General features: G+C 46.4%; 1 protein-coding gene across 1 annotated transcript; it reads left to right on the forward strand.

Moving 5' to 3' along the window:
* The first annotated feature begins 11,197 nt into the window (after window positions 1–11,197).
* On the forward strand, window positions 11,198–60,739 carry rxylt1 (ribitol xylosyltransferase 1). Its single transcript, XM_086009428.1, has 6 exons — window positions 11,198–11,417; window positions 20,304–20,507; window positions 22,009–22,111; window positions 23,787–24,101; window positions 32,905–33,075; window positions 54,196–60,739. The coding sequence occupies exons 1-6, from the start codon at window positions 11,273–11,275 to the stop codon at window positions 54,596–54,598; spliced, it is 1,341 nt and encodes a 446-aa protein (XP_085865554.1). The 5' UTR covers window positions 11,198–11,272; the 3' UTR covers window positions 54,599–60,739.
* The last annotated feature ends 5,281 nt before the right edge of the window (window positions 60,740–66,020 follow it).

Below are 66,020 nucleotides of genomic sequence, written 5' to 3' on the forward strand. Positions count from 1 at the left end.
GCTACACCCATCGTTCCTGTAATGAAGAGGTCATTGAATAATACGCCTGGGGAACCAAAGAAGGTTCGCATCTGTGGGGACTTTAAGGTAACAGTGAACCCAGTCCTTCACACTGTACAATATCCGCTTCCGCGGATTGAAGATATTTTTGCCTCGCTATCTGGAGGGAAACGCTTCACTAAGATTGATCTGGCCCAGGCGTACCTGCAAATGGAGGCAGATGAAGCCTCGAAACAGTACCTGACGATCAACACTCATAAAGGTCTCTACCAATACAACCGGCTGGTGTTCGGGGTAGCATCAGCTCCGGCTATTTGGCAAAGGGCAATCACAGAAAGAATCACAGAATCACAGAAACCCCACAGTGCAGATAGAGGCCATTTCGGCCCATCGAGCCTGCACCGACACATATCCCACCCGATCCCCGTAACCCCTACACATATCCCACTCTATCCCCGTAACCCCACGTAATTTAATCCCCCTAACACTAAGGGTCAATTTATCATAGCCAATCAACCTAACCCGCACATCTTTGGACTGTGGGAGGAAACCGGAGCACCCAGAGGAAACCCACGCAAACACGGGGAGAATGTGCAAACTCCACACAGACAGTCACCCGAGGCCAGATTCGAACCCGGGTCCCTGGCGCTGTGAGGCAACAGTGCTAACCACTATGCCACCGCAATGGATCAAGTCCTGCAAGGGATTCCAGGGACCCAGTGTTATTTGGACGACATCCTGGTCACGGGCGAAAATGACAGTGATCACCTCGCCAACCTGGAGCAGGTGCTCACTAGATTGAAGGAATATGTGCTCCGAGCTAATCGCCACAAATGCGAGTTTTTCCAGGAGCAGATCTCGTATTGTGGCCACGTTATTGATAAAGAGGGGTTACATAAGTCCCCTGAAAAGATTGAGGCAGTAGTCAAGGCTCCAGCACCGGAAAATGTTTCACAACTGAGGTTGTTCCTTGGGCTGGTGAACTACTACCATAAGTTCTTGCCGAATTTGTCTACCATACTACACACACTGAACACCCTACTGCAAACGGGGGTACCATGGAAGTGGAGTGACGAATGTAAACGAGCTTTCCAGAAGAGCAAAGCATTGATCACATCGAAAGAGGTGTTGGCTCATTTCAACCAAGCACTACCAATTCGGTTGGCATGTGATGCATCACCCTATGGCATTGGAGCGGTGCTGTCGCACAAATTCCCGGACGGCTCGGAGAGGCCAGTAGCCTTTGCATCTCGGTCACTAACCTCAGCCGAGCGTAACTACGCCCAGATTGACAGGGAGGCCCTCAGCCTAGTGTGGGGAGTGAAAAAGTTCAATCACTATCTGCACGGGCAGAAGTTCACCTTGCTGACTGACCACCAACCACTTGTCTCCATCTTTAATCCAAAGAAGGGCGTTCCGGTAATGACTGCGCAACGGCTACAAAGATGGTCCCTTTTTCTAGGGGCGCACCAATATGATATCGAGTATAAGGGCACGAAACAGCATGGAAACGCTGATGGGCTATCACGCTTGCCACTGCCTACTGCGGAGGAAGCACCAGCAGTGGATCCTGTCGAAATATTTCATTCGACTATAATTGAATGCTTGCCAGTAACTAACGCTGGTATAGAGAAGGAGACCCGAAATGACCCGACACTGTCTCGGGTATATGATTTGACGGTGAAGGGATGGCCAGCACATGGCGACTCACTGTTGCCAGCATTCTCATCCAGAAGAGAACAGCTGTCAGTGTGCCGGGGGACCTTGATGTGTGGATCCCAAGTGGTAATTCCACCCAAGTTAAGGGAGAGAGTGCTCAATGAGCTTCATGAAGGTCATCTGGGAGGGGTGAAAATGAAAAGCCTTGCTCGGGCTTATGTGTGGTGGCCGGGGATCGATCAGCAAATCGAGGACCTGACAAAGAGCTGCTCAGGATGCCAGAAGGTCCAAAATGCACCACCACATGCCCCTTTACACCCATGGGAGTGGCCCTCATCTCCATGGCAATGGGTGCATATTGACTTTGCTGGTCCATTCATGGACTCAATGTTTTTAATAGCCGTGGATGCGCACTCGAAATGGCCTGAGGTGATCAAAATGTCCTCCACCACCACGGAGAAAACTATTGCAGTTCTACGGACCATTTTTGCCAGGAACGGCTTGCCAGAGCAGATTTGCTCTGATGACGGACCACAGTTTGTGTTCGAAGAGTTTTGAAGATTTATGAAAAGGAATGGGGTAAGGCATTACACATCCGCCCCGTATCATCCAGCCACAAATGATTGGCTGAGAGGTTCGTACAAACTTTTAAAAAAGCAGTAAGGGCCATGTGCGATGATGACATTCCACTGCAGCATAAGGTGGACAATTTCCTGTTAGCCTACAGAAATGCGACACATGCAGTCACCAACCAGGCCCCGGCCATGATGTTCTTTAACCGAAGGTTGAGATCTCGTCTGGATTTGCTCAGACCAAATGTACGAAGAGATGTTGAGAATAAGCAATTCCAGCACATCAATGAGAAGCCGACAAGGAGCTTCAATGTAGGGCAACCAGTCTTAGCCCGCGACTACCGAACAGAGAAATGGCAACCAGGAACGATATGCACACGGCAGGGGCCACTAATATACACAGTGGATGTTGGGGAGAACATTGTGAGATGCCATGCTGACCAGATCCTAGAGTCACAGGAACGAGTCAACCCCATGTCTCGGCCATACGTACCTGGTGAGGAACCCGACGTACAGGTCGCATCTACCTCAGATACAATAGCATTGAAAGCTGATGAATCAACTGACGACAGGGTGTTAGAATCGCCTCCGCACCAAGAGCGAGACACTCGGGAAAGGCGTTATCCAGAAAGAATCAGGAAGCCTCCCCAAAGGCTGAATTTATAAATAGACTATTTCCAGTTAATGTTGCATGTTAAAAGTGTTAATTGTAATTAGTTTGATATTTAATTGTTAAATGAGTGTTATGGTACTGTTAATCTAAAAGGGGAGGAATTGTAGTGTATGTACCTTTAAGGGGAAGAACTACTTTTTACAGCTCTTGTATCCTGTAGTACCAGCAGTGACCACACCTGTATATAAGCCCTGAGTGGCGCTCTGTACAGTCAGTTGCAGTTTGAACCTCATCCAGTAAACACCTGTTGATCGTTCCCTGCAGTCTTTGTCTGATTATTGAAAGGACACAACATTAAGATACCCGGATTTAACACACAGTACAGTGAAAAATATTACGTCAAACTAAAATGCAGGTTCTTCTTTCTTACTGATGTAATCTGTTTCTCCACAGATAAACTAGAGACAATTTTTTTTTGTTTGCTGCGTGCCTGACAGGGGCAGAGACCAATCCCCGTGTTTACGAGCCTCCAAATCAAGCTTGTGAGGAATCCACATCTGGAGAGTTTCTATTTGCCTGATACTCTCTCTTCCTCCATTGGTATACAGCCCACTTCTCTAAATCCAGAGCCCTTAGGTGCACATTGGTAGAGCTGAGACTTAGAAAACAAACACTGAAGTTTTATTAATCCACAACGAAATGCAGCAAGAACAAAATAGTAGGAATCATTAAAGTCATCACCATTGTGGGAGGGAGAATGGCACATCATGTTTGCACAACAGTGTTACTTGTAAGTGATGGGGTTACACTTTTGTGGCACAACAATGTTTCTGACATGAATTTGCATCATTACAAAGTATTTACAAAGTATTTACAAAGTATTTGCAGCACAGAAACAGGCCATTCGGCCCAACTGGTCCGTGCCGGTGTTTATGCTCTACATGAGCCTCCTCCCACCCCTCTTCATCTCACCCCATCAACATATCCTTCTATTCCTTTCTCCCCCATGTGTTTATCTAGCTTCTCCTTAAATGCATCTCTGCTATTCGCCTCAACCACTCCCTGTGGTAGCGAATTCCACGTTCTAATCATTAAGATCTAAATTATGTAAGAGGTTTCTGAATTATAAAATAAAAAACAGAAAGTGCTGAAAATACACAGCAGGTCTGCCAGCATCTGTAAAGAGAAAAAATGGTTTAACGTTTGAAGTGTAGATCCTACATACTGGCAGTTCTGATATAGAGTCTGAATGTGACAAAAGAAAAGAAGACTTGCATTTATATAGCGCCTTTCATGACCACTGGGCGTCCCAAAGCTAATGAAGTACTTTTTGAAGTGCAGTCACTGTTGCAACGTAGGAAATGCGGCAGCCAATTTGCACACAGCAAGCTCCCACAAACAGCAATGCAATCTCTCTCATTTTTCTTTGCAGACTTGCTATGTACTTCAAGCACTTACTATTTTTATTTCACATTCCCATATTTTTCTTTTCTTTTTGAACTTTTTCATGATGATGGCTTATTGCAATATTGAATTAATATTCTCCTTTTCCTGCCAATCCTCTCCCCTCTTCTCCTGAAGGTATTATTCTCCCTTTACTGAGGTACGGTCCAACTATACTGGACACTCTCCAGTACCTCACCCAGGTGGCCCACATGTGAGCTTTGACCTTGAGTGTTGGCAGGCTATTTGTCCATGGTGAAGGCGGGCACCATAGCCATTCCTGATTCTGGTCTCACGCAGCACCCACAAGCAAGGGTCTCTGGGCAGCAATCAGGAGTGCGGTCCCTGGCCATATTTTCCCCATCCCAAACTGAAGGGACACTGAGGTGAATTGTTGTGTCCCTGTTGTCTTTCTGGCATAAATCAATTAACCCAGCACATTTTAACAAATAAATTAATAAGCTTTCTTAAAGTCCAAATATAGTTGAATGTAATAGTGCTTTAATTTTTTATTAAAATGCATTGAAATAAAGTGTAGGAACAGGAGTAGGCCATTTAGCCCCTCGAGCCTGTTCCATCATTCAATGAGATCATGGCTGATCTGTATCTTAACTCCATATACCTGCCTTTGCCCCATATCCCTTATACTTTTGGTTAACAAAAATCTATCAATCTCAGATTTAAAATGAACAATTGACCTCACATCAACTTTTGCAGAAAAGAGTTCCAAACTTCGACCACTCTGCATGTAGAAGTGTTTCCAAACTTCACTCCTGATTTTTAGGCTATGTCCCCTAGTCCTAGACTCCCCAGCCTGTGGAAGTAGTTTCTGTCTAAATACATAGGCCTAGAAATTCAGTTGGTAGCGCCAGCCGCTAGCGCCTTAAGAGGGCGATAAGTGGGGCGCAAAGCGGCTAGCGCCCGGGCGCGGCGCGATCTGCGCCTCTCGCGAACTTGAGTGAAGAATTAGCAGTGGCGCAAAACCGCAACCCCCGCTCAGCTGCACACACAGATCCTGACGTCATTTCATGGTGCAACGCCCTTGGTGCGCCCCGAACCGGAACTTCAGTGGCGCCCCCCTTCTTTCCGCCTGGAACGTCCCAAAGCTAATGAAGTACTTTTTGAAGTGCAGTCACTGTTGCAATGAGTGGAACAGTTCCCAGTCACTGTGGGGCTGGGGGGGGGGGGGCGCTATTTAAAGGGGACTCTTCCTGCATTCTTTGTGGTAGCCATTTTGGACCACTCCTTCTGTGAGAGAGAGAGAGATTTGCAGAGAGACAAAGGGAGAGAGATTTCTGCTTTGACTCAGCGCTCGCACAGGTACTTCTGGCTTCAGGCCAGAGCTTTGCAGTTGGATTGATTTTTCAGTGCCATAGCCTTGAGTGGCCACATATAACGGGGGCTGCAATGGGTGGAAACGTTGGGTTTCTCCATTGCATTGAAAGGGCTCAGAGACGCCAAGAGATAGTGCCAATCATGGCCAGGCGGAGGAGGGCCAACAGGCGTCGGCACAGGAGGCCTTACCCTCCCAGGGTATACCGCCAGCACTTCTCCTACCTCAACATGTCTGAGGAGCAGTATATTCGGAGGCTTCGATTCAGAAGGGTGGTGGTAACTGAGCTCTGCCACCTGCTTCAGAGAGATCTGCAGCCTCAGCTGAGGAGCAGGACGTCTCTGTCGGTGGCAGTGAAGGTGACAGTGGCTCTCAACTTCTATGCCATCGGCTCCTTCCAATCTGCTACTGGGGACATTGCCAATGTCTCCCAGTTCGTGGTGCATTGCTGCATCCGCCAGGTCACGAATGCCCTCTTCAAAAGGAGACGTCAGTACATTTCCTTCCCCATGACCCTGGACAAGCAGCAAGAGCGTGCAATGGGATTTGCAAGAATAGCGGGCTTCCCCATGGTCCAGGGCGCCATTGACTGCATGCATGTGGGTTTGCGGGCGCCTCTAGAGAATGCCGAGGATTACCGCAACCGGAAGGGGTACCATTCGCTGAATGTGCAGTTGGTGTGTCACCACAGGCAGCTCATACTAGCTGTCAATGCCCGCTTTCCAGGCAGCAGCCATGACGCCTTCATCCTGCACCAGACTTCTGTGGCAGACATTTTCGAAGCCCCGGCTCACCCAGGAGGCTGGCTTCTTGGGGACAAGGGCTATCCTTTGTGCACCTGGCTGATGACCCCGCTCCGTGTGCCCACCACCCCTGCTGAAGAGCGATACAATGACAGCCATCAAGCAACCAGGAACATCATTGAGCACACAATCGGCGTGCTAAAGCAACGGTTCCACTGTCTGGACCATTCCGGGGGAGCCCTACAATACTTGCCTGAGCGAGTCTCCCATTTTGTTGTAGTGTGCTGCATGCTGCACAACTTTGCTATCCTCAGGACTCAGCCACTGCCAGCAGACAGTGAAGGACCACCAGAGGAGGAGGAGGAGGAGGAGGAGGAGGTGGGTCACCAAGATGGGAGGGAGGCACAAAGTGCAAGGGCCGTCCGTCAGCGGCTTATTGCAAGTCGGTTCTAGGCCCCCTCTCAGGGAATGGCTTGTGCCATTGAAAGAACATGAATGGAGCCGTGCCGCAAACCCTGAGGCGGTCAAGGCAACAAATAGTTCAAAGTGCAAACATGCACAATCTGAATACAGACAATTATTTATTTAACAAACTCTGTGCCCTTCCCGCATGACAAACAAATACAGAGAAACCCCCCAAAAAACAGTCAGACACATAACTGGCTCTCACAACCTGGAGACAATGAACAAAACAGTTAAACAAAAATGACCATGACCCTCGGCCTTCACAAAAAAAAGACAACATTTTGCCACACCTCCTACTTTTTGGCCTGCGAGGGTGATCTGCCTCGCTTGCGAGATTGGCCCCTTCCCGCCCTGCAGCTCCTCCGCAATGGGACCCCAGTGGCTGCAGCAAGGCTGGGGGAAGGCTGCTGAGGGTCAGATAGTGAGTCGGCAGATGCCCTTGGGGGATGGCCTGGACAAGCTCTGGGCCTGGAGGGCCCGGCTGCTGACTGCTTCAACTCTGCTTGGGTGGCAGCAGTCTGTCCTACGGGTGGTGGCAGCTGCAGTGGAGGAGTGACAGTGTTGGCAGCATGCTGCCAACCTGACAGAGCACAGGCACTCCCTGGTCAGATGAGACACTGGCACTCGCACGGGGCAGTACTGAAGCATGCGCAGCAATCTGCTGAAGCACAGATTGCTGGGCTGCTGCGGGGCGGTGAGAGCCCCGGTGAATCCTGCCTGATCCAGCGAGGGTGGCAGCAGTTAGTGCTCATGTGGCCCTGATCTGTGTCTGCATCAGACCAGCCAGTGACTGCATGGCACGACTAAGCACTTGGCTGGAAGCCGCCTGTGCTGCACCGAAGCCCTGCAGACTCCTTGCCTGTGCTGCACCGAAGTCCTGCAGACTCCTTGCCTGTGCTGCCCCGAATTCCTGTACACTCCTTGCCAGGGACTCTATAGAGTCAGGCATCCTTGCCACTGCAGCCATGAGCTCAATGTGCCTGCGCTCCGCCTGGGCGCCCATTTCACCAAGGAGCCGCACCTCCTCTGCGCTCACTGTAGCAGGACTGGAGGCCACACTCACCCTCCGGGGAGAAGGCTGCCGAGCTTCCCTACCGCCCCCCCCCCCCCGCGTTTCTGCAGCCCGCTGGGCCCCGGAGCTTCACCCTCCTCAGACCCTTCCCCTCTGCTCCCCTCCAGGGAAGACGTGTCCCCATCTTGGCCATGGGCTGCCTCGGCTGAGGGTGGCACTGATGTTCCGGCTTCCTCTTCCTCCTCCTCGAATTCCGATTCACTCACAGTGCCAGCTTGAGGGCCCGCCTCCTCACCTGGCGAATCAGCATCTGAAAGCAGGGAGGTACAAGAGTTGCTTTAGTGAGAGGGCAGGGCGGCAGTGAGGGAGGCATGAGTGCTGCAATGCACTGCATTGGTTCGATAGTGGCAAAGGATGCTGGTGTGAGGCACAAGTGGAAAGAGAGAGGTCAAAAAGGTGATGACCTTACCATTGCTGTCCAGAACGGGGTCGGCATCTCCAGTGGCGACGGGGCCAATCAGCCGGCCTGCCATAATCCGTTCCACTCGCTGCTCCAGATCGCTGAGGTCTTTAAGTTCAGGACGGCCTCCCCTGGTCCGTTGCTGCTGCCTCCTATTGTGGACCAGCTTGCCCTGCAAGAGAAAGGACCGGCTCTGAGTACAGTGTCAAGCCCTGATCTTGCCTGCACTGCCTCCCATGGTCGAATAGCCCTGACAGTGTCAAGCCCTGATCTTGCCTGCACTGCCTCCCATGGTCGAATAGCCCTGACAGTGTCAAGCCCTGATCTTGCCTGCACTGCCTCCCATGGTCGAATAGCCCTGACAGTGTCAAACCCTGATCTTGCCTGCACTGCCTCCCATGGTCGAATAGCCCTGACAGTGTCAAGCCCTGATCTTGCCTGCACTGCCTCCCATGGTCGAATAGCCCTGACAGTGTCAAGCCCTGATCTTGCCTGCACTGCCTCCCATGGTCGAATAGCCCTGACAGTGTCAAGCCCTGGTCTTGCCTGCACTGCCTCCCATGGTCAAATAGCCCTGACAGTGTCAAGCCCTGATCTTGCCTGCACTGCCTCCCATGGTCGAATAGCCCTGACAGTGTCAAGCCCTGATCTGGCCTGCACTGCCTCCCATGGTGGAATAGCCCTGACAGTGTCAAGCCCTGATCTTGCCTGCACTGCCTCCCAAGGTCGAATAGCCCTGACAGTGTGTAAAGTGGTGAATGTGCATGTGATTTTCATGAGAGTCCCATAGGTGTTGGATGAGGGCTGGGCATTGGGGCTTTCAGGACCCTTTGGCCATAAAGTGAGGTGCACGTGCAGGGATGAAGAGGATACTGGAAAGGGTACTCACCCTGATAACCCGAGTGAGGTCGTTGAACTTCTTCCTGCATTGCGTGGGTGTCCTAGGGACCATGCTGCTGGAGGTCACTCTGTGTGCCACCTCCCTCCAAGCTTTTCTATATTCGCTGGGCAGCGGCCTCCTGCCACTGTGCGGAAACAGGATAGATCGCCTGCACTCCACTGCCCCAACCAGAACCTTCACGGCCCCCTCACTGAAGCGCTGGGCTCGCTCCCTGGCCTGCTCCATGGTCATAGGCGTAACGATGTCGCAGCAGGTCTGTCCAGGCCTAGAATCAGGGCTCCAATGTGCAGGGCGTGGCTGCAAGCCAAATCGACCCACCCCTTTACGAGGTGACCGGCACCAGCGTGTCTGCCTGCAATCGATAACTCGCCGCACCTGCACTGCACCCGCCCTCGGTGGTAGCGCCTCGGCTCGCCGGCTTAGCGCCTTAGGATAGTCGTGCACCGCCTGCTTTAGCGCAGCAGCAACCTCTTGGGGCGATGCAACTCAATTTCGGTGAAGGTGGTGCTAAGTTGCGCCGGTCGCTAAATTTAGCGCACGCTCGACTGTAGCACCCCAAACGTGGCGATACTGAATTTCTAGGCCATAGTTTCATACTCAGGCTCCAGATCACAGCTCCCTCAACTGTGACGGCGAGTAGCAGAATTTCCACGTCAGCTATACAATGCACATTCACCTTCAACATGGTGGAAGGACCTATGCAGGCCGGCTTATGATGTGCCAGCTACCTTGTTGTTCTAAGCACTTGAGTCCAGTGCCATATGCCAAGACTGCTCACCATCAACTGCTTAGTCCAAATCCTCCTGTGAGCAGCAAAGAGATGCACCCGGTGTGAGATCCTTTTCCAGGGTGATAAGTGAGGTCGGGGTAAGTCAGAGCCCTCCTTCCCCGGAGTTGGGTTGGCTCCAAGGTGACACACTAAGGTGGCACAACAACAACAACTTGTATTTATAAAGCACCTTTAATATAGGAAAACGACCCTGCCATTTGTGGAAGGGAGTTGTTAGCTGTGGCTCAGTTGGTAGCACCCTTACTTCTGAGTCAGAAGGTTGTGGGTTCATAGTCCCACTCCAGAGACTTGAGCACAATAAATCTTGGCTGAGACTCCAGTACTGAGGGAGTGCTGCACTGTCAGAGGTGCCGTTTTTCGGATGAGATGTTAAACCGAGGCCCCGTCTGCCCTCTCAGGTGAATGTGAAAGATCCCATGGCATGATTTCGAAGAAGAGCAGGGGAGTTCTCCCCAGTGTCCTGGCCAATATTTATCCCTCAATCAACATAACAAAAACAGATTATCTGGTCTTATCACATTGCTGTTTGTGGGAGCTTGCTGTGCGCAAATTGGCTGCCGTGTTTCCTACATTACAACAGTGACTACACTTTAAAAAGTACTTCATTGGCTGTAAAACGCCTGCTGGTCGTGAAAGGCGCTATATAAATGCAAGTCTTTCTTTCCAAACTTCTACCATCCTTTGCGTGTGTTTCCTAACTTCACTTTCCAAACAATTGAAGCCGCAAATCATTTTCTGCGGCATGATTATGTTTGCTAATTGTGCTTCTATAAGCACACCTGGTTTTTGTTCAAACTGAAAAACAGTTGAATTTTGCTGGCATGCTGTGAGCTATTGGGGAAACCAGTTGAACTTTGCTGGCGTGCTGTGAGCTATTGGGGAAACCAGTTGAACTTTGCTGGTGTGCTGTGAGCTATTGAGGAAACCAGTTGAACTTTGCTGGCGTGCTGTGAGCTATTGGGGAAACCAGTTGAACTTTGCTGGCATGCTGTGAGCTATTGGGAAAACCAGTTGAACTTTACTGGTATGCTGTGAGCTATTGGGGAAACCAGTTGAACTTTACTGGTATGCTGTGAGCTATTGGGGAAACCAGTTGAACTTTACTGGTATGCTGTGAGCTATTGGGAAAACCAGTTGAACTTTACTGGTATGCTGTGAGCTATTGGTGTTGTTTGCAGTCGCTGCCAGGCGCCAGCAGGAGGCGGTGCTGGCGGAGGGCGGATTCCCGGCGGCCGGTTGCGGTCCGGCCCATAGCAACGGCGGCGGCCAGCGGGCGGCACCATGAGGATCCTGTGGCGGCGGGCGGCCTGCTGGCTGCTTTTTATTTACTGCTTGTTTTCCATCTACGCGGCTTACGTCGTCTTTTTTAAAGGCCGGAACGGTTCCAGGGCCCGCGGGCCGGCCGCTGCCAGGGAGCGGAAAAAGGGTAAGAGGATGCGGCAGCGCCCCGGATCACGGCCTCCAGTGCCCATTGCCCACTACCCCAGTGCCCATTGCCCACTACTCCAGTGCCCACTACCCCAGTGCCCATTGCCCACTACCCCAGTGCCCACTACCCCAGTGCCCATTCCCCATTGCCCACTACCCCAGTGCTCATTCCCCAGTGCCCATTGCCCACTACCCCGTGCCCATTGCCCACTACCCCAGTGCCCATTGCCCACTACCCCAGTGCCCATTCCCCAGTGCCCATTGCCCACTACCCCAGTGCTCATTCCCCAGTGCCCATTGCCCACTACCCCGTGCCCATTGCCCACTACCCCAGTGCCCATTGCCCACTACCCCAGTGCTCATTCCCCAGTGCCCATTGCCCACTACCCCAGTGCTCATTCCCCAGTGCCCACTACCCCAGTGCTCATTCCCCAGTGCCCATTGCCCACTACCCCAGTGCTCATTCCCCAGTGCCCATTGCCAACTACCCCAGTGCTCATTCCCCAGTGCCCACTACCCCAGTGCTCATTCCCCAGTGCCCATTGCCCACTACCCCACTGCCCACTACCCCAGTACTCATTCCCCAGTGCCCATTGCCCACTACCCCAGTGCTCATTCCCCAGTGCCCATTGCCAACTACCCCAGTGCTCATTCCCCAGTGCCCACTACCCCAGTGCTCATTCCCCAGTGCCCATTGCCCACTACCCCAGTGCCCACTACCCCACTGCCCACTACCCCAGTACTCATTCCCCAGTGCCCATTGCCCACTACCCCAGTGCCCATTGCCCACTACCCCAGTGCTCATTCCCCAGTGCCCATTGTCCGGCCCTCAGTGCCCATTCCCCAGTGCCCATTGTCCGGTCCTCAGTGCCCATTCCCCAGTGCTCATTGTCCGGCCCTCAGTGCCCATTCCCCAGTGCTCATTGTCTGGTCCTCAGTGCCCATTCCCCAGTGCCCATTGGCCGGCCCTCGGTGCCCATTCCCCAGTGTCCATTGGCCGGTCCTCGGTGCCCATTCCCCAGTGCCCATTGTCCGGCCCTCAGTGCCCATTCCCCAGTGCTCATTGTCCGGCCCTCAGTGCCCATTCCCCAGTGCCCATTGTCCGGTCCTCAGTGCCCATTCCCCAGTGCTCATTGTCCCGTCCCCAGTGCCCATTCCCCAGTGCCCATTGTCCGGTCCTCAGTGCCCATTCCCCAGTGCTCATTGTCCGGCCCTCAGTGCCCAGTGCCCATTGTCCGGTCCTCAGTTCCCATTCCCCAGTGCTCATTGTCCGGTCCCCAGTGCCCATTCCCCAGTGCCCATTGTCCGGTCCTCAGTGCCCATTCCCCAGTGCTCATTGTCCGGTCCTCAGTGCCCATTCCCCAGTGCCCATTGTCCGGTCCTCAGTGCCCATTGTCCAGTGCTCATTGTCCGGTCCTCAGTGCTCATTGTCCGGTCCTCAATTCCCATTCCCCAGTGCCCATTGTCCGGCCCCCAGTGCTCATTGTCCGGCCCTCAATGCCCATTCCCCAGTGCCCATTCTCCAGCCCCTGGCTCTCGGTCTCCAGTGCCCATTGCCCACTACCCCAGTGTCCATTGCCCAGTCCCCAGTGCTCATTGTCTGGTCCCCATTCCCCAGTCTCCAGTCCCCATTCCCCAGTGCCCTGGCCCCCAGTCCCCTTACACCTCCCTCCTGCGCTCAGTTCCCACAGGCCCGGGTGAAGTGATCTCTCCATCTCCCCACAGGGATATAGATATGTCTATCCTACCAATAACACAAGCAATGTTAATGCATTTATTTACCAGCCATGTCCTGTGTTTTTTTACCGAGTTGCAGAATAAAGGGGATTTTGCCTCTTCATTGGTGCCAGCCGTGGCTCAGTGGGCAGCACCCTCGCCTCTGAGTCCGAAGGTTGTGGGTTCAAGTCCCACTCCAGAGACCCGAGTGTAAAAATCTAGGTTGACACTCCAGTGCAGTGCTGAGGGAGTGCTGCACTGTCGGAGGTGCCGTCTTTCGGATGAGACGTTAAACCGAGGCCCCGTCTGCTCTCTCAGGTGGATGTAAAAGATCTCTCAGCACTAGTTGAAGTGGAGCAGGGAAGTCGTGGCCGACACGTATCAATCAGAAGGTCCTGCGCAGGCCGCTCACAAACTATTGCCGCTGGAAGATACCGCGCAGCAAATTTAAAGGGACCGCACACGGAAAAAAAATGAGAGGGAGCATTGGCCCTGGCCAATATTTAAACCTCAAGTGATATGACCAAAAAAAACACATGATTTGGTAAATGATCACCTTGCTGTTTGTGGGAGCTTGCTGTGTGCAAATAACAACAGTGACTACACTTCAAAAGTACTTCATTGGCTCTAAAGTGCTTTGGGACGTCCTGAGGTTGTGGAAGGCTATAGAAATGCAGGTCATTTTTCTTCCAAACATTCACTAAGTACACTTTTTTTTTCCCCTAACAAGAATAGAAGACTTTTAAATGAATACTTTCCCATCTCTGTACTCTCTTCCAGACCTACAGCCCGCCGAGAACTCTGCATTGCTCCAACTTATGAATTAAATATGTACTTGAAAAGGAAAAATTTGATGGGCTATGAGGAAAAAGCAAGGGAGTGGGACTAATTGAATAGCTCTTTCAAAAAGCCATATGCACGATGGGCTTAATGTCCTCCTCCTGTGCTATATTATTCTATGAACCCTCACAGCACAGCGGGGATGTGAGGGAAAACTTTTTACGCAGCGAGTGGTGATGACCTGGAACTCGCTGCCGACGGAAGTGGTGGAAGCGGAGACACTCCATGTTTTCAAGGGGAGACTGGATAGGCACTTGAGGGAAATAAACTTGCAGGGCTACGGGGATAGAGCGGGGGAATGGGGCTGACTGGATTGCTCCACAGAGAGCCGGCATGGACTCGATGCGCCGAATGGCCTCCTGTGCCGTATGACTCTATGCCCTTTCGGACACCATAGGCGGTCGTGCCTTCAGCCATCTAGGCCCAGGAATTCCCTCCCTAAACCTCTCCATCTCTCGCAGTTTAAGACACTCTTTAGAATCTACCTCTTTGACCAAGCTTGTAATCATCCGTCCTAATATCTCCACTGGCTCGCTGTCACCTTTTGTCTGAGTTACGTTCTTGTGAAGCTCTTTGGGATATTTTGCTATGTTAAAGGCGCTATATAAATGCAAGTTGTTTTCTGTTTGCGGAGATCCTAGGGTTGCCAACTCTGGTTGGATGTATTCCTGGAGGCTTCATTACATTAACCCCCATCTCCAACTGCCCTGCCCAGTCGAACGGCCTTTTTTCCCCCCATCTCTGATTTTTTTTATATATAACTACAACAAAACTGTTCAAAGAAAATGGAAAAAACATACAAGCCCTATGAATTTTACTCTGGATTGCTCGCAACAGTGCCTAGGAGATTGATCTTTAATTACTGGCGACTCCAACAATAACAACGTGTATTTGTATAGTGCCGTTAATGTAGTAAAACGTCACAAGGCGCCGCACGGGAGTATTATAAGACAAAACATTTGACACCGAACCACTTAAGGATAAATTAGGGCAAAAGCTTGTTCAAAGAGGTAGGTTTTTAAGGAGCGTCTTAAAGCAGGAGGTAGCGAGGCGGAGAGGTTTAGGCAGGGAATTCCAGAGCTTAGGGCCCAGGCAACAGAAGGCCCGGCCACCAAAGGTTGAGCGATTATAATCAGGGGATGCTCAGGAGGGCAGAATTAGAGGAGCGCAGAGATCTCGGGCGGGAGGGTGGCTGGAGGAGATTACAGAGATAGGGAGGGGCGAGGCCATGGTGGGATTTGAAAACAAGGATGAGAATTTTGAAATCGAGGTGCTGCTTAACTGGGAGCCAGTGTAGGTCAGTGAGCACAGGGGTGATGGGTGAACGGGACTTGGTGCGTGTTAGGATGCGGGCAGCCGAGTTTTGGATGACCTCAAGTTCACGTAGGGTGGAATGTGGGAGGCCAGCCAGGAGTGCATTGGAATAGTCAAGTCTAGAGGTAACAAAGGCATGGATGAGGGTTTCAGCAGCGGATGAGCTGAGGCAAGGGCGGAGACGGGTGATGTTACGGAGGTGGAAGTAGGCGGTCTTTGTTATGCTGCGGATATGTGGCCGGAAGCTCATTTAAGGGTCAAATATGACACCAAGGTTGCGAACAGTGTGGTTCAGCCTCAGACAGATGTTAGAGCGAGGGATGGAGTCAGTGGCTCGGGAACGGAGTTTGTGGCGGGGACCGAGAACAATGGCTTCGGTCTTCCTAATACTTAATTGGAGAAAAATTTGGCTCATCCAGAACTGGATGTCGGACAAGCAGTCTGACAATTTCGAGACCGTCTAGGGGTCGAGAGAAGAGGTAGTGAGGTAGAGCTGGGTGTCGTCAGCGTACATGTGGAAACTGGTGCTGTGTTTTCGGATGACATGACAGGTGCTGTATAAATGCAAGATCTTTCTTTTATATAGATATAGATTTTTTTTCCCCACATCAAAATGGGGACCCAGCCTATTCTCCCTTTCTCAACATGCTGCTATAACCCGACAGTATGGAGCCAACCATTGAGGACTGAGACGAGGAGGAACAAGGCACTGAAACGAGGCACGGTGGCATAGTGGTTAGCACTGTTGCCTCACAGCGCCAGGGACCCAGGTTCGAATCCGGCCTCGGGTGACTGTCTGTGTGGAGTTTGCACATTCTCCCCGTGTTTGCGTGGGTTTACTCCGGGTGCTCCGGTTTCCTCCCACAGTCCAAAGATGTGCGGGTTAGGTTGATTGGCTATGATAAATTGACCCTTAGTGTTAGGGGGATTAAATACGTGGGGTTACAGGGATCGGGTGGGATATGTGTCGGTGCAGGCTCGATGGGCCGAAATGGCCTCTATCTGCACTGTGGGGTTTCTGTGATTCTGTGAATTTCTTCACTCAGAGGGTTGTGAATCTTTGGAATTCTCTACCCCAGGGGGCTGTGGAGGCTCAGTCATTGAGGATATTCAAGGTTGAGATCGATAGATTTTTGGACTCTAGGGGAATCAAGGGATATGGGGATCAGGCGGGAAAGTGGAGTTGAGGTTGAAGATTAGCCATGATCTATTTCCAGCTTGATGTGGTGGCTGGAATAGATCTGGCACAGAATGAAGGCATCGTGGCTGCTGCCAGGATAGTGGGCATTGACGGTCAGGATTCGCCGTGTGTGGTCGCACACCAACTGCACATTAAGTGAGTGGTAGCCTTTGCGGTTGTGGAATACCTCAGGATTGTTATGAGGTGTCCGCAAAGCAATGTGGGTGCAGTCAATGGCACCCTGCACCATGGGGAAGCCCACTATCCTGGCAAAGCCACATGCACACTTGTGCTACTTCTCTGATCATGGGGAAGGAAATGTAGTCCCTTCTCCTTCTGTACAGAGCATCTGCGACCTGGCGGATGGAGCAATGGACAGCAAACTGGGAGATGTTGGAGATGGCGCCTGTCACACACTGGAATGATCCGCTGGCGTAGAAATTGAGGGCGACGGTGACCTTGACTGCCACTGAGAGAGCCGTGGTGGTCCTGATCTGAGGCTCGAGGTCTGGCTGCAGGAGGTGGCAGAGCTCTGTGACCACGTCCTTGCTGAAGCTGAGCCTTCTAACACACTGGTCCTCGGTGGAATTTCATGTCGGAGAACTGCTGCCAGAATACCCTGGGTGGGTAAGGCCTCCTGTTGAGAGCCCTGTTGGCCCTCCTACCTCTGGCCACATTTTGCACTCTTTCTCTGTGCCTCAGTTGCCTCTGACGTTGACGCTGGAGGGCGAGGTCCAGTGCCAGTACAGCCCCCATGAAAGGACACAAATATTTCACTTTCAAATCTCCCCTCAATGAAACTGAAGAATCTTTATGTGCCAGAACACTCGTTAAAATGCAAAAGGCTGAAATCGGTCAAAAGGCCTCTTTGCCTGTGTGAAACTAACGACGTAGCATTGTTGGCCGACGGAAACTAAACCGGATGTGGACGCCTTTAAACAGTGCCGCCTCCTCCAGGGGACATCCGACTGAAAGCCGCCTCCTCTACCTGTCGTCGTTAACGGCAGGCGCACAAGCAGGGGGGTGAGAGGGAATTTTTCATCCGGGGCGCTGAGCACGGCAATGACGTCACGATCTCCGGGCGCAGCAGATCAGGGCGCAACGTCTTACCGCCACCGCAAAACTCCCGCCGAATTTAGTGAGAGGCGTTGATATCGCCGCGCCCGGTCGCAAACCCATTTACGCCCCATTAGCGCCCCCTGGAGGTGCCAACGGGAGGCGCAAAGGAGCCCAATTTCTAGCCCATAGACTTAATTTAGGACGACAACAGAAAGCTCTTTTCTCCATATGCTCTCTTTCCTCGGTATTTTCTGCTTTTATTTGATATTTCTAATCTATTCTGTCTTTACCCTGTAAACTTGCTTGTTTTCTTCCACTGACCCACCATGTGTTTTTTTTGGGAGCAGGGCCATATTGGCTAAAAATGATCTATGTCACAAAATGGGTTCCGAGTCTTTTTTTAAATGAAAGAATATAATCTTTCAGTCAGTGTTCAGATTGGAAGGAAAATTTTAATTCGGTGAATAGGGAAATGGAGCAATTCTGTCTCTCGCACCTGATCAGTCTCAACCATCCCAAGCCAAGTTTATCTCTGCTCATAACTTCTGCAAATTCACTGTTGGAACTACTAAACTATTTAAAGGAACTGTCGACTTTTGACTTCCTGCCCCAGCCATTTTTTCTAGTTTCTTGTCAAATCTGTAATTTTTCTGAATTCTCTTTGCCAGCACTCTCTGATGGCGTAGTTTTTCTAAAGAGATGACCTTCTTTGTCTCACCTTTCTCCTTCCCTAACCTCAATGATCTTGCTAATGAAGCTTCCTCCAATGCCACATTAGCAGTACAGGAAACTCTTTTTTAACCGGCACCTAAATATCCGGAAATCTCTCTTAACCGGAAAAAATCAGGAGTAGGTTCAGGTAAGGTTTACTATATATTAGTGGCCGTGTAACCGGGGTTTCTGCACCTGTGGCCATGCAACAGGGTCTCCTGGATCTGTGGCCGTGTAACCAGGACTCCTGCACAAGTGCTGTGTAACCGGGGCTCCTGCACCTGTGGCCATGTACGGGGCTCTTGTACCCATATTGGGAAGGTTTTTTTTCTTGCATGTTATGTTACAAAGGAACAATTGCTGACGATGCAGTGAACAGAAGGGTGCAGTTTTGCTTATATACTTCAGGAAATACCCCAGGCTCTGACTTTTACCATCTCAAATGAGATTAGCCAAATTGCCTCTAGCATTGCATTCGTGCGAGAGACATCTGTCACCTGTGCTCTGCAAGGGCAAAGTTTGCTTTTGTAGGATAGGGTTATTTATTGCTGCAAAGTTAATTCTGGAGACTTGCTCTTTGCTCAGTGGATGGCAGCAGCTGGAGGCTGCAATTGGCCTCAGCGCTTCTGGATGTGCATGCAGGTGGTGGGGATGGGACCGGGCTCAGTTCTGATGCTCCCCTGTGGTCAGAGAGCCCACCAACATAGCTGACACGTGAATAATGGCCAACTGGAAGGCAACCTGTACCTGTGGAACCCAGTCCCAGCAAGGAAAGGGGAGAGGAAGAATATTGGCGAGAAAATTAATTTTTAAAAAAACATAAAGGGGTGGTAGTACATTTATTATAAACGTAGTCATTTTTCTAGTACAAAATTTTCCATTGTTTTGGGAAAATATATTGGCCCGTAATTTGCGGTCAATGGGGAAGCAAAGGCGCTCACCACTGGCCCGAAGAATGCTGTCCACAGAGATCTCTCTTCAAAATAACAACAGAAAATGCTGGGAAAACTGAGCAGGCCAGGCAACATCCGTGGAGAGAGAAACAAGAGTCAACGCTTCAGGTCAAAACCCTTCATCAGGACTGAGAAAACACAGGAAATGAAACAGATTAAAAGGCCAGTTTGGGGGGTTGGGAAATGGGGATGAAAGAACAAAAGAGAAGTGAAGAGACATTAAGAGGTATTCAAAACCAGACGAGATGGTGATCGGACTAGTGGAGAGACAAAAGACGGCTCTAGATGAGGTGTGAAATGCGCTGGCAGAATGAGATTTTGCTATCGCACGAGATCTCTTTTCAGTTGGTTTCAGCGCTCTGTAATGGGAATTCCCTGGTGCGATGCTGCAGTGACGTCAACAAGCTGTCTAAGCAGCCAATCACATTGCAGAATTCTCCCAGACAGCAAACCAGGAAATGAGAAGCTGCTTTTATCCAGACTTTTAAAAAATGTTACAGAGAGAGAAATCAAAAGATTGGGACTGTCACATGGGGATAAAGAAGCTGAAATATCATGAACAATCTTTTTTAAATGTTTTTTTAATTTTAAAAATTGTAATTTTTATCACAATGGAGAAATTTGACACTCCACAAATATAAAAATTAGTCTTTCAGGGCCAGAACGTTTGTTTACCAGTCAATACGCTGTTAAAACCCCAGGTACACCTATTCCAACAAGGCTTAACATTTAATGGGGTATTTAACAGCGATATTACTGCAGAAAAGCCCAAGTTTTCATCAGTTTCACTAATTTCACTGATTACACTGATTGCTGGCAATGGGGGAAGTCCACAGCGTAGCCAGTGTCAGAGCAGTGAATGACTGACCGCGACTTCAGGATTTCCGCATTTACACACGCATCCGCTACATTCTGAAATTGCAGTCAGTTTCAGAGGGGTAATGACGGCGATCTCTGACAGTTCGCCCTTATTATCCACCGCAAATTCCAGGCCAGTGTGTTGTGATCACTCCGTCTGCAGATTTCAGAGTTTTTCAACAGCAAACTAAATTCTTGTTCCTCTTAGATGCTGCAAAATGAATTTTTTTTTTGTTTATGTTTGGATTTACAGACAGTACACTTCCGTGGCAGCAGGTCGAAGAACAACGGGATTTCCAACAGTCAGAACAGGACAATGAGTGGAATCCATGGGAAGAGGATGAGAAGCTGGAGAACGCTTTACAGCATAAAGCTCAGCTGCAGGGATTTCAGAAACAAATTTTACAAAACCGACCCAAACAGAAGAAGGTGCAGATCTGGGGCAAAGCTGCAATTGGTAAATCCTCTTCAGAAATATTTATATATTATATATCAAGTCAATGCTGTATTGCATATCAATGGTGTACTGTATATTCCAAATAATTGCAAGTACAGGATGAATATATTTTGCAGTAATAGTTTTTCACTTTGCACATCTGTGTGCACTTGCTGTGTTTTGGACTGCTTTCTGAATAATTTAGCAAAACATCTCTCTCAACCTGCAGGAAGTCATTTTTATCTTTCACAATAACTTGAATTGAGATCGTCATACTGTGTTGAATTGCACTTTCTGAGCTTCTCATTTTATTTCTAATCCTCTGGCTGAGCATATGGACAGGCAACTTGCTTTCATGCTTCTACAGAGCTGGTTAAAGCGCTCGTATTGTTCTCTATCCATCTCTTCCTCTCTCTTCCCATCTCTCTCTTTCCTGTAGCTCGTTCTCTCTTTGTCTCTCCTAAGTATGCTATAGGAGATGCATGAGAGAGGCCTGAGGTGAGTTAGTTAGCTTCCTCTCCATCTCACCCTGCCTGGAGAAATCTCCATCTCGTGCATTTGCTGATTACGTGGCACGGATCAGGGCACACGGTATGGGAAATCTCCAGTCCCATTCCACATATTACCAACCTGTAGGAGTGTGTGTAGAAATACAAATGCACTGCCCTCTGTATGTGTGTGTTTGAAAATATATCAGCTGGCTTTTCAAGCTCATCTAGTGAGTTGTTGAGCTGTGCAAACCCGAAGTGTCCCTGGTGCGATTCCCAGTCCACGTTGAGTGAACTGATCTCAGCTGGAACAGCAGTGGGGGATGCTGCAGTTAACCTCGGCACCCCTGGATTAGGAAGAGGGAAATCAGTCAAATTCTGCTCCCGGTCACTGTCCAGCGACCCTTGCTGGAAGTGCATGCATACGGATGTCAGCTGAGGATAGAACTGGGGTCGGTGGTAATGCTCTCCCAAGGTTCTGAAGTCTTCACGCCGAAAGCTCACAAAGGAATAATGATCGCCTGGGCAAGGAACCAGATGATAGCCAGTACCCAAGCAGAAGAGTGCACCTTCTGAATAAGAGTAAAGAATTGCCAAGAAAAACAAAACCTCCTGTATTTTGAAGGATTCTGAGTGGCACATATATTAAAATGATTTATGCAATATTTCTTGGGTTTTAATCCAGAAGCTCGCTGTCTCTCTCTGATAGCTGGAAGCTATTCTCAATCTAGTCCTCGCTGCATTAACCTGTTGTCGCCTTTCAAAACCACCACAGCAAACACTTGCAGGACTGTTAAACACTTGCACGGGATGTTGGAATTTCCTCCTTCAGTCAGAGGTTGTACCTTGGAGAATGGGAAAATGTAGGGTCCTATTCTAAGATTTTACACACAACATTCATAAATACTTTTGTATCCACAGAAGAAATAATGTGGTTTAAAAACCCCTTTCTGAGGTCGATCATTTAGATTTCTGTACTGATACTGTTGCATAGTGACTGCTTTTAAGATCTAAACCCTTCCTCTTTAAAATAGGACTTGACCTCTGGCAGCATATTCTTGGTGGGCAGCTTACACCAAGTGATGTGACAGCTCACTGGAGAGAAGGGGAACTAAAGGCTGGGAATTTACATTTTAGGTAAAGTTTACCTTTGTGAAGTGCACCTTGTTCTGTGTAACGGAGTGAGTTTTATCCAGAGCCGATTTCCAGATACAGTCAGGAGATAACTTTCTGTGTGTATAGTAATCTTGCTTAATACCTAAATCTATGCCATACTAAAATGGTGGAACGCTTATTAATTGTACACAAGCACACTTGTTCTTTGTCCTAATGTTATATTGAAGAAAACCCAGCGCTTTGAGTTTAAGAGCATAAGAATTAGGAGCAGGAGTAGGCCGTACGACCCCTCGAGCCTGCTCCGCCATTCAATAAGATCATGGCTGATCTTCGATCTCATCTCCACTTCGCCTAGAGTCCAAAAATCTATCGATCTCAGCCTTGAATATACTCGACGATTCAGCATCCACAGCCCTCTGGGGTAGAGAATTCCAAAGATTCACCACCCTCCGAGTGAAGAAATTCCTCCTCATCTCAGTCCTAAATGGCCGACCCCTTATCCTGAGACTATGTCCCCTAGTTCTAGACTCTCCAGCCAGGGGAAACAGCTTCTCAACATCTACCCTGTCAAACCCCCTCAGAATCTTACATGTTTCAGTGAGATCACCTCTCATTCTTCTAAACTCCAGAGAGTATAGGGTTTGTGGGGAAATGGATAGAAAGAAGGGAGGAGATAGGCAGAAGGCACTAGTATCCAAAGATTAAAAAATCAATAAAGGAAGGGAGGAATAGTGCCAGAGGACTAACGAACAGCAAATGTAATTCCTATCATCAAAAAGGGAGCTAGAACTAATCCAGGGAAGTATAGACCAGTTAGCTTAATGTCAGTGGTAGGAAAGATACCATCATCTTTGCTAAAAGATCAGATAACAAAACATCTGATTGTATTGTCTACAAAGTGCTTTACGTTAGAGTATTCCTCCTCCTCTCTTTCCCCTGATTCATGATCTTCTTTAATTTCCTTGGCACTTTCCATTACATCCGTGTATTAGAAACTTTATCCTAGGAATGATGAATATTTAGTGTAAAATTTAATGGATTTGGAATTATGGGATGCTATTTCTGTGCTCGGTATCTTCTTGGGAGAAGTTGATAAATACTTTTGTACCTAAATTGCTGTATAATAATGAAAATGGTTCAGTTATTGTAATAATCTCATTCGTTATTTGACTTGATTGCTGGGATCGCTCTCCTTAGAGCAGAGGTGGTTAAGGGGAGATTTAATAAAGGTGTTCAACATTATGAAGAGTTTTGACAGAGTAAATAAAGAGAAACTGTTTCTACTGACAAGAAGGTCGGTAACCAGAGGCCACAGATTTAAGATAATTGGCAAAAGAAGCAGTGGGGAGATGAGGAGAATTTTTTTTACGCAGCGAGTTATGATGATCTGGAACGCACTGCCTGAAAGGGTGGTGGAAGCAGATTCGATAGTAACTTTCAAAAGAGAATTGTGTACTTGAAAAGGAAAAAAAATGAAGGGCTATGGGGAAAGAGCAGGGGAGTGGGACTAATTGGAGAGCTCTATCAAAGAGCCTCTCTCTGTGCTGTGTGATTCTGTGATTGATAAAACATTACATTGGCCTCGGTTGATAACGAAACATTTCCTAATTGTTAAATGGGTGTCTTGCTCTGAACGTTTCTGGATAGCACTGTAGGTTGGGATATGCACATACTGTAATTTATCTTTCTTCTTCAGATTCTACACTGGACCTGCTGTGGTCCCTGGACACATCCCGCTAGACACTGAGAATCTGGTGCTTGTGCTGAATGGCAGAGAAGAAGGAAAGATCAAGTTTGCCACCCAGTGGCTGCACTATGTACAGACACTCCTCCAGACACACAAGCTACGACATGTAGCTGTAGTTCTGCTTGGCAGTGAGGAGTGCGATAATGACTGGATTGAGCCCCACCTCCGAAAACACGGAGGATTTATAGATTTGATTTTTCTGGTGTATGATAGCCCTTGGGTAAATGAAGAGGACGTTTACCAGTGGCCGCTGGGAGTGGCAACGTAAGTAGAGTGTCAACTTGTGATAGGTTGGTCGACTCCTGTGTTCCTGCTTTACGTTTCTTCTTTTTCCAATTTTGTAAGCTTTGCCTTATCTACAAGTTGCCCCTCAGTGACATCATCCAAAAACACAGCATCAGTTTCCACATGTACGCTAACGACACCCAGCTCCACCTCGCCACCGCCTCTCTCGACCTCTCCACTATCTCTAATTTGTCACACTGCTTGTCTGACATCCAGTACTGAATGAGCAGAAACTTTCTCCAACTAAATATTGGGTCACAGTCATGGCCCCAAACTCCATTCCCCAGCCACCAACTCCATCCCTCTGACCACACACCCGCTCCATCACCAAGGTTGCATACTTCCATCTCTGTTACATCGCCCGACTCTGCCCCGCCTCAGCTCATCTGCTGCTGAAACCCTTTGTTACCTCTAGACTTGACTGCTCCAATGCTCTCCTGGCCGGCCTACCATCTTCCACCCTCCATAAACTTGAGCTCATCCAAAACTCTGCTGTCCGTGTCCTAACTCGCACTAAGTCCCGGTCACCCATCATCCCTGTGCTCGCTGACCTACATTGGCTCCCGGTCCGGTAACTCCTCAATTTAAAATTCTCATCCTTGTTTTTAAATCCCTTCTTATCCTCTGTAACCTTCTCCAGCCCTACAACCCTCCGAGATATCTGCGCTCCTCCAATCCTGGCCTCTTGCGCATCCCTGATTTTAATCGCTCCACCATTGGTGGCCGTGCCTTCAGCTGCCTAGGCCCTAAGCTCTGGAATTCCCTCCCTAAACCTCTCCGTCTCCGCCTTGTAAAGCACTCGGAGGTTTACATGAGTGCTTTACATAAACATAAGACATTTCCATTCTGACTCTAGGAAATATCTGAAAACCAGCTCAAAGTTATTCTCTTTCCTATGGAAACTATCACATAGACTTCCCTTCTTCCCACCCCCTAGAGAAATATACATTTGACAAGTTTCAGAACATGCTCTAAAGCCGCTCTTTCCAGATATGAGAATGTGTGAGTGCTTAAATTGCACTAAGCTGCAAAACTGCATTAGTTTTCATTAATTTTAAAGTGGAGGTGCTGCTAAGTTAACCTTCACACGTATTCTGATACTATTCTCACAGTTTCAATGATTTATTTGAAACAATGTCACATGTGAAACAGAGTTAGCTGACTTTCCATATCACTTGCCGCATTGCAGAACCATTTTAAATCCTGGCTGCACAGCAGCTGAAGAATAAATCGAATATCACGCAGGGTAACGATGCATTGCTGATGTCCTTTCACTCATGAATGTGCTGCACCATCACTGGCACAGTATCCTATAGTTAACCTTGAAGTGATGGAATACCAGGAGCTGACGACGAAGATTCTGTTCATTGCATCTTGCACCCAAAGAGGAGCTTTGGAGGCTTAGCAAGTGATTAAATATGTAGGACTCTTTTCAAGCAGTCTGATCAGAATTCAGTGTGCTCCAAATAGCCTGCGGACTTCATTTCGATGTTAGTTGCAGTCAAATTGTACTTTATCACTCTTAAAGAATGCCTAAAATAAAAGGCATATTAAATTGAGGAAATATAAATTGCTTTACCTCTCACCTTCTCTGCTTCATAGCTGGGCTTCAGAAAAGAACGCGTTGCTTGGAAACATACGACTTTCTGCCACAAATGGTGCATGAGAAACAAGGGCAACTGTAGCTTCTTTTTCAATTTGTCTCCAATTTAACATATTACAAAGTATTTACAGTACAGCAAAGGCCATTCGGCCCAACAGGTCCATGCCAGTGTTTATGTTTCACACAAACTTCCTCTCCCCCTTCATCTAAACCCATCAGCATATCCTTCTATTCCTTTCTCCCTCATGTGCTTATGTAGCTTTCCCTTGAATGCATCGATGCTGTCCGCCTCAACTACTCCCAGTGGTAGCGAGTTCCACATCCTAACCACACTCTGGGTAAAGAAATTTCTCCTGAATTCCCTATTGGATTTATTACTGACTATCTTATAGTTATGGCCCCTAGTTCTGGTCTCCCCCGCAAGTGGAAACATCTTCTCTACGTCTACCCTATAAAAACCCTTTCATAATCTTGAAACATAGAAACATAGAAGATAGGAGCAGGAGTAGGCCATTCGGCCCCTTGAGCCTGTTCCGCCATTTAATGAGATCATGGCTGATCATCCAAATTCAGTACCCTGTCCCTGCTTTCTCCCCATATCCCTTTAGCCTTAAGAAATATATCTAATTCCTTCTTGAATATATTTAATGAATTGGCCTCAACTGCCTTCTGTGGTAGAGAATTCCACAGGTTCACCACTCTCTGGGTGAAGAAATTCCTCCTCATCTCTGTCCTAAATGGCTTACCCCTTATCCTTAGACTGTGACCCCTGGTTCTGGACTCCCCCGCCATCGGGAGCATCCTTCCTGCATCTAGTCTGTCTATTCCTGTTAGAATTTTATAAGTTTCAATGAGATCCCCTCATTCTTCTAAACTCTAGCGAATATAATCCTAATCGACCCAATCTCTCCTCATACGTCATTCCTGCCATCCCAGGTATCAGTCTGGTGAATCTTCGCTGCACTCCCTCCATGGCAAGAACATCCTTCCTCAGATAAGGCGACCAAAACGGCACACAATACTCAAGGTGTGGTCTCACCAAGGCCCTGTACAACTGCAGCAAGACATCCTTGCTTCTGTACTCGAATCCTCTTGCTATGAAGGCCAACATACCATTTGCCTTCTTAACCGCCTGCTGCACCTGCATGCTTACCTTCAGTGACTGGTGCACAAGGACACCCAGGTCTCGTTGCACTTCCCCTTTTCCCAATCTATTGCCGTTCAGATAATAATCTGTCTTCCTGTTTTTGCCACCAAAGTGGATAACCTCGCATTTATCCACATTATACTGCATCTGCCCAATCACCCAACCTGTCCAAATCATACTGGAGTTTCTCTGCATCCTCCTCACAGCACACATGCCCACCCAGCTTTGTGTTATCTGCAAACTTGGAGATATTACATCTAGTTCCCTCGTCTAGATCATTAATATATATTGTGAATAGCTGGGGTCCTAGCACCGATCCCTGCGGTACCCCACTAGTCACTGCCTGCCACTCGGAAAAAGACCCGTTTATTCTAACTCTTTGCTTCCTGTCTGCCAACCAGTACTCTATCCAAGTCAGTACCTTATCCCATGTGCTTTAACTTTGCATGCCAATCTCTTATGCGGGACCTTATCGAAAGCCTTCTGAAAGTCCAAATACACTACATCCACTGCTTCTCCCTTATCTGTTCTACCAGTTACATGCTCAAAAAATTCCAGTAGATTAGTCAAGCATGATTTACCTTTTGTAAATCCATGTTGACTTTGTCTGATCCTGTCACTGTTTTCCAAGTGCTCTGCTATTACATCTTTTATAATGGACTCTAGCATTTTCCCCACTACCGATGTCAGGCTTACTGGTCTATAATTCCCTGTTTTCTCTCTACCACCTTTTTTAAATAGTGGGGCTACATTAGCTACCCTCCAATCCATGGGAACTATTCCAGAGTCTATAGAATTTTGGAAGATGACCAGCAATGCATCTACTATTTCTAGGGCCACTTCCTTAAGTACCCTAGGATGTAGATTATCAGGCCCTGGGGATTTATCGGCCTTCAATCCCATCAATTTCCCTAACACCATTTCCCTACAAATACTGATTTCATTCAGTTCCTCCCTCTCATTAGACCCTATGTTCCCCGACATCTCTGGGAGGTTATTTGTGTCCTCCTTTGTGAAGACAGAACCAAAGTATGTATTTAATTGGTCAGCCATTTCTTTGTTCCCCATTATAAATTCCCCTGATTCTGACTGCAAGGGACCTACGCTTGATTTCACCAATCTTTTTCTCTTCACATATCTATAGAAGCTTTTACAGTCAGTTTTTATGTTCTTACTCTCATATTCTATTTTCGCCCTCTTAATTAATCCCTTTGTCCTCCTTTGCTGAATCCTAAACTGCTCCCAATCCTCAGGTTTGCTGCTTTTTCTGGCCAGTTTATATGTCCTCTCCTTGGATCTTATGCTATCCCTAATTTCCCTTGTTAGCCATGGTTGAGTCACCTTTTTTGTTTTATTTTTATGCCAAACAGGGATGAACAAATTCTGTCGTTCATCCATACAATCTTTAAATGTTTGCCATTGCCTATCCACCGTCAACCCTTTAAATGTTTGCCATTGCCTATCCACCGTCAACCCTTTAAGTAACGTTCCCCAATCCATCCGAGCCAACTTGCGCCTCATACCATTGTAGTTTCCTTTATTTAAATTCAGGACCCTAGCTTCTGAGTCAACTACTTCACTCTCCATCTTAATGAAGAATTCTATCATATTATGATCGCTCCTCCCCAAGGGGCCTCGCACAACAAAATTGCTAATTAATCCTTTCTCATTACATAATACCCAGTCTAAGATGGCCTGATCTCTAGTTGGTTCCTCGACATATTGGTCCAGGAAACCATCCCGTATACACTGTAGGAATTCCTCCTCCACAGTATTGTTACTAATTTGGTTAGACCAATCTATATGTAGATTAAAGTCACCCATGATAACTGCTGTGCCCTTATTGCACGCGTCTCTAATTTCCTGTTTAATGCTATCCCCAACCTCAGCATTACTGTTTGGGGGTCTGTATACAACTCCCACTAACGTTTTCTGCCCCATGGTATTTCTCAGTTCTACCCTTACAGATTCCACATCATCAGAGCTAATATCCTTCCTTACTATTGTGTTAATCTCTTTAACCAGCAATGCTACCCCACCTCCTTTTCCTTTTTGCCTGTCCTTTCTGAATATTGAATACCCCTGGATGTTGAATTCCCAGCCTTGGTCACCCTGGAGCCATGTCTCCGTAATTCCAATTACATCATATCCGTTTACACCTATTTGCACAGCTAATTCATCCACCTTATTACGAATGCTCCTCGCATTAAGACACAAAGCCTTCAGGCTTGTTTTTTTAACACTCTTAGTCCTTTTAGAATTATTATTTACTGTGGCCCTGTTTGATTTACACCCTTGATTTCTCTGCCTTCCACTTTTGCTTTACTCCTTCCTGTCTTTTGTTTCTATCCTTGCTTTGCTTTCCTCTGTCTCCCTGCACAGGTTCCCAACCCCCTGCCATTTTAGTTTAAACCCTCCTTTTGAGGTCCTATTTTTTAATTTACCTCATAACTCCCTATATTCAGCTTTTAGGACTTCATCCTGTTTTTTACCTATTTCGTTGGTACCTATATGCACCACGACAACTGGTTGTTCACCCTCCCCCTCCGGAATGCCCTGCAGCCGCCCCAAGACATCCTTGACCCTTGCACCAGGGAGGCAACATACCATCCTGGAGTCTCGTTTGCGGCCACAGAAATGCCTATCTATTCTCCTAACAATAGAATCCCCTATCACTATAGCTCTCCCATTCTTTTTCCTCCCGTCCTGTGCAGCAGAACCACCCATGGTGCCAGGAAGTTGGCTGCTGCTGCCTTCCCCCGATAAGCCATCTCCCTCAACAATATCCAAAGTGGTATATCTGTTTGAGAGGGGGATGGTCACAGGGGACCCCTGCACTACCTGCCTGCGCCTACTGCTCTGCCTGATGGTCACCCATTCCCTTCCTGCCTGTGCAGCCTTTACCTGCGGTGTGACCAACTCCCTAAATGTGCTATCCACGATGTTCTCGGCATCGCGAATACTCCAGTATGTATCCATTCACAGCTCCAGCGGAGCAATGCGGTCTGTCAGTAGCTGCAGCTGGATACACTTCCCGCACACATGGTCGTCCGGGACACGGGAAGATTCCCTGATTTCCCACATAGCGCAGGAGGAGCATGCCACGGGGCCGAGCTGTCCTGCCATGACTTACCCTTTAATTAATTTAAATTAAATTAAATCAAATCAATACCACTAATTACACTACAATTAAATGATATAATCAAGGGCCCTTGGTTATTAGCACTCCCCGATACACAACAGAGACCTTAGAAACTATAACCACAAAAATTAAGACCTTCTAAATTTTATAAACTATTAATCTTAACTGTCAAACTATAGAGTAGTATAAATACTCACCTGGCCATACTCACCCAATCAGCTGCATCCTCTTGCCCGCGTCACTTTTTGAATCGTGTCATGGCTCCGGAATGCCGCCGCTGATCTGTGAGATTGGTAAGCCTCTGTAAAAAAAGCCTGCAAAAGTGAGTTTAATTACTCACTGTACCGCCGCTCTCTGGTCCTCCTGACACTGGCCTCTGTATTAAAAAAAAAAGCCTGCGAAAGTGAGTTTAATTACTCACTGTACCGCCGCTCTCTGCTCCTCCCGACACTGGCCTCTGTAAAAAAGCTCGCGAAAGTGAGTTTAATTACTCACTGTACCGCCGCTCTCTGCTCCTCCTGACACCGGCCTCTGTTTAAAAAAAAAGCCTGCGAAAGTGAGTTTAAGTACTCACTGTACCGTCGCTCTCTGCTCCTCCCGACACTGGCCTCTGTAAAAAAAGCCCGCGAAAGTGAGTTTAAGTACTCACTGTACCGCCGCTCTCTGCTCCTCCCGACACCGGCCTCTGTAAAAAAAAAAAAAAAAAGTCCGCGAAAGTGAGTTTAATTACTCACTTGAAGACCTCCATCAGGTCACCCCTCAGTCTTTTTCTAGAGAAAAGAGCCGCAACCTGATATAACCTCTCAGTTCTGGTATCATTACCTTGGCTTATTAGACGCTGTGCCAGAGTATTGGGATGCAGTGTCCATACATGCCCATACATGGTTGGATCTCTACCCTCTTAAATGGGAAGCGCCAAATGGAGGCTGGGCACCAGTGCAAAAGCTGGAGGGCAAGTCCGCACCACCCAGGCCCCCCTTGCATCTCCTGGAGGCTGGCTCACACAATATTGGCAAAGGAGCAGGTTCTTGCCTTGCTCGCCCTGTTGTTGGCGAGTGGCTTGTGAAATGTGGAGGGTACCTCGAAAGGAGGGAAATGCATTCTAAAAATGGAACAAAAGTGATCCAACTACAGCGTTTTTTAAAAATGCAGTAAGTTGGCACAATACTCTATTGCAGAAGGTGGCATGATTGTACAGCATGTTGGAACTCCAGTGAGGCTGTTGTCATGGAGTGGCAAGAGCTGTGCTGGTGTTTCTGATTCGTCTTCTAATGAGTTTTCTCTCATTTTTATTTTAGGTGCGCGGCAATGCTTCCGTAAGCTGCGTGACACACAACGCTCCAGGGAACCCACCCAGCCGGCTTTTCAATGTAAAAACCGTGCATGCATGGTATTTTGAATGGCCCGTGCAGCCCCTTAAAGGGGCTGCGCAGGTCCAAAGAAAATCACAGCGAACATTGGTGCACGGTCCCTTTAACTGGCTGTGCGGCCCATTCAAATTTTCGCGCATATGCGGTTTCTTCAGTGTAAAAGCCGGTGAGCGGCCTGTGCGGGACCTCCAGACCACTGCGCGGACATGCACCCTAGCGGGAACGTTGGTCCCTGTCCTCAATACAGGAAACTTTGTGCTATCCAGCACCGACGGGACCAAGCTGTTGCCGTCCCATCAAAACTGCCGGACAAACCAGCGCTAATGTTGAAACATACGGAGATTTTGAGCTCCGTATCTGGCAACAAACCCTGTTGCTTAGCAACAGCTTCTAAACAGTCGGCCATACCTTGCAAGCGTCTCTGTAGCTTAGCAACAGCTTCAGCGAGACATTGCAGAGCCTGACTGGTGAAAAAAAAGCAACGAAAAGAAAAAAAAACAAATGAAACGGTTACTGATTTTTGCCGGTGGCTCGAGCATTCCGGACAGTTAACCTCCGGATAAACCAAAGTTTCCTGTATCTGGTTCCCCCCGAGGCTCCAACGTTATGGGAGACGCTAAGCCCCAAGGGCAACTCTCCCTCCTATTCCCAACACAGAGTAAAGTGTAAACAAAGAGCATTCGCTCCCGAAAAACCCGTCAGCAGACACAGCTGATCAGTTACCAAGGGATTTTTTTTTTTTAAAACAACTCAACTGGAGGCTCTCTCAGCTGGAGAACATCTGGCCGATGCATGCCTCTGACTTCCAGCAGTGCCCCTCTCACCTTCCAGTCGGGGTGGGTCTCGGGACTCCACTGCAGCACGGTGGCATAGTGGTTAGCACTGTTGCCTCACAGCGCCAGAGACCCGGGTTCGAATCCGGCCTCGGGCGACTGTCTGTGTGGAGTTTGCACATTCTCCCCGTGTTTGCGTGGGTTTTCTCCGGGTGCTCCGGTTTCCTCCCACAGTCCAAAGATGTGCGGGTTAGGTTGATTGGCTATGATAAATTGACCCTTAGTGTTAGGGGGATTAAATACGTGGGGTTACAGGGATAGGGTGGGACATGTGTTGGTGTAGGGGTTACGGGGATCGGGTGGGATATGTGTCAGTACAGGCTCGATGGGCCGAAATGGCCTCTATCTGCACTGTGGGGTTTCTGTGATTTCTGTGATATCTTCCGACTGCAGAGGGAGAGCGCTCTGCCACTGTCTAATTACCAGTTCAGTATAAAATGGATAAAACACACCTCATGGGGGAAGGAAAAGGCATGCTTGAATTTTAATTGAGGCTGAAATTTGACCTTTAAAGACTCTGGGAGTCCAGCCCTCCATGGTGCAGACTGCCAGGTAGCACGTTACATCAATGTTATCACTTGACCTTTTAAGTAAACCGGAACTTTGTGGATCAAAACATATTTTGAAAAAAAAATATTCATATGTTCCAAGGAAGATCGAATAATTACACTGTCATTCTTATTTCAGCTACAGGAACTTCCCAATTGTGGATCTCAACAACCTAATGTTGCATTCTTCAAGGCCATACTTGTGTAACTTCCTCGGAACTGTCTACAAGGGCTCCTCCAGGGAAATCTTGCTGGATGTGTTGAAACAGGAAAGACTCAATACAATGTGTCTTATCTCGGTTAGAGAACAGTAGGTCTTTTTCTTTGTGTACCTCATTCTGCTTTTAAATGGCAACTAAATAGCTGCCAACGTTTTAGTAACTCTCTTTCTGTAATAGAGAGACGTGCCGTCAGGATTTCTGGGAAGAGGCCCGAGCCTGGGAAGATTAAGGACTCTGCCGAGTGGTTTGTGTAAAGCAAGCCATTCAGTAATAGGGAGGGAACAGTGGATTATATGTATGTTCACTAATATAGTACAGGAGGAGCATGGGCGGGGAAAGGTCAGCATGTATTGGGGCTGGGCGTTACATGAATAGCAGCTGTCAAAACCTAACCTCACTTCACTTCAGGTAGCTTCATACTGAGGCAAGCAGGAAAGAAGAAAGAAAGACTTGCATTTATATAGCGCCTTTCACAACCTCAGGATGTCCCAGTGAAGTACTTTTGAAGTGTATTTACTGTTATAATGTAGGGAAACATGGCTCCAATTGGCGCACAGCAAGCTCCCACAAACAGCAATGTGATGATGACCAGATAATCTGTTTTAGTGATGGTGTTTGAGGGAGAAACATTAGCCAGGACACTGGGGAGAACTCCCCTGCTCTTCAGAATAGTGCAGCGGGATCGTTTCCGTCCACCTAAGAGAGCAGAGTCTTCCCCTCGCACAGCTGACCCTTTCTCCCGCTTTCAGAATTCTCGTTCTACCTGGTAAAAAAAGTTGACACGGCCCTTGACCGTGTCCGTTCTATCTCCCGCACTTCTGCCCTCACCCCTGCCCCTCCCTCCCGGAACCACGATAGGGTTCCCCTTGTCCTCACCTTTCACCCCGCCAGCCTCCACATTCAACGGATCATCCTCTGCCATTTCCACCACCTCCAGCGTGATCCCACCACCAAACGCATCTTCCCCTCCCCTCCCCTTTCAGCATTCCGTAGAGACCGCTCCCTCCGAGACACCCTAGTCCACTCCTCTATCACCCCCAGCACCCCTTCCCCTTCGCCCGGCACCTACCCGTGTAAGCGCAGGAGATGTAACACCTGCCCTTAGACCTCGCCCCTTCCCACTGTCCAGGGCCCCAAACACCCCTTCCAGGTGAAACAGCGATTTACTTGTACTTCTCGCAATCTAGTATACTGTATTCGCTGCTCACGATGCGGTCTCCTCTACACTGGGGAGACCAACGCAGATTGGGTGACCGCTTTGCGGAACACCTCCGTTCAGTCCGTAAGGGTGACCCCGAGCTTCCGGTCACCTGTCATTTCAATTCACCGCTCCATTCCCACTCGGACCTCACCATCCTCGGCCTCTTGCATTGTTCCACGGAAGCTCAACGTAAACTCGAGGAACAGCACCTCATCTTCCGATTAGGCACTTTACAGCCTTCCGGACTCAATATCGAGTTCAACAACTTCAGATCATAACCTCGGCCCCTATTGCATTTTTATATTTTTTATCCACACTTTTGGTTTGTGCCTTTTCCTTTTTTTCTCTCCCACAATGCAGCTGTCTCTCACTCTGCCAGCGCATTTCACACTTCATCTAGAACCATCCTTTGTCTCTTTACCTGTCCTATTACCATCTCGTCTCACCTTGTATATCTCTTAATGTCTCTTCTTTCATCCCCTCCCCCATTTCCAAGCCCCCAAACTGCCTTTTAATCTGTTTCATTTCCTGCCTTTCTTTCTCAGTCCTGTAGAAGGGTTTCGACCCGAAACGTTAACTCTGTTTCTCTCTCCACGGATGTTGCCTGGCCTCCTGAGTTTTTCCAGCGTTTTCTGTTGTTATATTAGAGCAGACCAGTTCCGGGTTTAACGTCTCATCCAAAAGACGGCACCTCTGACAGTGCGGCACTCCCTCAGTGTGCACTGGGAGTGTCAGCCTAGATTTATGTGCTCCAGTCTCTGGAGTGGGACTTGAACCCACAACCTTCTGACTCTGAGGCAAGAGTGCTGCCCACTGAGCCACAGCTGACCCTGTGATAGGAAGGAGATGGGAGCACAGAGGCTGGTTCCGGCGGTGGGCCAGGAATTGAGCAGCAGAGAGACTGGCAGCCAACATATACCAAGAGCAGCTGGGGCTTGGCAGGAGTGATGCACACTGTTCCCCCTAAGGTGATCCCTGAGCTCCCGCACAGTTCAATTGAATTGCTGCGTAGAGAGCTGGAGCGGGGGAGGTGCCCAATACACACTGGCCCCGGGAATCCAGACAGTTCTTTGTGAGTCTTGCGACCTCAGAGCCGATCTAAATTGCAGTGTGTGTTCCAATGGTTGATGGGTTGCTGTGTAACGCCGGGAGGGGTTTTGTTTTAGACATAGACATAGAAGATAGGAGCAGGAGTAGGCCATTCGGCCCTTCGAGCCTGCTCCGCCATTCAACGAGATCATGGCTGATCATCCAAACCCTAGCACCCGGTCCCTACACCGACAGCCATCCCACCCAAGCCCTATCCCCGTAACCCCACGTATTTAATCCCCCCTAACACTAAGGGCCAATTTTTATCATGGCCAATCAACCTAACCCGCACATCTTTGGACTGTGGGAGGAAACCGGAGCACCCGGAGGAAACCCACGCAAACACGGGGAGAATGTGCAAACTCCACACAGACAGTCGCCCGAGGCCGGATTCGAACCCGGGTCCCTGGCGCTGTGAGGCAACAGTGCTAACCACTATGCCACCGTGCTGCCCTGTTGTCTCCTTTGAACTTTGACCTTTCAGCTGGACAGCGGGAGAATCCCCTGCACAGTAATTATTTGCCTTTGCAGCAGTCTCTGCCTGCTCCCGGTATACCGGAGCCGCGCAGTATCCAGTTGGGCCACCCTTTCGTCGGCTCCATGCAGAGGTCAGGGGATCAGTTGTTGGCCGGTGGGGTAGGATAGAAAGGGGAGAGAGGGAAAAGACTGGGGTGGGTGGGGAAGAGAGAGCGAGAGACTGGAAAAGAGAGTGAGAGACTGGAAAAGAGAGAGAGACTGGAAAAGAGAGAGAGAGACTGGAAAAGAGAGAGAGAGAGAGACTGGAAGAGAGAGAGAGAGAGACTGGAAAAGAGAGAGAGAGAGAGACTGGAAAAGAGAGAGAGAGAGAGACTGGAAAAGAGAGAGAGAGAGACTGGAAAAGAGAGAGAGAGAGAGACTGGAAAAGAGAGAGCGAGACTGGAAAAGAGAGCGAGAGAGACTGGAAAAGAGAGAGAGAGAGACTGGAAAAGAGAGAGAGAGAGACTGGAAAAGAGAGAGAGAGAGACTGGAAAAGAGAGAGAGAGAGACAGGAAAAGAGAGAGAGAGACTGGAAAAGAGAGAGAGAGAGACTGGAAAAGAGAGAGAGAGAGACTGGAAAAGAGAGAGAGAGAGAGACTGGAAAAGAGAGAGAGAGACTGGAAAAAGAGAGAGAGACTGGAAAAGAGAGAGAGAGACTGGAAAAGAGAGAGAGACTGCGGGGGGAGAGAGACTGCGGGGGGAGGGAGAGACTGCGGGGGGAGAGAGACTGCGGGGGGAGAGAGAGAGACTGCGGGGGGAGAGAGAGAGACTGCGGGGGGAGAGAGAGAGACTTCAGAGGGGGAGGTGGGGGGGAGAGTTGGGGGGGAGAGAGTGGGGAGTGGCATGCAGGTGCAGCAGGCGGTTAAGAAGGCAAATGGTATGTTGGCCTTCGTAGCGAGAGGGTTCGAGTACAGGAACAAGGATGTCTTGCTGCAGTTGTACAGGGCCTTGGTGAGACCACACCTTGAGTATTGTGTGCAGTTTTGGTCACCTTATCTGAGGAAGGATGTTCTTGCCATGGAAGGAGTGCAGCGAAGATTCACCAGGCTGATACCTGGGATGGCAGGAATGACATATGAGGAGAGATTGGGTCGATTGGGCTTGTACTCGCTGGAGTTTAGAAGAATGAGAGGGGATCTCATCGAAACTTATAAAATTCTAACAGGACTAGACAGACTAGATGCAGGAAGGATGTTCCCGATGGCGGGGGTGACAGAACCAGGGGTCACAGTCTAAGGATAAGGGGTAAGCCATTTAGGACTGAGATGAGGAGGAATTTCTTCACCCAGAGAGTGGTGAACCTGTGGAATTCTCTGCCACAGAGGGCGGTGGAGGCCAGTTCATTAAATATATTCAAGAAGGAGTTGGATATATTTCTTAAGGCTAAAGGGATCAAGGGATATGGGGAGAAGGCAGGGACAGGGTACTGAATTTGGATGATCAGCCATGATCTCATTGAATGGCGGAGCAGGCTCGAGGGGCCGAATGGCCTACTCCTATGTTTCTATGTGGGGGGAGAGAGAGTTGGGGAGTGGGGGGAGAGAGGGTGAGGGAGTGGAGGGGGAGAGAGTGGGGGGAGAGAGAGTGGGGGGATGGAGTGGGGGGGGGGGAGAGAGTGGTGGCGAAGAGAGAGACACTGGGGATTTTGAACGATTGGCTGAAGTGAGTAGCATTGCACAAACATGCAACCATGCTGTTGAGGGCTGGGAGGATTCGCATATTAATTTTTATTGACTTTTAAAAATTTCATTAAGATGTTTATGAAGAAAACCAAAAAAGGGGAAAAACACAAACCATTTTAATTTGTCTGTCATTCTGTAGTCCTAACAAGTCCCAGGAATAATGTAAATATAGATTTCCCCTTAAACATTTAGTGGAGTGTTAATAGAAACACGAGTTATGTAATGATGTATAAAAATTGCAGGAAGCTACTTTAGAAGAAACTACTATTTGTTTATTAAGAATGACACAGAAGATACTTTAGTTAAACTGATAATGTACAATTCTGATTTGGTATAAATGTTTGAAATAGAAGATTAAAAATTGAGGGTACAAAGAAGTTTGTTTCCCACTATTTAATTGGGAAGTACCTAAAATAATTCAACACTTTTCATGATAAGAGCAGGGATTAATATTGTGGAGAATGTTTGAGAGAAAAACATTAGAAGCGAAACTCGTAAATTTACGTCAACATATTAGTAAACATTTCCAAGTCAGTCTGATTGGTTCTCCTGTCCAGGAAGAAAGATGAATGTTTATTTCTGTTAAATCATAGCTTTTCCTGCTTTTTGTTTTCAATGTGGTGACGCAAATTGTGTATGTGTTTTTCTGCATGTTTGTGCAATGCTACTCACTTCAGCCGATCGTGGGTAAGTGCTGCATTTCTGACCTGTTACATGGCGGGTGTGCTGGTTCAAGAAGACCACGTTTATTAATGGAAGTGATTGAAGTTGGAAATATGGATACCCGTTTTTGTTCAATTCTTTTTAATACTGTGAACTAAAGAACTACAGCACTTTATATTTGTTGGTTGTCTGTTTGCATTGTGATTAATATTCTAATCACTTATGTGGACGTGCAGCACCTCAGCACCATAGGAAAGCCGCTGCTCCTGCTGCTTGTGCAGCCACTATTATAGTGACACGAGGGATGGGCTAATACATTGAAAACTTTAAAATTAATACAAATTGCATGAATAGATATGCCTCTTTCACCTTGGATTTTTGGATTGTTTGTCGATGCATAACCGTGTAACTGAGTGACATTTCTGAAGTGTTAATGCTTTATTATGCAGTTCTTTTATATCCCAGTCATTTCTGACAAGTAATTTTAAAAAAAATAGAATTTGTACATGACAAACTAAAAGCTTTTAATTAATTCTACCGTAAACAAACTTGCAGAATGGGCAAACGAATTTCAGTATAGGTAAGTGTGAGGTGGTGCATTTTGGTAGGAGGAATAAGGAAAATAAGAATCTAAATGGAGTAGAGGTGCAAAGGGATCCGGGGTATAGATTCACAAATCATTAAAAGTAGCAACGCAGGTTAAAAAAAGCCATAAAGGTGCAAATAAAGTGCTGGAGTTAATTTCTAGAGGAATAGAATTCAAAAGCAGTGAAGTTATGTTAAACTTGTAGAGAACCCTGTCTGATTGTCTCATGATTTGAGACGGTGGGGTGGCAATATGGTATTACTCTATATATGCTTTTAAGTGGTTGCTGTTGCTGTCGTTGTTATAAAATCTGCTCGCGGATGAAAAGGTCGCACTCAAGGGAGCTTGTGGCCTGCTCAGTACAAAAAAAAATTAGAGGGAGCATTGGCGATGCACACATTAAAAATAAAAAGTACTCATCTGACATTCACACGTACACTTTACAGCAGGGGGTCACTAGTTCACAACCAGGAGAAGGAACCCTGGCTAACTTTTTTTTTAAATGAGCTGAGTGGATGTGGAAATGTTCTAATAACCCACGATGCCTCCTTCCACCTCCTCTCCCTCCTATAATGTAACTTTAAACGGAGGTGGTATAAACAGTGTAAAAATATATTAAAATCCCAACAGTAAATACACACACAATTCCGATACATTTTCTGCCCTCCGTGCCACCTCATTGAACAGCACGTCTTGATAGATGTCCTGCAGCTCAGCCGTGATCTTTTCCTGGTATTCCCAGGCCATCTGCTGTTTATTTTTTTCCCGGTCTTGTTTGCTCGTTTTCTCCTCGGCGCTGGAAATGATTCCTAGCTGACACACACCTTCCGCTTCCAACAGTGCTCTCTCTTCTCTCCTCCCCGCCCAAGGTATCCACAATACCACTTTGACTGACATCAGCAGCAACTGATTCAAGCAAAAGCAGTACCATGGATACTTCATGTCGATCTGACTGGAGGGGATAGTGCTGCTGGAAGTTGGAGTGTGCGCTCCTGCTGTGAGATAAGGGAACACTGTACATTTTATTTCTTACCGGCAGATTTTTCATTTGCCAAAAGGTTTATTGATGGTAAAGACTTTTCATTAATAGTGCTCACTTCAATCATCTATGACCTTGTTGGGACTGAGGCTGGGAGAGAATGACAGGGTGATGATTTCAAGGTGCTGAAAACAATAAAAGGATTCGATAGGGTAGATAAAGAGAAAGTATTTTCTCTGGTGCGGGAACCCAGAACAAGGGGGCATAATCTTAAAATTAGAGCCAGGTCCTTCAGAAGCAAAATCAGGAAGCACTTCTTCGCACAAAGGGTACTATAAATCTCCCCCCAAAAGGCTGTAGGTGCTGTGTCAATTGAAGTCTTCAAGACTGAGAGCGATAGATTTCTGTTGGGTATGGGTATATGGAACCAAGGCAGGTAACTGGGGTTGAGGTGCAGATCAGCCATGATCTAATTGAACAGGCTCGATGGGCTGAATGACCTGCTCATGTTCCTATTCCTATATTCCTAAATCCAGAGCTTGATGCTGCTGCCAGAATGGTGGTAAGACTGTGCATTGCTATCATATGAACACTTCTGATGTACTTACATGTGTTCTTTCGATGTCTGGCCTCAGCTCAGCAGGGCCGTGGAGTACAGAGGTGTGAGTGGGAATGAAACTGTGTGGTACCAGGGGAGCATGTACACCAGGTCAAGGCTGTTGAGGTCAGGGAGGGTTATTTTCCATTATGTTAAGGAGAGAGTAGGTTGTTGGAGTGCTTGGAAGGTGGGAGATATTAGGTTGTGAATTATTTGAATTTCTTTGTGTTTGTTATGCAATAAATGTTATTTTTAGTGGTGCAGGTAGATGAGGGAGCTGTCAGCCGTGGCTAAGTGGGTAGCACCCTTGCCTCTGAGTCAGAAGGTTGTGGGTTCAAGTCCCACTTCAGAGACATGAGCACAATAATCTCGGCTGACACTCCAGAGCACCGCACTGTCGGAGGTGCCGTTTTACGGATGAGACGTTAAACTGAAGCCCCGTCTGCTCTCTCAGGTGGACGGAAAAGATCCCATGGCACTATTTCGAAGAAGAACAGGGGAGTTCTCCCCGGTGTCCTGGCCAATATTTATCTCTCAATCAGCATCACTAAAAACAGATGATCTGGTCATTATCACATTGCTGTTTGTGAGAGCTTGCTGTGTGCAAATTGGCTGCCGCGTTTCCTACATTGCAACAGTGACTACACTTCAAAAGTACTTCACTGGCTGTAAAGCGCTTTGGGACGTCCTGAGGTTGTGAAGGGCGCTATATAAATGCAAGTCTTTTATACTGCCTGACACAGATTTATCATTGTTTTCTTGTCCATTCCCATTGGTTGAGCCTCTCTCACATCTCCCACAGTCCTGTGAATGGAATACCTCAGACCAATCAGAGATGGCTCGGCCTGATCCACAATCACTATTGGATATACAGCGAAAAAAACATTTATTATAACAGAATAAAAGAAAGTATTGGTCCACTGAAAAGTGATGGTGGGAAGCTGGTATCTGGGTACAGAGGAATAGCAGATAAATAATTACTTCACATTTATCTTTACTCGGGAAGAAGAGGGACATTTGCGCAAGTCAGATAACAGATTTTCAGCAAACGCAGAGCAGGAGCTAGTTAGTCTGCAAAAAATGTATATCATTAAAAGATTAGATGCTCTGAAAATAGACAACTTGCACCCATGTGTCTTAAAGGTGATGAGGACTGAAATAATATTTTTGTAAGTTTGTTAAATTCAGTGGAGATTTTAGAAGATCAGAAAGTAACCTGATTTTTTTTTTAATCTACCTGAAAACTATAGTTCGGTGCACTTAACATCATTTTGTAGGAAACATTCTTTCAAATGATCTTGAGAGACCTGGTGTAGATAATTTGCACAGATTTGGGAAAGGAAGGCCATGTTTAACCTCACTGACATGGCCAATGGAGGAAATGCAGTTGGTATTGGATACTTTTGCTCTGTTGGTAGCATGCTCACCTCAAGGCCCACTCCCAAGACCTGAGCACATATTCTAGGCTGACAATTCAATACAGTACTGAGAGAGTGGTGCATTGTCAAGGTGCTCTCTCTTGATGAGACATTAAACCAAAAAACAAACACCATTCGAAGACGAGCAAAGAGTGCTCCCGGTATCCTGACCAACATTCCTCCCTTAACCAGCATCACCAAAAGCAGATTAACTGGTCATTTATTCCTTCGCTGTTTGTGGGATCTTGCTGTGTGCAAATTGGCTGTTGAATTTGCCTACACAGCAGAACGACACTTCAAAAGTACTTGTTTGGCTGTGGAGTACTTTGGGACATCCTGATAACATGAAAGACAGTAGATATGAAAGTTTGTTCTTAGATTTTCAAAAAGATATTGATTAGGTTCCATACTAGCAATGAATGATGAAAGGAGTCACAGAATATGGGGTAAAGCATCCTCCTGCAAGGTACTGAAGGAATTGAACTATGATTGGAGTGAATCAGCATCTTGATGAGAGGGCAGCACGGTGGCATAGTGGTTAGCACTGTTGCCTCACAGCGCCAGGGACCCGGGTTCAAATCCGGCCTCGGGCGACTGTCTGTGTGGAGTTTGCACATTCTCCCCGTGTTTGCGTGGGTTTCCTCCGGGTGCTCCGGTTTCCTCCAAAGATGTGCGGGTTAGGTTGATTGGCCATGATAAAAATTGGCCCTTAGTGTTAGGGGGGATTAAATATGTGGGGTTACGGGGATAGGGCTTGTGTGGGATGGCTGTTGGTGTAGGGACCGGGTGCTAGGGTTTGGATGATCAGCCATGATCTCGTTGAATGGCGGAGCAGGCTCAAAGGGCCGAATGGCCTAATCCTGCTCCTAGTTTCTATGTTTCTATGTTCTACAACCTTCAGTCATTGCTTGTTTTGTTCCTGTTTCTACAACAAGGAGTGAAACACTGGGGTAGTGTCTTTGTTTTCTGAACAAGCTTCATGCTGTTTCTTTGCATATGAATGGTAATTGTGAAAGTAAACTTGTCACAATGGCCGACTCTACTTTGTCATCTAACTAGAATGAATTGACATTACAGGAATTGTTACAGAAAGGTTAATGTATAGATTGTCAGTTCCCTGTATTAGTGTCTTAAAACCCTTGGTCATCAAACTGTGACTCACTCACTAATTACTGTAAGTTGTATCCTCTTGAAATTTTCTAGCCCCAGAGTTTGGATGTTGATGAGTTGGATGTGTCAGAGATTTATCCTCTATGGTCCCCAACATTTAGAAGAGGTGTGAACTAATATAGCAGCAGTGAAATCACCACATTCTCTCAGGTTTTGATACCACATAACCTATGGATTATGTTAAGTCCGTGAATGATTGAGACACGGACTAGCAGGAGAGAAACAAACAGATCTTTACTGGTGAAAGGCATAAACGAATCTAACAAAACAGAGGCTCTCTAGCGCCTTTTATACAGGGGTGGTCACTGCCGGTATTGCAGTCTGAGACCAGTTATTCTCTTAAAGGTACATACACAACAATTCCTCCCCTTTTAGATAAACAGTACATAACATTCATTTAACACTAATGATAACGAATTACAATCACAATTACTGTTGCTAGATACATTGGTTAAGTTTAAGCAATTATAAGTTCAGTCTTTGAGGAGGCTTCCTGATTCTGTCTGGATAACGCCTCTTTGGGATATCAGGTTCTTCTGGCAATGTTGAGTCGAAATCAATGTCGTTGTTTGGTTCATCTGCTTCCAATATTACCGGTTCTGCGGTAGCTGCAATTGGAACGTCGATTTCATTACCAGGTGTATCAGATCGTGGTGTGGAGTTGACGTTTTCCAGTGACTCTAGAATCTGGTCAGCATGGCGTCTTACAATGCTCTCCCCAACGTCCACGGTATACATGAGAGGTCCTTGTCGTGTACAAATCGTTCCTGGCTGCCATTTCTCAGTGCGGTAGTCCCGGGCCAAAACTGGTTGACCTATCTTAAAACTCCTGGTCGGCCTTTCATTCATATTCTGAAACTGCCTGTTCTCCACATCTCTTTGGACGTTTGGCTTAACCAAATCCAAGCGGCATCGTAGTCTTCGATTGAAGAACATGGCTGGAGTTTGGTTGGTAACCGCATGTGTCGCATTCCGGTAGGCAAACAAGAAGTTGTCCACCTTGTGTTGTAGGGGTATATCTTCATTACACATTGCCTTGATAGCCTTCTTGAATGTTTGGACAAACCTCTCGGCCAATCCATTAGTGGCTGGATGATAAGGGGCAGATGTGTAATGCTTAACACCATTGTTCTTTAAGAACCTCCGGAACTCTTCAGACACAAACTGTGGTCCATTGTCAGAGCAAATCTGTTCAGGCAGCCCATTCCTGGCGAATATGGTTCGTAAAACTGCGATAGTTTTTTCCGTGGTGGTTGAGGACATTTTTATTACCTCTGGCCACTTTGAATGTGCATCCACCGCAATTAAAAACATCGAGTCCATGAAGGGACCAGCAAAATTAATGTGCACCCTTTGCCATGGGGATGAGGGCCACTCCCATGGATGCAGAGGAGCTTGTGGTGGGGCGTTTTGGACCTTCTGGCATCCTGCACAGCTCTTGGTCATCTCTTCGATTTCTCTATCGATTCCCAGCCACCACACAAACGCTCTGGCTAAGCTCTTCATTTTTACCCCACCCAGATGACCCTCATGAAGCTCATTGAGCACTCTATCCGTCAACTTAGGTGGAATTACTACTGTGGATCCACACATCAAGGTTCCTCTGCACACTGACAGCTGTTCTCTTCTTGACGAAAATGCTGGCAGCAGTGGTTCGCCATGTGCTGGCCATCCCTTCACCGTTAAATCATAGACCCGTGATAGTGTCGGGTCATTCCGTGTTTCCTTTTCTATGTTTGCATTCGTCACAGGGAGACATTCGACTATGGTCGAGTGGAATAACTCCATTGGATCCACTGCAAGGTCTTCTTCTTCCACCGTCGGCAACGGTAGACGTGACAATCCATCAGCATTTCCATGCTGTTTAGTTCCTTTGTACTCGATGTCATATTGGTGTGCCCCTAGGAAAAGGGACCATCTCTGCAGCCGTTGTGCTGTCATTATCGGTACGCCCTTCTGAGGGTTGAAAATGGAGACAAGACGTTGATGAACGGTTAGTAGAGTAAATTTTTGACCGTGCAGATAGTGATTGAACTTCTTCACCCCCCACACTAGGCTGAGGGCCTCTCTGTCAATCTGGGCGTAGTTACGCTCGGCAGAAGTTAACGAGCGTGACGCAAAAGCTATCGGCCTCTCTGGGTTGTAGTGAGCCAATACTTCCTTCGAAGTGATTAAGTCCTTACTCTTCTGAAAAGCACGTTTACAATCATCGCTCCATTTGCATGCTACCCCCGTTCGTAGCAGGGCGTTCAGTGGATGCAGAATTGTCGACAAATTCGGCAAAAACTTATGATAGTAATTCACCAACCCGAGGAATGACCTCGGTTGCGACACATTTTCAGGCGCTGGGGCCTTAACAACCGCTTCAATTTTGTCAGGGGACTTATGTAACCCCTCTTCATCAATCACGTGGCCACAATACGATATCTGTTTCTTAAAAAATTCGCACTTGGGGCGGTTGGCTCGCAGCCCATGTTCCTGTAGTCTAGTGAGCACCTGTTCTAGGTTGTTAAGGTGTTCACTGTCATCGTCACCTGTTACAAGGATGTCGTCCAAGTAACACTGAGTCCCCGGAATCCCTTGCAGGACTTGTTCCATCGCTATTTGCCATATCGCCGGAGCCGATGCTACTCCGAATACCAATCGATGATATTGGTAAAGACCTTTGTGAGTGTTTATCGTGAGATACTTCCTAGAGGACTCTTCAACCTCCATCTGCAAATATGCTTGTGCTAGGTCAATTTTTGTAAAACGCTTCCCTCCAGACAGTGAGGCGAAGATGTCTTCTATCCTTGGAAGAGGATATTGTACTGTGTGAAGGACAGGGTTCACCGTCACCTTGAAATCCCCACAGATGCGAATCTTCCTTGGCTCTCCGGACTTATTGCTTAATGTTTTTTTCATGACAGGAACGATGGGTGTCGCCCACTCGCTCCAGTCGACCTTAGACAACACGCCCGCCTTCTCCAGATTCTCCAGCTCTGCCTCGACAGCTGGACGAATTGCATATGGTACCGGTCTCGCTTTGAAAAACTTGGGAACTGCATTCTCTTCTATTTTTAACGAGGCGGTTACGCCTTTAAGCGTGCCCAGTTCTTGTTGAAATACCTCTTTGGCGTTAGCTAAGATTGTTGACAATCGTCCAGGAGTGACGTCTTCATCTTTTTTACCGTCCAACGTCATTGCATGAATGGAATGCCAATCTAAGTTTATCTTCCTGATCCATTCCCGTCCCAATAACGGTGGTCCACCATTTGGCAGTATGTAGAGATACAATTTCCGTATTTTCTTGCCATTGTATTCGACAGGCACCCTTATTTTTCCTCTGGGGTATAGTTTTTGCCCCGTATACGTCGTCAAGACGATGGATGTCTCTCTCAAGGGTATGTGTGAAAATAGCCGCTCATAGTCTCGTCGATTCATGACAGTTAGCGCTGATCCTGTATCCAATTCCATTTTAACTTGGGACCCTGCTATTGTGAGGGTGACCCAAATGGTTCGGTGATCCTCTTTTGCGATTACATTGTGAAGTTTGAGACAGCTTAATCGCCTGTTCTCGGATTCACTATCGCTCATCTGGTCTTCGGAACTACTGTCCGTCATCTTTTGTACTTTCTTGTACGGTTCCTTAGTAGCCTTTTTGTTGTCGCTGGTCTTCTTCCCAGACCTACAAACTCGTGCAATGTGTCCAATCTTCCCGCATTGTCTGCATATTTTGTCTTTGGACCAGCAGTCCTTCTGGTCATGGTTAGTTCTGCCGCAGCGATAACATTTTGCAAATCCCCGTGTCATTTCGTGGGTGCTGTATTCCTGTGGTTTTTGTTGAATTTCTGCAGCTCCCCTGGCTGCTGCTTCATACGATACTGCCACGCTGAAAGCCTTATCTAGCGTCAGCTCTTTTTCTGCGAGTAACTTCTTCTGTGTTCCTTCACTCAGGAGTCCACAGACGAATTTGTCCCGTAGGGTATCTGCCAGTCCTGCTCCGAACTGGCAGTGCTTTGATAGCTTGCGTAGTTCCGTAAGATACTCAGCATTGCTCTCATCTTTGTGCTGAGTTCTCCTGTGGAATTTAAATCTTTCTGCTATCAACAGCGGTGCAGGGTTTAAGTGCTCCTGTAGAACAGCAACAATTTCGTTAAAACTCTTCGCCTTCGGTTTGGCTGGAGTAATCAGGTCCCGCAATAGGCCGTACGTTCTAGCGCCCATTAAGTTTAACAAGACCGTTGCATTTTTCCCCTCCGCTATATCGTTTGCCTCGAAATATACCTCTACTCTTTCCACATACGTGGTCCAGTCCTCTAATGTATTATCAAAAGCAGTGATATAGCCAGTCTTCGGCATCTTGCGAATCTAAAATGGCGCCGCCCGCGCTTTGCCTTCTTCTCCGATTTAACAAAATGGCGCCTCCCGCGCTTTTCCTTCTTCCCTGCTGTTGTTAGCGCTGCTTTCCACGGTTTCCTGCGCGTTAATATTAATTCGTTTTCTTTTATTATCTTCCCGTCGTGGAGCGGACCCTCTGGAACACTTCCCTCCCTCTTCTGAGGTCCGAACGCTGCCCAGCTTCGAAACACCGGCCGCGCCCTGTATGCTCCACCCTCTCTCTCTTCTTGCTTCCCGACTCGCTGCCCGGCCCCGTTGCAGCCCAGGAAGGATCAGAGCACTACCTGCCACCAGCCCAATTAGCTGGGAAACCACGGACCGAGGAACCCAGCCTGGCTCTGGAAAGTCGCTCCTGCAAAGCCTTGAACCCGATGATTGACGGTCGACGCCCGTTCCTCGAGTTTCAATGGACTCTTTTTTTTTCTTCCGACCTTCAACGTCGTCGGAGCTGCTGCTGAGTTGCAGGTAAGTTCTTTCTACCTTGCCGCCAGTGTTAAGTCCGTGAATGATTGAGACACGGACTAGCAGGAGAGAAACAAACAGAACTTTACTGGTGAAAGGCATAAACGAATCTAACAAAACAGAGGCTCTCTAGCGCCTTTTATACAGGGGTGGTCACTGCCGGTATTGCAGTCTGAGACCAGTTATTCTCTTAAAGGTACATACACAACAGATTACATTGGTCAACTCCATGAATCCTGGAGACAGCAGGTTTTAAGGACAGTTGCTGGAGGAAGCTTTCAATCATCAGTTTAGGCTAGATTTGAAAGGATAGTATGTCACCCAACCACCCCACTGTTGTGTCCAATTCTCTGTGTAATCTCTTGCTCTCTCTGCCAACGGTCACTTTCTTCATTTCTTTAAAGAAAGACTTGCACTAATGCAAGCACTTGTCTCGAGTATCTCAAAGTGCTTCATTGCAGTGCATTACTGCAATGAAGAGTCTAACCACCGCCACTTGACATTCAATGGCATTACCATCACCGAATCCCCCACCATCAACATCCTGGGGGTCACCATTGACCAGAAATTTAACTGGACCAGCCACATAAATACTGTGGCCATAAGAGCAGGTCAGAGGCTGGGTATTCTGCGGCGAGTATCTCGTCTCCTGACTCCCCAAAGCCTTTCCACCATCTACAAGGCGCAAGTCAGGAGCGTGATGGAATACTCTCCACTTGCCTGGATCAGTGCCGCGCCAACAACAGTCAAGAAGCTCGACACCATCCAGGACAAAGCAGCCTGCTTGATCAGTACCCATCCACCACCTTAAACATTCACTCCCTCCACCACTGGCGCACCGTGGCTGCAGTGTGTACCATCTACAAGATGCACTGCAGCAACTCGCCAAGGCTACTTTGACAGCACATCCCAAACCCGTGACCTCTTCCACCTAGAAGGACAAGGGCAGCAGGTGCATGGGAACACCACCACCTCCAAGTTCTCCTCCAAGTCACACACCATCCTGACTTGGAAATATATCACCGTTCCTTCATCGACGCTGGGTCAAAATCCTGTAACTCCCTCCGTAACAACACTGTGGGAGTACCTTCACCACACGGACTGCAGCGGTTCAAGAAGGCGGCTCACCACCACCTTCTCAAGGGCAATTAGGGATGGGCAATAAATGCTGGCCTTGTCAGCGACGCCCACATCCCAGGAACGAATAAAAAAAATGTTTTAATTTACTGTAAAGTGCAGTGACTGTTATGTAGGCAGACGTGGCAGCAATTTTACATATCTTTCTTTCTCTGCACGGATGGACTGTCATCAGCCCCTGGTGTTCCTCTTGCTTGTTGCAATACATCATCTAGCCGTGTTCTTCTTTGCCCCCCTCTGGAGCAATGCTACCAACTTTTCCATTTGTCATTCTTCTCATCTTAATCTGCCTCATTAATTATCCTTTCTCCTTATGCTAGTTCAGGGACCTTCTCTAGTCTTTCCAGTCCAAATAATTTTCAACCTACTCTGGCTCGCCAGAGCTCACAGTCTCCAGTCTTCTTTCTTAGTAATGAGGGTCCATTGCTATTGACCATACATAACACTTGTTACATGTCTGATTTATCAAGTATCTCTTATAATCGCTCTTGTTTTTGTAGTTAATACCAAATCATTAACCTACCTTAGGTTGTTTGTGTAGAGGTTGAGTTCAAGATATGACTCATCCAACCTGTCGTAATGAACTAAAGAATGAAAGTTGAAAAAACTGGATTACATAACACAATCTTACCTCACTTCTCGTGTTTGTGCATTTTGGTAACCTGTTATCAGCTCTTATTGTTGCTTGTAATTGCCAGTAAAGATTCCTGATTAGTCTCATATCTTTCCCATCAATTCCGACTCTTTGTAGCACACCGCAGGACATCTATTAATTTTCATCCAGCAACATTAGTCTCCTCATTCCTCCCTCTTGGCTGTTCCATTGGGGTTGTAGTTTCTTTTCTTTTACTACTGTATTGTCAATCCTTAATCCCCTTCCCATCAATGCTTCTTGCTTTCAGGTTTGTCTAAGTGTGACATGTACATTTATTTTTTCTCTGGAGCCTCCTTTACTAAACTTTTTTGGGCAAATTTGAATCATCCCCAGTAGGAACATAGGAACAGGAGTAGGCCATTCAGATCCTCGAGCCTGCTCCGCCATTTAATGAGATTGTGGCTGATCTGCGACCTAACTCCATATACCCGCCTTTGGCCCATATTCCTTAATACTTCTGGTTGACAGAAAGCTATCAATCTCCGATTTAAAATTAACAATTGGTCGAGCATCAATTGCCGTTTGCGGAAGAGTTCCAAACTTCTACCACCCTTTGTGTGTAGAAGTGTTTCCTACTTTTACTCCTGAAAGATTTGGCTGTAATTTTTAGACTATGCCCCCTAGTCCTAAAATCCCCAAACAGCATGAATAGTTTCTCTCTGTCTACCCTATCTGTTCCCCTTAATAACTTGAAAACTTCGATCAGATCACCCCTTAACCGTCTAAATTCTAGGGAATAAAACCGTAATTTGTGTAATCTCGCCTCGTAACTTAATTCTTGAAGTCCGGGTATCCTCCTGGTAAACCTACGCTGCACTCCCTCCAAGGCCAATATATCCTTCCTAAGGTGTGGTGCCCAGAACTGCTCCCAGTGCTCCAGGTGTGGTCTAACCAGGGTTTTGTACAGCTGCAGCATAACTTCGACCCCCTTGTACTCTAGTCCTCTAGATATAAAGGCCGGCATCCCATTAGCCTTTTTAATTATTATCTGTACCTGTTCATGACATTTTAATGATCTGTGTACCTGGACCCCCCAGTCTCTTTGGACCTCCACTGTTTTTAGCCTTTCACCATTTAGAAAGTACCCTGTTCTGTCCTTTTTAGGTCCAAAGTGGATGACCTCACATTTACCTACATTGAAATCCATTTGCCACAGTTTTGTCCATTCACTTAATCTGTCGATATCCCTCTGTAATTTTATGCTTCCCTCTACACTGCTTACAATTCTACCTATCTTTGTGTCATCGGCAAATTTGGATATATGACTTTCTATGCCATCATCCAAGTCGTTAATAAATACTATGAATAGTTGAGGCCCCAATACAGATCCCTGCGGGACACCAGTAGTCACCTCCTGCCAATTTGAGTACCTACCCTTACTGTCAATTTCCTAACCAGGTCAGTAATTTGTCCTCAATTCCATGGGCTTCTACCTTAGTTAACAGTCCCTTATGTGGGACTTTATCAAATGCCTTCTGGAAGTCCATATAAATACCGGTGTACCGTGGCTGCAGTGTGTACTATCTACAAGATGCACTGCTGCAACTCGCCAAGGCTTCTTCGGCAGCACCTCCCAAACCCGCAACCTCTTCCACCCAGAAGGACAAGGGCAGCAGGCACATGGGAGCACCACCACCTTCCACTCCATCACAGACCTTCCCTTTTGTACTTTCTCCCCTTTCCCCACCTCTGCACTTGCTTAAAATCTGTTACATCACTAACTTTTTCCAGTTCTGACAAAAGGTCATCGACCTGAAACGTTAACTCTGTTTCTCTACAGATGCTGCCCGACCTGCGGAGTATTTCCAGCATTTTCTGTTTCTATTTCTATCTAAAATAAATTCTCCATTGGGCATTGCCACGGGGTCTTCCAGGCATCCTTTAGTATGGGAATTAATGAAGCAACAGTCTCAGAAGGCAAACGTAAACGATGTTGTGTAGGAGCTGAACAAGAGGTGACTAAAGAAATGGAAGGGGTGACTAAAGTTCCCCTCTAAGTCACACACCATCCTGACTTGGAAGTATTTTGCCAATCCTTCATCGTCGCTGGGTCAAAATCCTGGAACTCCCTACCTAACAGCACTGTGGGAGTACCTTCACCACACGGACTGCAGCGGTTCAAGAAAGCGGCTCACCACCACCTTCTCGAGGGCAATTAGGGATCGGCAATAAATGCTGGCCTTGCCAGCGACGCCCACATCCCATGAACGAATATGAAATAACATCCATAGACATTTTCCTATCCACTACTTTAGTCACCCCTTCCATTTCTTTAGTCACCTCTTGTTCAGCTCCTACACAACATCGTTTACGTTTGCGTTCTGAGACTGTTGCTTCATTAATTCCCGTACTAAAGGATGCCTGGAAGACCCCGTGGCAATGCCCAATAGAGAATTTATTTTAGATAGAAATAAAAACAGAAAATGCTGGAAATACTCCGCAGGTCAGGCAGCATCTGTAGAGAGAGAAACAGAGTTAACATTTCAGGTCGATGACCTTTTGTCAGAACTGGGAAAAGTTAGTGATGTAACAGATTTTAAGCAAGTACAGAGGCGGGGAAAGGGAGGAAAGAACAAAAGGGAAGGTCTGCGATAGAGTGGAAGGCAGGAGAGTTTAAATGACAAAAGGGATAATAGTCCAAAGCAAAAGGAGATGGTAATGGGACAAGTAAAGAAACAAAAGATGAGTCAAGAAGAGTCTTAAATGAGAAGGGCAGAAACATCAACATGCCATGTGAAAAATAGGGGCCGAGGTTATCGTCTGAAAGTGTTGAACTCAATGTTGAGTCCAGAAGGCAGTAAAGTGCCTAATTGAAAGATGAGGTGCTGTTCCTCGAGCTTACGTTGAACTTCATTGGAACAGTGTAAGAGGCCGAGGATGGAGAGGTCGGAGTGGAGTGGAGCGGAGAATTAAAGAGAATTTATTTTGCTTGTTTGATAAAGAAGGCCTGAGTTCTGACTAACTCTTGCTGCTTTTTGTGAACTGACGCTGCTACCTCATTATGAATAAAGACAATGCGGTCTTTATTATTTCACCCTGCTCTAGAATTCTTGACCAAATTTGCACTCGACTGTGTTGTACTTAAATGAAAGGCTCTAGATGGTACATATGAATGTTGTTTACAGAAAGTTGTGCTGCTGTTGCCACAGAATTTTAAGTCCGTATCTGGGGGGAAAATCCCTCTCACCTTGCATCAGAGAAAATTAGGTTTGGGCCCGCAGGGTGAAAACCACGTGAAACGGCATTGAAGACGGTGTTTGCCATGCAGTGAAGCAAATCACAGTGATACCGATGACTAGAGAACAAAAAACTTGAAGATAGCCTTCTGTGACAATATTGTTATATGGTTTGAAGTAGGAAAAACGTCATGTGAATTCCTACTGAAAATCTCTTAAAGGGACAGATCTTTTCACTGTTCCTCACCTCATCACCAATGTTCCCTATAAGCTGTGCTTTGTTCTGCGCGGCCTGTTTCTTGCAATGTGTGGTCCCTTTAAATTTCTGCGCATGCGCGGTAAAAGCCGGTGAGTGGCCTGCGCGGGACTTTTGAGATTACTGCGCGGCCGCGCACCTTGGGGGATCATTGCTCCTCGTCCCCACAGCACTATTTCTAAGACGAGCACGGGAGTTCTCTCCAGTGTCCTGGCCAACATTTATCCCCCAACCAACACCTAAAACAGGTCATTTATCATTGCTGTTTATGGGACCTTGCTGTGCAAATTGCTGCGCTTCCTACATTACAACAGTGACTACACTTAAGAAGTATCTCATTGGCTGTAAAGCGCTTTGGGACATCCTGAGGTTGTGAAAGGCGCTATATAAATGCAATTTCTGTTCTTTGGGGGTCAATTGAAATTTTTAAGACTGAGACCGATAGATTTTTGTTAGGCAAGGGAAATGGAGCAATGGCGGGTAAATAGAGTTGAGGTACAGATCAATCATGATCTAATAGAATGGTGGAACAGGCTTGAGGGCCTGAATGGCCTACTCCTGTTCCTATGTTCACTACAGATTCAATCAGTGCAGAGGAACTTTCTTTTGTAAATTGCCCTATTTTTCATGTGTAAAGTGACGTAAGAAAACTACTAGGCACTTGGTCTAAGCGTTAAATAAAGCTTTAATCAACTGTTTTACAACATGGAGGTCTAGTTGTGTCCTTCACTAGTTCCTGTTAAGAATGTCCTGCGCAAGCTGGGCCCGTGCCCGAGTATTTATACTCTCCCTGGACAGCGCCACCCGTAGGCTGCTCAGTATTATTTAATAAGTCTTTCTTTCATGAATGACTGATTCATGTCATAAAGTAATATGGTTTTATTACTAAAGAAATTCACAAAGAACTTCAGAAATAAGTTTTTTTTTAAAAAGAAAGACTTGCATTTCTATAGTGCCTTTCACGACCTCGGGACGTCCCAAAGTGTTTACAGCCAATGAAGTACTTTTTGAAGTGTAGTCACTGTTGTAATGTAGGAAACGCGGCAGACAATTTGCAGACAGCAAATTTTTACTGTAGCTCTGTTGTGTTGTGCCTGGACCGAATGTCACTTGATGTAGGAGGGCTAGTATTGGGTGCATGTGTTGCTAGTTTTGTTTAAGCAAGTAGTTACTTGCAGTTTTTGACACGAGAAAGCATAAGCTTTGGGTGACTGACCTCTCCGTTTTAATTCCTTGTGTAGGTGGCTACCTCAGGAAACAAATGAAAGTTTAAAGAAGTACCAAGATGCATTGCTGCAAAGTGACCTCACGCTGTGCCCAGTGGGAATCAATACCGAATGCTACCGAATTTACGAAGCCTGCTCTTACGGCTCCGTTCCAGTTGTTGAGGACATCATGACGCCAGGACAGTGTGGCAACTCGTCAATATTGCAGAACGCCCCGTTACGACTCCTGAAGTTAATGGGGGCACCGTTTATTTTTGTTAAAGACTGGAAAGAATTGCCTGCTATTTTAGAAAAAGAGAAGGGCATGAGCCTGCAAGAAAAGAATCAGAGACGGAGAATTGTCATCGAGTGGTTTAAGCAATTCAGAACTCAACTGAGGCAAAAATTTATTGATATCCTTGAAAGCAGGTTTTTTTAGCAACTTGGATCTCTGTCCCAAGATAATCCCTAGCATCTGTTTACTGTTGTAAACTACATGTGCTTTCATTATTGAGTATGCCGATACATTTTGGCATAAAATATTACGTAAAAGAACTGTACCTTAAATTGTGAGAAAGGTACTGATCTTTGTGAGGAGCGTTTGACCTTCTTTTCTGCTTGGAAAAGAGAATTTTGAAGGTCGGACTCCAATTTTGAAATCTGTATCCGTGCAAAGGTTGGCTTTTGATTAAAAACATTCGCGCTACAGTTTGGGCTTTTCCCCCCCAACGCTCCCCTTCAGTCGATGAATATATTCAATCGATAGATTTTTGGGCACGAATGGAATCGAGGGATATGGGGATCGGGCGGGAAAGTGGAGTTGAGGTCGAAGTTCAGCCATGACCTCATTGAATGGCAGAGCAGGCTCGAGGGGCAGTATGGCCTACTGCTGCTCCTAACGATCTTATGACTGAATGATTTATTGGTATAACCTTTTAGGTAGTCTGCATATGGAAACATTTTTATTGTTGCAGTAAGTTTTAAAACTGAATGAGTTACAGGAAACTCTCTGGTATCCGGCACCGACGGGACCGGGATGGTGCCGGTTGATTAAAAATTCCGGATGACGGAGAGGGTTATCTACCGAGGCTACTTTTAACGAACACAAATTTAAAAAATCAGGAAATGTGTAGTATACAGTAATTGGGTACTCACCTACAGAATGTTGTGTTAAATGGATGGTGGAAGATGCTTGGTTAAGTACAGTACTGCCAGTTGAGGGTAATCCATAACTCTTTAATGACTTAACAGTAAAACAAAACTTATACAGTAAACAGAAAAATGGCAGATCGGAAGCAACTACCGGCAGCGCGGGAGAGTCAGACTCCTGTTATTGAGGTGTTCGGACTCCCGACAGCGCCAAGAAGCCGAGTAGTGTCAGTTTGGAGAACTGACTAACTCGGCCACCGCGGGAGACTCGGACTCGGCAACATTTCCGGTTATTGAGGTGTTGTTTTCGGAGTATGAATTTTGCCGGTTAATAGAGAATTCCAGATATTTAGGTGCTGTTTAAACGAGAGTTTCCTGTATATATTTTCCAAACACCTATCACGGTAACAGCCCACAAAATGTTCTTGTTAATATAATGGGCCGGATTGTGCGGTCAGCAGTGACCAAACGCCACTCACCATTCATTACACTCGCCCACAGGCTCTCTATGGGCTTTTGCACTGGAACTTGCAGTGATTAGAAATCCAAAACCGCGCAGCACCCTCTACAGGGGATCTGAGACCTGTGTGAACAGGACAAGCAACTGTGAATCTTCACTGAGACACGCAGCATCTAAACCAGGAAGTGTAAGTTAGAATAATTAATTCAACGCCAAATCATGTACAGAAAGCGAAATCGAGATGGGAAAGATGGGATTAAGACAGAGAGCTAAAAGAGACAGAAATAAAAGTAATTTTTTATTTTTAAACCTCCAACAATAATTAAAATCTGAAGGAACGAGACACCACACTTTTAAAAGTAAATTTTCAGTGCTGTTAAAAATTCACTTGCACTTGAAAGTTCGAGCCCATACTTTTTCTGGCGTGTTTAGGGGGTATCTAGTAGGTAAGCACCACAAATTCACGCCCTTCCATGAATGTGAATGCTGAGTCTCTCGGCGAGGTACCGGTATAGCAAAGTAGGGCAACTCGGACAGCAGCTTCCTGATTTCCACATTTAGCTGCGCATGTGCGACGCCGGAGGTTGCTGTCTGATTTACTCCTTAATAACGGTGAGTGCGGATAGCCTCACCGTGCTTTCTACCGCAAAATCCAGGTCAATATTAACTTCATACCATGTTTCTAGCAAAACAATTCCAGAGCTAAATTCTTAATACATTTGGAGGAAACTAAAGTTTTAAATCAGAAAAAGATGGGGTTTTAGTATAGACAAGTAATCTTCCAACTATCAGCGTTTAGAACATAAGAAATAGGAGCAGGAGTCGGCCATTCGGCATCGCGAGCCTGCTCCGCCATTCAATAAGATCAGGGCTGATCTTCTACCTCAACTCCACCTTCCCGCACTATCCCCATGGTTCCCTTACTATCCAAAAATCTATAGATCTCAGTCTTGAATATACTCAACGGCTGAGCCTCCACAGCCCTCTGGGATAGAGAATTCCAAAGATTCACCACCCTCTGAGTGAAGAAATTTCTCCTCATCTCGGTCCTAAATTCGGAGACTGTGACCCCTGGTCCTAGACTCTCCAGCCAGGGGAAACATCCTCCCTGTCGAGCCCTGTAAGAATTTTGTATGTTTCAATGAGATCACCTCTCATTCTTCTAAACGCCAGAGAATATAGGCCTAGTCTACTCAATCTCTCCTCATACGACAATCCCCCCCATCCCAGGAACCAGTCTGGTGAACCTTCGTTGCACTCCTTCTATGGCAAGTATATCCTTCCTTAGATAAGGAGACCAAAACTGTACACAATACTCCAGGTGTGGTCTCACCAGGGCCCTATATAATTGCAGTAAGACATTGTTACTCTTATACTCAAATCCTCTTGTAATAAAGGCCAACATACCATTTGCTTTCCTAATTGCTTGCTTTACCTGCATGTTAACTTTCAGTGATTCGTGTACAAGGACACCCAGGTCCCTCTGAACACCAACATTTCCCAATCTCTCACCATTTAAAAAATACTCTTGCTTTTCTATTTTTCCTACCAAAGTGGATAACTTCACATTTCTCCACATTATATTCCATTTGCCATGTTCTTGCCCACTCCCTTAACATGTCTATATCCCCATGAAGCCTCCTTGCATCCTCCTCACAACTTACATTCCCATCCAGCTTTGTATCATCAGCAAACTTGGATATATTACATTTGGTCCCCTCATCCAAATCATTGATGTAGATTGTGAATAGCTGAGGCCCAAGCACTGATCCTTGCGGTACCCCACTAGTTACAGCTTAAAACTGTTAAGTGTTGTATTCCGTTCCTTGGCGAGGGAATTGTGGCTGAATTCGCAGAAATTATGCGCACAATATTTATTTTTTGAAACGGGCCAAATTATAGCCACAGTATACTGGTAGAGCATTCAACTGTTTTGAAGCACTGTATGGTATGCTATTGGGGGCATGTCAACCTATTATGGGCCTCTGAATTAGATCAAATGGGGTCAGATTGAGTAGTTGGATTAGAACAGGAGATGTTGCCGAACTGTTCAATTGTGTAAGGGAAGCGAACCTTGCTCGACCGCAGTGTGCCAGATACTGCCTGTGATAATTCAGCTCTTGCATCCAATATTAATCTTGTCACAGTGAGTAAAATGCTTCCTTCCTTCAATGAAATGAGCAATTTATGTGCACTCTATTTGTTCATTATATATTTACAAAATAGCTTGAAGCCATCTCAATATGGTGTACTTTTATCTTCACATTCTCTAACACTGTCCAATGAACCAGGAAAAAAAATGATATAGGAACAGGAGTCGGCCATTCAGCCCCTCGAGCCTGTTCTGCCATTCAATGAGATCATGGCTGGTCTGTATCCTAACTCCATTTACCTGCCTTGGCTCCATATCCCTTGATACCCTTGGCTGGTAAAAGTCTATCGATCTCCGATTTAAAATGATTCATTGAGCTAGCATCTGCTGCTTTTTGTGGGAGGGAGCTCTCCACGCTTCTACCACTGTGTTTGTGCACTGTGTTCTTGTACATGGAAATGCAGGGTTGCCTTTTATTACTAACCTTTGTTAATTATCTTCTGCCTATTTGAATAGCCTAAGTCAAACAGTGTTTAATCACAAGACTCTCCCTCTATAGACATTTTTACAATTGGTTTTGCTTTATGCATATCAAGTGACTCATCCTCTTCCTGTGGCATATAATTCCATTACTTATTTTCTTCCTATTTCATATTGTTTCCTTACCAATTCAACATCACGTATCTCAATGTTTCGTGCTTTTTGTTAGACCCTTACATTTTTGATCTTTTACAGGAGGGGAAAACATTTCTGAAGGCTTTTCCTTAAACTTCAAGTTGACCTGTTCTAGGCAATGCCACGTGGCTTTGAAAGCCAGTTTGTTCAGTCAGTTCTAAGTCAATGTGTTGACTTCACCTTATTCATAAACCTTTTGCCTTCACTTAAAATTACAAAGTGGTTTTATTTACACTAAACACTCAAGAGAGCTCTGCTTCCCACAGTGTAAATTAACAGAGGCCGTGGAGAGGAAGTGGACGATGGGATAAGGGCAGAGAGTCTGTGGTCAGGTAAATTATTCATTTTTTTTCTAACGAGGAGGAGAGAATTACTTCAAGAATTGTTTCTGTTACTTGCCAAGTCTAGTAATTAGTTCAGAGTTTCTGCTTTGAATGACTCGTCGAGCACCTTTGAAGGCGAGTTTCTATTTTTCTGGTCATTGTGAGAATAATCTAAATTGTACAATGAACAATTAACATTTCCCAGGAGATGAAATACCTTTGTGAACTTACGTACTGTGCATTATCTTACTGACCACATTTCGGCTGAGATGACGACAATTGTAGGAGTGTTGTATGGATTACTGATGGCCACATCCCACTAGTGCTCATTATACAAATGTTTAAAACAAACAGTTGCATGCATTATACGTCGTCAAGCAACAAATAGGCATGTCCTGACCATTGATATAACGTCAACAAGTGAGGCTGACCACACAGATTCACTAGAGTTCACTGCTGCTAATAACACATCTTACATTTACTTAATATTTTTAAACTTAAAACATTTGTAGACCATCATTTGTTTCAAGACAAGACAGGTCTCCAACATTTCCAAACCGCACGCATAATTCCACGTAAATGAATAACATTACAGTATCTCTGTTGGTCTCATCCTAAAAATGCTCTTGATTCTCTTTCCTTTTTATATTTGACTCTTGTGTCCTTTGGTAGTGTAAGCAGTCCTTTTTCAGAGAACCTTTTTCTGTAGTAACTAAGTTTTTTTTTAAACAATAAATTATATTTTCACAACCTTGAATGAACCATAAAAGAGCTGTAAAGCAAAAACTGACACGATAGCAAAATGCTGCGGATGCTGGAAATCCGAAATAACAGCAGAAAATGCTGGAAAAACTCAGCAGGCCAGGCAACATCTGTGGAGAGAGAAACAGAGTCAATGTTTCAGGTCGAAGACCCTTCGTCAGGACTGAGAAAAAAGCAGGAAATGAAACAGATTAAGAAGCAAGTTAGGGGGCTGGGAAATGGGGGAGGGGATGAAAGAACAAAAGGGAAGGTCTGGGAGAGGTGAGGAGACATTAAGAGATATTCAAGGCGAGACGAGATGGTAATAGGACAGGTAAAGAGACAAAGGATGGCTCTAGATGAAGTGTGAAATGCGCTGGCAGAGTGAGAGACAGCTGCCATGTGGGAGAGAGAAAAAGGAAAAGGCACAAACCAAAAGTGGATAAAAAATATATATAAAAATGATAGGGGCCGAGGTTATGATCTGAAATTGTTGAACTCGATATTGAGTCCGGACATTTGTTTCTGCCTGCGTTTATTGGGCACGTTTCTTAGCTATCTGCAGGTGGCGCCGTCATTCTTTGAATCCTTAACACCAACTGGATGTTTGCTTATCCAAGAACGACTCAAACAAGGGGAAAGCGCAGAATGCTTGGAACATTTAAGAAGTAACCATTTGCAAAAATAAAAAGTCATTTATGTGTTGCAAAAGTAGTATGATCAATTTCCTGAATCATTAGGAACTTATTTCTAATTTGCACAAACACAAATTTCAAAGCAGCCAATAGATGATTTGTAAAAAAAAATCCATCAAGACTACTTACCTGGTTGGAAAAGTAACCATATTTTGTATTTATAGTATTATTTATACAGACCAGTATTGCAATAGTGAAAGACTTCCTAATATTTAAATTGAGTTATTATAGTAGATAGTTCCATTCACACTGCCTAATGTGGTTTTACATTGAAATACGCATTAAATTTGAAGTGCCATTTTGTATTTGTAAAAATGCCTGTTCAGCCATTAAAATTACATGTACCACTTCATTTCTCTGTAACAAATACTACTGTGTTTATAAATAATGTAGTAGCTTTCGCATTGTGAGCGTGCTACAATAAACCTGTAATTTATCAGTTGTGTTTTTTTAGTTAGTGTCAACTGATTTGCTGAATGTGCTAATTACAATTTATTCCCACGCTGCATCTCGACCGTGCTATCGTGTTACTAAAATAAGTGTTTAGTTTCTAAATATAAAATTGATAGTGAACAGGTGTACAACGCTGCCTCCGCAAGATCCTGCAAATCCATTGGCAGGATAGGCGCACCAACGTCAGTGTTCTTGCTCAGGCCAACATCCCCAGCATCGAAGCTCTGACCATGCTCGATCAGCTCCGATGGACGGGTCACATTGTCCGCATGCCCAATACGAGACTCCTAAAGCAAGCGCTCTACTCGTAGCTCCGACACGGCAAGAGAGCCCCAGGTGGGCAGAGGAAACGCTTCAAGGACACCCTCAAAGCCTCCTTGAAAAAGTGCAACATTCCCCACCGACACCTGGGAATCCCTGGCCCAAGACTGCACAAAGTGGAGGAGAAGCATCCGGGAAGGCGGCGAACACCTCGAGTCTCTTCGCCGGGAGCAAGCGCAAGGAGCGCACGTCACCCCAAGCACCCCACCCACTCACTCCTTCAACCACCATCTGCCCCACCTGTGACAGAGACTGTAGGTCCCGCATTGGACTCATCAGTCACCTGAGAACTCATTTTTAATGTGGAAGCAAGTCATCCTCGGTTCTGAGGGACTGCCTAAGAAGAAGAAGAAGAATGTACAAAAACATCTATATTGGCCCAGAAATTAGGCTCGGGGGCTTGCCACGCGTGCAAGCCTCCGATGAGCACTTACCCGGCGCACCTGCCGTTCGGCTCCCGGGACGCTTGCAATTCCTGGTTTCAGTTGATTACTCCCGGGCAGCGTCTGACGTCACGCCGCCCAGGAGTGCAGCCAGCGCGAAGCCTCGAGCGCGGAGTCTTAAGTTAGACACGCCCCTTGTGGTCTCCTTAACACAGGCCATGCCCCCAATTTTTAAACACAAGCTGCAAAGCAATTCTACATGCAGAGCAGCATTTTAAAGACATTTTTTGTATTTTTATTAATCTTTAGGTAACTTTTATAAAGTTTTAAATACTTTTAAATTATTTTGAACAATGTAAAGTAGTTTTAAACAGAATTAAAGCGCAGTTATTTTGATGAGCCGGCTGGGATCACGTGGGCACTGGACAACCAATGGGAGGTTGCAAAAGTTCATTCATGAGTTTGATAGTAAGAACTGTCACACTCATGAAAACTCAGGGCGCCCAAAACAGCACTTAAACTACAAATAAAAGTTTTTAAAAATCCCACTAAATAAATGAACTATGAATAACTGTAAAAAAACTTTTAAACAATCAAATTTTGAAAAAAAAATTTTTTTTAACAAACAGGGTCTAAAAATACACTTACCTTACCATAAATTCTTTAAAAATAATAAACCTGTGGGAAAAAAATTCTAAATTGTATTAATAGACCACTTACCTGTAAAACTAAGTACTTACGTCTGGTATTTTCAAGCGTAAAAACCGGAGGCCTTTACGCACGGGCAACTCTTTACAAAAAAAGGAAATTCAGCGCGCACACGCTGCCTGATACGGCGCACGCGTTCCGCCTCTTAACCCCTTGGGTCAGAGGAGAGGAAATGCCGGTTTTCCCCGCATGCGCTGTGCATGCTGAAAACCGGCAATTCCTCCGGGCCCACGCGTGAGTACCCCGTCCGTACTCACGCGTTGGGACAGGAATTACTGGGCCATTAAGAATCACCAGCATTACCAGACATGTAACAAATGCACAAAAACTCTAGATGCTGTAGGATATTAAGTCATTTCCCAAGAAACTTGCTGCATATTGTCAGCTATTTGTATTATCTCCTACGAACATACAAAAACTGATGGGACAGGAAAAGACCTATTGGTCCATCCAACCCGTCCCACACAAACGTGATGTCTTGTGCATCACATTACCGACACTCCCCCACCCGGAAGCCATGTCATCTCCTGGTAGTGTAAGGTAGAAGCCCATGTTTCCTCATGGACATTAAAGGACTGTATCTTTCAACTGAAATGCTGTTGGGATTAGTTTTTCCTTACTGTTTTTTTGGTGCATTGTATCAATGGCTAAGAATGAGATTTAGAATCAGAAATTATGGCACAGGAGACCATTGTGGCAGTGAAAGCTCTTTAACTGGAGTCATTTACTTTAATCCTGTGTCCTTGCCCTTTCCCTGTATCCTTTTATATTCTTGCTTTTCAAATGCTTATCTTTTAAATGCTGTTCCGGTCTCTACCTCAGTAGTTACTTGTGGTAAAACACTCCCCATTCTAAAAATCCTCTCTATGGAAAACAGTTCTTCTGACTCGCCCACTCTTGTGATATTCCTGACTCTCTTTCCTTCTGTTACAAATTCGCCAACCAATGACAGTAATCTTTCACTTTTTATCCGCTCAAAACTTTTTATAGTTTGGAAAAACCCATTTGATCCCCTCTTAACCTTTTCTGTTCCAATGGAAAATGCCTCAATTTGTCATGCCTTTCTTCAAAGCTATGACTTCTCATTCCCAGTGTTGTTCGAGTGAATTTCTGCTGTACCCTTTCCATGGCTTTAATATCCTTCCTATGATGGAGTGCCCAAAACTGCACATTATACGCCCACTGTGGTTAACCAATGTTTAGCACAAATTGGCTCAACGTCTCATCCGAAAGATGGTGCCTCCGACAGTAATGCTATATTGCTTCCTCAGTGCTGCACTGATGTGTTGGCCTAGATTATGCGGTCAAGTCATAATGAGATGAGAGCACGAACAGCTGCGCCAAACTGACACGACCATGAAAGACTTGCATTTATATAGCGCCTTTCATGACCACCGGACGTCTCAAAGTGCTTTACAGCCAATGAAGTACTTTTTGAAGTGTAGTCACTGTTGTAGGAAATGCAGCAGCCAATTTGCGCACAGCAAGCTCCCACAAACAGCAATGTGATAATGACCAGATAATCTGCTTTAGTGCTTGAGGGACAAATATTGGCCCAGGACACCGGGGATAACTCCCCCTGCTCTTCTTCCAAATAGTGCCATGGGATCTTTCACATTCACCTGAGCGAGCAGACGGGGCCTCGGTTTAATGTCTCATCCGAGAGATGGCACTCCGACAGTGCAGCACTCCCTCAGCACTGCACTGGAGTGTCAGCCTAGATTTTGTGCTCAAGTCTCGGGCGTGGGACGTGAACCCACAACCTTCTGACTCAGAGGTGAGAGTGCTGCCCACTGAGCCCCGGCTAGTTGACCAGGTAATTCTTGCTAAAGGAGAATAATGTTGGAAGAATGACAGATGTAAAGTAAAAATTGCAACAGAGGCGCGTGCATTTTGCCTGTTAAAAGAGTGCCGACAGCAAAGTGTTACTTTTAGTTGCAGGATTTAAATCTTTGTTTTATGTACTGGTTTCAACTTTGTTTTTAATTAATTTCAACCTCCTGATGTAGTTTTGCTCCAGAGTTCAGGCAATTTCAGTGGTAGAACATCAGACGACACCTCCCCAGTAATTTCTCTTTCCTGCTCAGCAAGATTAATATTTGGTTCAATGTGCATTTCTCTGTAACCACAAGTGCTAGAGAAAGAGAAAAATAACACTGTTGTGCGGCGTAGGCTTTCTAATGGTCACATTGTGTTGTCTCTGTCATGCAAAGTTCAGGAGAAACCATGAAGCAACCAAGATCTTTTAAAAATATTAATTATCAGAATATAACTTTAATGAAATCAGAATTTGAAATTTTCAAAATGGAATCCAAGTTCATTTGTAGCTTTCAGCTGGTAAGTGGATGTAGATACTGGTCAAAAGATTGACAATATTTCTGTGGCACCTGTGCTCTGTTGCCCATATCCTAACTCACACCAAGTCCTGTTCACCCATTACCTCTGTGCTCACTGAGATACTTTGGCTCCCAGTCCACCAATGCCGATTTTAAAAATTCACATCCTCGTGTTCAGATCCATCTATGGTCTCGCCCCTCCCTATCTCCGCAACCTCCTCCAGCCTGACAAACCTCTGAGAACTCTGTATTCCTCCAATTCTAACCTCTTGGTCATCCCCCACTTCCTTCACCCCACCATTGGTGGTTATGCCTTCAGCTGTCTGGGCCCCAAGCTCTGGAATTCCCTCCCTAACCTTCTCCTCCTTTAAGGTGCTCCTTAAAACCTAGCTCTTTGGCCAAGCATTTGGTCACCTGTCCCAATGTCTCCCCTTCGAGTCAGTGTCTGATAACGCTCCTGTGAAGCGTCTTGGGATGTTTTACTACATTAAAGGTAAGTTGTTGTTGCCTTCATCCAGCCTGAATATTTGCACTAGTACCACCGAAGCTCAGTATGTCAGTTTTACTTCCCTTATATTTGGTAAAATTGAATGGCTATTTCTTGACTGAGTATTTCAGCATATACATAGAACTATAGAAGTTTACAGCATAGAAAGAGACCATTCAGCCCATTGTATCTGTCCTGGCTCTTTGCTAGAGTAATCCAAGGAAGAAAGAAAATCTTGCATTTATATAACACCTTTCATGACCTCAGGATGTCCCAAAGCACTTTACAGCCAATTAAGCACTTTTGAAATGTAGTCGCTGCCATAATGTAGGAAACAGGGCTGCCAATTTGCACACAGCAAGCTCCCACAATCAGCAATATGATAATGACCAGATAATCTGTTTTAGTGATGTTGATTGAGGGATAAATATAGTCTAGGAGAACTCCCCTGCTCTTCTTCGAAATATGCCGTGGGATCTTTTACGTCATCTGAAAGACGGCACCTCAGACAGTGCAGCACCCCCTCGGTACTGCACTGGAGTGTCAGCCTTGATTTGTGTGCTCAAGTCTCTGGAGTGGGGGCTTGAACCCACAACCTGCTGACTCAGAGGCGAGGGTGCTACCCAGTGAGCCACGGCCGATACTGAGAAAAAAAATTTAAAATGTTAAAAATCTAAACTTATAATTGACATGAAAAACGAGATATGAAGATAACCAGTCAATAGCGGCCATGAATTTATACTACATGACTCAGCGTTATTGGAGCCGACCCCAGGTATGGTGATCTGAGCAGCGGAGAGCCATGAGCAACCTGCTCCCAAAACTGCGCTGGCAGTCTGTCACGGTCACTGGGGAACGTGGTGCATAGCAGCAGCAGCTGGTATCTGGTACTGTGCATGTTCTCTTGCACTTTTAACAACTTCCTTAAAAATTGTGCTAAGTACATCCCTTGCACCAAAAAACAAGACTGGCGCTGCAATAACACACTGGCTCGTATAATAACAATTGAAAAATGTTTTGCCAGATTTCACCATTGCA

Source organism: Somniosus microcephalus, chromosome 16 (genome assembly GCF_052327205.1).
Source record: "Somniosus microcephalus isolate GS21.2 chromosome 16, FLI_Smic_1.0, whole genome shotgun sequence".
In the NCBI taxonomy this organism is placed as follows: domain Eukaryota; kingdom Metazoa; phylum Chordata; class Chondrichthyes; order Squaliformes; family Somniosidae; genus Somniosus; species Somniosus microcephalus.

Bases quoted from the DNA above. Each gene is read 5' to 3' on its own strand.
- rxylt1 (XM_086009428.1), top strand. From the start codon at position 11,273: ATGAGGATCCTGTGGCGGCGGGCGGCCTGCTGGCTGCTTTTTATTTAC. The intron at 11,418-20,303 runs GTAAGAGGATGC...TTGGATTTACAG, and splicing joins TGCCAGGGAGCGGAAAAAGG to ACAGTACACTTCCGTGGCAG. The intron at 22,112-23,786 runs GTAAAGTTTACC...TTTCTTCTTCAG, and splicing joins GCTGGGAATTTACATTTTAG to ATTCTACACTGGACCTGCTG.